Source organism: Abramis brama (assembly GCF_963993115.1).
Source record: "Abramis brama genome assembly, chromosome: 2".
Taxonomy (NCBI): Eukaryota; Metazoa; Chordata; class Actinopteri; order Cypriniformes; family Leuciscidae; genus Abramis; species Abramis brama.
In genome coordinates this window covers 6,972,900-7,044,988 of record NC_139964.1, presented here as the reverse complement: position 1 = coordinate 7,044,988, position 72,089 = coordinate 6,972,900, and the positions used below count along the sequence as shown (strand labels likewise).

The following is a 72,089-nucleotide window of genomic DNA, read 5'->3' as shown; positions in this document are numbered from 1 at the left end:
TAGGCGCGTTCACTGCGAAGATGACGAGTCAGCATCGTCAACTTCATCTTTGCAGCCCGACACTGACACATAAAAAAAACACTTTATTAATAAACAATTCAAATGTCTCCTTGCTATATTTGACACATTCCTAATCATTACTTTTGCCGGTTCTTTGTGACAGTTGTTACTTATGTGCATTATTGGCAGCATCACCCTCTGGTTACATGAACGCGTCACCACTGCATCAGCACCAGAACATGGAGATTTTATTTTAGAGAATAATCGCACAACATATTAGATATTCTATAATTAAATCAACTAATCGACTATTCAAAAATCGTGACTCATCCCTCCACGGAATCTCTTGTTTCTTTTCCCATATCTTCACTCGCGTCTCACCCATTTCCAAAGGAGATTATAAACGTTTCTTCCTTTGTTCGCTTTTAATTAGGTCTATTATTTTCGTATTCTTTACTGTGGTAAAGTAGAAAAACACTGTAGGATAGATAGCCTACATTTTTACTTGTACGTCAAATTCTTTTTAACACAGTTTGTGCTCGTTATTAGACATATGGTAATTGGTAAGGTGCGTCAAGTTCATTTGTAAAGCGCGTTTCACACGCGCGGGTGATTTTAGTTTCTCTGGCAGCGCGCAAACATAGCCTAAATGCATTGCCCTTGTGGAAGATAAAATTCTTCATACCTTTTACAAGAAGTAAAAAACATGAAGATATCAGAAAAGAGATCGATGGTCTCTTTCCTGCTCGTGTCCCACATCCCTCTCAAAGTGCAGAGCGGTAGGCTATATCACGCGTCTTTGTGTGGAAATATTAAACGAAAGTTTTTTGGTTTTTTTTAAATAGATTCAACTTTATTATATGTAAGTTACCAGTATTTACGGATATTTTTTTCAATGCTTTACAGGCTTTAGTGTGTTGTTTCTTTGTTTTTTTTTATTTATTTCAAAACAACCCCCCAACCACCGCAACACCGCCGGTAGTTGGTTCATTACTACCACGTTGGTAAAAAACTGCCACCGTCACAGCCCTAAGTCTCACCTTGTTTCTCCGTGAAAATCCCTTTGTGTGATTTTTTTTTGACAGATCCTGTTCCTCTAATTGGTTTAACCAAAACACTCTATGGTTGTGTATTTTCAGAAACAACGACATCCCAGGATGAAGGAAAGTCTGGTAAGATCCAGCAGATCCGTTGCTCAGTTTGAGTTGAAAGTGATCATATGATATAAAGATAAAGATGGTTGTGTATTTTTAGAAACAACGTCACATGACCCTGAAAGAGAAACATCCCAGGATAATTCTGGTATATCCGTTTCACATTTTGAGTTCAAAGTTATCTCATGATATAAACAAGCATTTAAAGTACAGCATGTGTAAGAATGTCGTTGAACATAACATTCTCACCTTGTTTCTCTGTGAAAATCCCTTTGTGTGATTTCAGGTTCCTCTGTGATAGTTGTGGTTTCTGTGGGTTTGATCCTGCTGGGTGTGTGTTTAGTGCTCATGTTGCTCAAAATAAAATACTGCTGTAAACATGGTGAGACACACACACACACACACACACACACACACTTTACACTTAGTAAATCTGAGTGTGTCGCCCTCTGCTGTTCTGAAATACACACACAGTTAAATTATCTCTCATTTTCTCAGTCTGAGATGTGGCTCTTGTTCACACAGGCATCATTTCATCATCAGACAGAAGAGAGACCGGAGATCATGAGATGGTGAGTTTCAGAACTGATCTGTGCTTCATGATGTCAGATAAGTGGGCATGTTTGCTGTACCTTTAAACTGAGACTTCATGTTTGGGGGATTTTGCTTCTCTTACAGGTTCAAAACTCAGATTCTACATCAACTCCTCTATTCGACAGTCCAGTTACCCACAATCCCCTCTGATTCACAGAATCCACTTTACTCGTCAGTCCAGTCACCCACAATCCCCTCTGATTCACAGAATCCACTTTACTCAACAGTCCAATTACCCACAGTCCCCTCTGATGAGCCCCTGTATTCTGCTGTATCTCAGTGATGCTACTGTCTCCTTCAGTAATGAAGAGATTCACTCTGACGCCAGTTTCACACATATTCCGTTTGCAGTGTGTATGCGGTGCGTGTTGCGGTGCGTATGTAGCACAGGAGCAGCACGAGCTATAGTGCTTTGCTGCTTTTGCAGTGAATAACTGATCCGTGGCTGTACCACAAACACATACTTACTATTTTTATTTCAAATCCAGAAGTTATGCAGCAACTTTTATTTAAAAAAAAGTTTTGGCAGCATTGCGATTCTCTTTGTACACATACTCTTTAATGGACGTATGCACGTTTAAACACAATTTAAACAACGTAGGGCTATTATTCCATGCATTACTTCTACTTATATTAAGTTGCTCAAGCAAGTGGTCAAATATTTAACCATGTACTTATATTAAAATCGCAAACATTTTAAATTAAAACTTAAAATTGACAAAAACAGCCGACTCTCATGCCTTTTCTTTTGCATTTCAATTTTAATACAATAAATCTTGCATGTCACAAAGAACTTGTTTTTCCACCTCCACGAATGAGACGAGTGTTGTTCATTATGTCGCCTTGTTGAGGTAAATTGTAGTTTTCCTTGCTTTACCCCGGTTTTAAAGTAAAAAGATGACTGTGAAAAAAAGTAGTATTTAATTAAATACATTTATGGTGAGATTACTACATTTTATTTAATTAAATGCATTTATGGTGAGATTATTATATTTTCATGTCAATCTGTGTTCATTTTGACCACGAACCATGCGCTGTCACTTTAATTCAGCGTCTGCAGCACAGCAGAAATAGACTCAGAAACGATCGCTGCACGGCTGTATACGCACCACAACTGGAACGGATCGCCGGACCGCATCCGCGTGCAGTGTGAAAGCTCTGACCTGTTAACATGGATCAGTTATTAGAACAGGTTATGGATCAGTTGTGACACTTACAGGTCACTGTTGGGAAAGAATCTGAAATGTTTCTCTCAGAGACAGAAGGAAACATTGACTTCTCTTGAAATGTTAAACTGATGACAGTAGACAGATGAACTTATTTTTAAAAATCATCTTTAATCTTTGTAAGCATCAGTTTACCAAAAGTGACGCATTATGTTGTGAGCAATAAGCCAATCTGTGATGAGTGCATCAGCTCGGATGAAGAGCAAGACAATATTCATAACGATTATAAATGTACTTTATGTAATAAATGTCAGTGTTTTAATGGGATGTCTATCATGCAGAGGAAAATAAGCCTCATTTACAAGCCTTCTCCACTAAGATTTAAATGTATTTTAGAAATGTGAAACTCAAGTGAAGTGCCTGAAAGGCAGTAATAGATATTTAAAAAATGTAATTACATTACTTTTTAACTAAAAAAAAAGTAACCAATTACATTGTAACTTGCCAATACTAAGCAGCAGAATACAGTTCAATCTTCAAAAGAACAAATTAAAATACTGTTAGTAACTTGTATTAATGACTGTGCTTGTGTTCTGCTTTGATTTAGCAATATGTTTGTATTATTCTCATCATTTTCAATAAAAGTCTCTGCTGAATAAATGTATATTTATGCAATCCCGCCGCCGTTTTCATTGATCACTCTGGTATCCAGATTTAAAGGTTCATTGGCGTGACTTTTCTCTGTCTTGGTTTGCTGATTACCAGTTTTCAAATCTGCTGCCTTTAATGACTGAAACCAACAGTACAATTCAACAATTCAACAACTGTGAACTCTCTAGCCCTGTAACAGCACTGCACTATTGAGAAGTATCATCGAGTGTTGTGTATTGATGTGTCGTCATCAACGTCATTACGCACAAAGCGGAGATAAAGGATAGAAGTTAAATCTGGTGTCTGTGTGGTTCGATCCGAAATAACTAGAAAGGTTACAACATTGGCGACGAGGATGATGCAACAAGGACTCACTTGTTAGTTAAATCTGAAAGTGAGTTAGACGTGCGTCACGCCGACTGTTTTATCTCAGTTAACCGAAAAGTTTAGTGGAGATAGGCGGTGCGCGTTAAAGATGGACGGTACTGTTCCCAAGTTCGACTGCTACAGCGATCCAGCCACGTTGGGTCCGCGGTGGACAAGATGGTTAAATGCATTTGAACTTTTTGCCGATGGAAAGGGTTTGATCCTGACTGACGATGCACCCGACGCTACAAAGCAAAGACAGAGAGCCTTGCTCTTACATCACGCTGGGACAGATGTGCAGGATATTTTCTCCACACTCGCTGACACAGGAGGGCCAACAGACTACGCGCAGGCAGTAACAGCACTGAACGCAGGGTTGCCAACTTTTCAGTTTAGCTCGGAGTGAGACTTCTCCGACGGGGGGGCTAACTGGGGGGGGGGGGGGTAACTGGGGGGGGGGGGGGGCAGGCAGGGGCCACTTGTGCTTTTAGGGGGCACACCTTTAACATTCATCTTAACCTATTTTCAGTATTATTTCAAGTCATTTTTCACCATGTCATGCATGACTACAATCTCTAGAAAAAGCTAATAAATAATATTAGCTAAGCTAATAAAACAATTTCAATTCAAATGAATGTTTCATTATGTTTAATTGTAGTGTGATATAATGATCAATAATAACACATTTCTAGGCACTTTTTTACACCTGGGGTGGGCGATATGGCAATAATATCACAATTTTTGTTTGTTTTTTTCAGAAAAAATCACGATTTTATCATGATTCTTTTTCATGTTGGTTTTACTATTTTGCATGTGACTGAGCATTACAGCCAAACTAATGTCCCTACTTTAAAAACAAAGCCTTATAACAAAATATAGGTAACAAAATATAAAATAGAAAAGAATGGCAGACATTTAGGTCAAAGTGGCGAAGATGAAATCTTTGTCACTATTTTCTTTGTTATTAAAAATTAAGAACAGAGATACATATTACACATACACAACTTAATATACAAATGAAATAAACAGTGCTTTATTTTTTCAGCTATAGGTGTATTTAACAGTAGAATTGAAGAAAGTAATTAAATGGACAAATATGAAAATAAAACACAACAGACTTAAAGTTCTCAGTCAAGAGCAGTGAATGATTTCCTCTGTGTGTTTTGTTGTTTTATTAACATTAACGGCATAGTTCTCCCCCCAAAAAGTCATAATTTACTCTCTTAAGTTGTTTTAAACCTGAATAAGTTTCTTTCTTCTGTTGAAAATAAACGTTATTTGAAAGAATGTCAGTAACCAAACACCCAAGGTTTTGGGTGAACTATCTCTTTAAGAACAAGCGGCAGCATGTTTATTATTAGGGCTACTGTCTCTTTAAGAACTGCACGCGACGCGTCTAATATACACGCATATATGACAAGCAGATTTTAATTAATTTTCTCTGTTTGCTTTCACTTTAGACATAACCAACTTGTTTATGTAAACATTGTCTGTATTTGACAGTATTAGCGCAATATAAGACTCAAAAGATAACTTTTAGTCCAATAACAGGCTTTTAGTGCATATGCGCGTCGAGTGTACGCGCTCAGTAAAGCGCATATTTGAACCGCGCATCAGCAGCGAATGACATGTTTAACCGGCAAGGCTTTAAAGCACATGCAAATAATTAACTTTTGTGAACTGCAGTGTCCCGTTCCTCTGCGTTAACATTTGATGTGAATATACGTCGTGCTGCAGTGTAGCCTATAGATGAAGGCGCCGCAACTGATAAAATGCGCAGTTGTAAGACTTTCCCTCTCTGCCGTGCGTGCGCGCGCTATCGGTTGGACGACAGTCTCTGTCTCGCATGCGTGCTCGCTCTAGGTTCTGGGAGATTTTTAACTAATTTGCGCCATAACTAGTGGTCCATCCAGTAGTTAAGAGCCTGAATTGTTTATAGTAATTCTGAAACTTAGTGCACATGAGTGAAAAAAAAATACAGCACAGAAGAATGTCTATTTTTGCGTGAGATTTCTTTGTTGAGCGTGAGAGCGTGAGATTGAGGCTGAATGCGTGACTGTCACGCGAGATGCGTGAGAGTTGGCAACCCTGTGAACGCATACTTTGTGCCTCAGGTAAACACGGCGTTTGCAAGACAGACGTTTTATCAGCTAAAGCAGAAAACAGCTAAAGCAGTTAAATTAGGAGTGCTGAGGATCGGAGCTAATGTTGCAGTGGTGAGCAATGTGAAGTCCATGATACGACAGAAGTACCCCAAATTGTTCTGTGGAGTAGGCAAACTAAATACAAAACAAATTAGCCTACACATAGACAGCACAGTGACGGCAGTTGCACAGCCCCTTAGACGCGTTCCGTTCCACCTCAGAGAGGCTGTTGAGGAAAAGATAAATGAGCTGCTCCACATGGACATTATAATGAAAGTCAATGGAGCAACCCCGTGGGTAAACCCAGTTGTCATTGTACCCAAAGCGAATGGGGAAATAAGGATGTGTTTGGACATGAGACAAGCAAACACTGCAATCATTCGTGGGCGGTTCCCGATCCCCACAGTGGATGAACTGTTGCAAGGAATGAATGGGTCAGTCGTTTTCAGCAAACTAGACCTGAAATGGGGGTACCATCAGCTGGAATTGACCCTAAAATCAAGAGACATCACCACGTTTGCCGTTCATAATGGTATATACAGGTTCAAAAGACTGGTTTTTGGAGTGTTGTCAGCAAGTGAGCAGTACCAGCATGAAATAGCCACTGTTCTGGCTGGCATTGAAGGAGTAGAGAACATATCAGATTACATCATCATCCATGCACCTGATAAAGAGTCTCATGAGAAAAGAATGCATGCAGTACTAAAGAGACTGGAAAGCTGCGGCTTGACTCTGAATTTAGAGAAGTGCCAGTTTAACATGGACAAATTGGTGTTTATGGGCATGCTGCTGTCAGTGAAAGGCATAGGCCCGACAGCAGAGAGGGTGAGAGCAGTTGTGGAGGCAAGAGAGCCTGAAAACGTTTCAGAGGTGAGAAGTTTCCTCGGTTTAGCTGGCTATAGTAGCCGTTTCATACCTCAGTTTGCAAGCATCTCAGAACCTCTGCGCAGACTGACAAAGACAGACACCAAATTTCATTTCGGAACTGAATAGACCTTCACGACCTCACAATCTCAATCAGGTCAAAGAAGTGGTGGTGGCCCATCTTTGCATGGTCTATCAACAGTGCTCTTGTAAATGGCCATCTCTTTTACAGAAATGTTATTGGAGGGACCATCGATCTGCTCACCTTCTCACGGATAGTCTCTGCAAAGGTTTGGAACGAAACCACTGAGCCATGGAAGGAGATCTCTACTGAGTGATCCCGTTGAAGATCAGGCAAGATACGACAAAGCTTCCCACTGGCCAATTAACACGATGCACCGGTTCCAGAGATGTCGCCATTGTGAGAAGCGCACTACCTATGCATGTGAGAAATGCAAAGTACCACTGCACATTGAGTGCTTAAAGCTGTACCATGGAGTGTAGAAGAAAAACAGGAAAGACAGGAGAATGCAGTCGGACATAGAGTACGCGCGCACGCGCACACACACACACACACACACACACACACACACACACACACACACTGATTTCTCCCCCTGTGTACCATACCTGTCAAGTATCCCGTTTTGGCAGAGAAAGTCTCGTATTTTACCCTTCTTTCCCGCCGTCCTCCCGTATTAGTATTTTCCCGTAAATATCCTGTATTTTAACCTGCGTTATTAAAAAATAATAATACCCCGGGCCTGGGCGGAGTAAAAAAAAAAAAAAACAACATTCCCAATCTGAGCTCTGTCACTAGCCTCGCAATAACTGCCACCTGCAGTAGCCTACTACAGGTACTGTAGGTGGCAGTTGTCGCAAGGTTAGTGTGTGAGGTCAGATGATGAGTGACAACGCGGGAAAAAAAACAACAAAAAAAACAGAGACAGATGATGGACGCCACGACAGAGACGGAAGGCACTCCTGCCAAAAAAACAAAACCCTCAGACTTTGCAAAGTCTGCAACAAATTTGTACAATAACTCACTAAAAGAGTAAAGAAAAGTTACGTGAAATGAAAAGAAAAACTGTAAAAGAAAAGCAATATGAAATGAAAAGAATGTGTGGAATGAAAATAAAATGTAAATGTAAAGACAAGCAATGTTAAATAAACAGAAAATATGCAAATAAGCCTTTAAATAAATGCTCTTCATATATACCCTTTTGTTTTTTCATTTAGGCTATAATGAATGTTCACAGCATGTCAATGTCAACAAAGGTAGGCCTATCATTGGCTTTATGCACAGCTGCACTACTTCCTGAACTTCAGCCAGCTCCTTTGTTTCCTGTCTGCCATTGGACAAACTGATTAATCCAGGTGTGCCTGACCTCAATAGTCACAACAACAATAATCAGACACACCTGGATTAATCAGTTTGTCCAATGGCAGACAGGAAACAAAGGAGCTGGCTGAAGTTCAGGAAGTAGTGCAGCTGTGCATAAAGCCAATTGTAGTTTATAAGTGGTTGACAAGTGGTGATTTTAGCTTTCTTGTACACCTGTCTTAAAATGTAAGGGATACTGGAGCTTGGTTGGGGTGGTGGGACCATAGATATCATATATAAACGCTAGATGTCTTATGGTGCAGTCACTTCCGGCATCACCGTTCGGCCATCTTGTCTCAGTGAAGCTGTGAATTAAGGTGAATGATCAGCACGCACACAAATCCTCTTATCTTGCTGAAATCTTGACGGATTTACAAACGGTTTGGTTTCTTACAAACGTTATTAACGTGGCTATACTTCAGAATGCTTGAACATGTATGTTATAATTTTTCATATGTATGCAGTATATGTATGCAGTGTCATAACTACATCTCTGACGTTTATAACAAACCAAACCGTTTGAAAATCGGTAGAAAATTGAGCAAGTTATGGTTATTTAAAAGTACATGCACCATTAAACAAGTGAGCGAGAACACTGTGGCAAGATGGCCGCCACGTGCGGACGTCGACCTCCATTGGCCAGCAGCGCGCACGAGATATCTAGCCTTTATATATGATATCTATGGGTGGGACTGCTCGCGGTGGGCGCCGGAAAATTTCCCTTATTTTCAAATCCAAAACTTGACAGGTATGCTGTGTACCTCGACACTTCCTTCACCCCAAAGTGTCTTTTTATAATCCGCATCTCAGATACATGTCTCATTCGCCGATCGCCACCCTCTCATCGCGTACCTGACACTCATTTCCTCGTCTAATCCCCCGTTTGCTCACAGCTCATGGGACAACCGGAACCGGCCAAGTGTCGCACCGGTACTGCTCCGGCAGGGAAACATCCTCCAAAACAAAGGTTCCGCTTGCCTCAAGTCACCCCTTGACACCTTTCCAGACAAAAATTGGAGCCATTTTGTGAAGCACATGTGAAGATGGTGAAAAGGTAAGCTTAACTTTCTATAAACTTAGTAAAATATTAGATTTTGATGTTGTAACATTAATAAACACTTGTTTATTGTGTTAGTGGGTGAAGATTTTCTGAAACGCAACGTGATGAAGACACTGAAAAGAGGTAAGCTTAACTTTTTTTAACTTAATGTACACTCGTTTATTGCATTTTTGGTCAAGAAATTAACTTTTAAACTGAATTTCAGAATTGCTATGAATTTTCAACAATTAGAAAGTGTTACTTACGAATACGTATGAAAACGTTTGTAGACTAATGAGTGACTGTGCTCGAGTATTCAAAAACATATACTGTATAGGCTATATTTTATTTGAATTATTACGTGAGTGGGCTTCCATCGAATGTAAGGTTAAGTGTTTATAGTAGTCAGAGTATTTATTGTTTATTTCGTGGGATATGACCATGCATCGCATTGGCACGTTTGCATTAAGAGGACAATTCAGACGCTCGCTCTCCCGCACGGAGAAATTTGTACTTTACATTAACGAGTTGTCACGTAGCTTATACTTGAGTATTTTTTTAAGTAAATGTAGTTGTCATTTATTATATATGCATATAAGTTGTTCTTTGCAGATTTATATATTCCCATATTCTTTATCGCGGGAAATGGGGGAGGCCAGGCCTTGGGCGCGGGTTACTTTTGGTAACGTTAACGTACAAATATTAAATTCGAAAACACATTGGCTACAGCTCCATATGAGTGCACGATTTATCATTAAAAAAATGGCGATCTTGATTCAAGCACAATATTATTCCTAAATGACAATGACGACTGTCTATTAAACCTTCGAAATTATTATCAAAATAAGTAGGCTAAATGCCCTTTAAACAAAAGTTAAGCTTCAAATAAAGATTTGTAGATCTATTACACTGTTAGGCTATTCCAGTAGTGACTGTTAAAATGTTTTCAATGAGATTCGTTCAAAACCTCTGGAAAAAAGTCTTCATTAATTAACATTTTATATATATATATATATATATATATATATATATATATATATATATATATATATATATATATATATATATATTATTATTTATTTATTTTTTTATTTATTTTTTATTAATCAATATAATTTAATAGACTCATATTTTTATATTTATAGGCATTTAATAATGGACTAATCTGTAACATTTTATTATTATTATTATTTTTAATTTATTTTTAGATAGATTTTTGATCAACAGACAAAATAATAATTATATAGATACACACACACACACACACACACACACACACACACACATTTATGTTTATAAAAGAAGTCCCATCTGTTCACCAAGGCTTCATTTATTTTATCCAAAATACAGCAAAAACTGTAATATTGTGAATTTGTTTTACAATTTAAAGTAACTGTTTTCTATTTGAATATATTTTAAGATGCAATTTAAAAGTTTGGGGTCAGTTAGATTTTTTTTTTTTTTTTTTTTTTGAAAGAAATAAAATAAATTAAGACTTTTATTCAGCAAGTTGCCTATGCATTATATTGATCAAACGTGACAGTATAGACATTTATAATGTTGCAAAATCTTTATATTTCAGATAAATGCTGTTCTTTGGAACTTTCTATTTGTCATATCCTGAAAAAAAATTGTACACAACTGTTTTCAACATTGATAATAATAATAAATGTTTCTTGAGCATCGATACATCATATAAGAATGATTTCTGAAGGATCATGTGACACTGAAGACTGGAGTAATGATGCTGAAAATACAGCTTTGCCAACACAGAAATAAACTGAATTTAAAATATTTTTCAAATAGAAAAGTTTACTTTTAAATTGTAAAAATGTTTCACAATATTACAGTTTTTGCTGTATTTTGGGTCAAATAAATGAAGCCTTGGTGAGAAGAAGAGACATCTTTTAAAAACATTAAAAAATCTTACCACCCAAAAACTTTTGACCGGTAGTTTATATAGCATCTAACTTGTACTATTAGCACTTATATTAAAATGTACAGTCTTACAGACTAGCATAATTGTCTACCTCTCGGAAAATCCTGAGAATCTCATCAAGCATTATCAGGTGAGCATCTAAAATTGATCAATAACCAATTTGAGCTCCAAACCTAAATAAACAACTTGTATAATGGCAATTAATTAATTTAACTTTTTGAGCAATGTTGCTGGGCAATGCCTCATTTGTCCAGTTTGTCCAGCCTCCTGGATCAGTTCTGACCAATTAGACACTGTCTTTATTTGTCTCATCGTAAATCATGCATTATCTGTGATCTCATTGCTCTCCAGCACTAGCAGAGAGAACAAGAGGCCACAGTTTAGACATTATTACTATTATAAGAATACGAAACATTTTACACAGATTTCAATCAAGCCATCTTTTGAATCAAGAACATACGATCGTACTGATATGAAACACAACACACTTTCATTCAAACATCTAACAGTTATAACCATTAAATGACTTATATGGGATCTAAGCTTATTAGACACGCATATACAGTAAGTGGCAGAAACAACATAGAATTATGTAGTTGCATGATGTTTGATTATAAGTCCATCGAAAATTGTTCTGGGATGATTTTATGTATTGTTATAGGTAAAATCTCAGTTCTCTTGTGGCTTGAAGAGATTTTACACCCTGGGTCATTCAGAGGTCCTTAAGAAGAAGATGGTCTGTTTTGTATCTCTGTCGTGGGCTCGGCAGCTTCTGCTGTTATCTTGATCGAGCACCAAGCTGTGCCATCTCTGAACTAATCAACCTTTCCAAAACTATCAAACGCTGACAACGTTCTTCCTTTAGTTGGGCTCATCTCTTTAAAGCTTGCATGGACGTACAGTTCTTAGCTGGGGGTTTTCGTTGGTTAGCGGAGACTGGCTGGAGCCTGATTTTATGGCCCTGGATTGGTGATTTGGGGTCTGGAATGTTGAGTTCTGTGTAGAATTATGTTTGAACAAATCACCTGGAAGATTCATTTGTGTTTGATTTGTGATGTTGCAAGTAAATGCAGATTTTCTGGGGGGTTTTTTTAAGGATACTCGTGGGAACGAAGAGGAACTGGAACAGCTCACATTGAGGATCATCATGAAAGGTGGCTCAACAGAAAATCTTTTTAGTGTTGCAAAGGGTGAAAAAGTGACCTGTTGTAAGTGTACAAAAAAATATTGCAAACTGACAAATGGAAGTTCATTTCATGATGTGTGGTTTCAGGCTTTGCAGCCTGTGGCAAAAAATAAAGTGAAATGCTTTATTGTGTGTGATTTGCATGTTTAATTTATTTTAAGACATTGAAAGCAGTGCAGTAAGCAGACCAATAGCTGAAGATCTAAAGTTAAAAATGTTAAGTAAAAATGTTAATTCATTTAATTATCTTATTTTTATTTATAAATTAGCTTAAATGTTAAGTTAACACAACTAAGATTTATTTTGATCTCACATGGCCTGCACTGTGTTGGATTTACTTAAAATGTATATGCACCATTTTTGCATCACACTTTTGAAGTAATCCCAACTTGGAATAATTTTACTTAAAATGAACAAGAAAACCTTTGTTATATGTACTTATATTTTTAAGTAAAGAATGTTGCGTGAACTCAAATATTTAAGTATATATAACAAAGGTTTTGTTAAGCAAGGACACATTGCAACAAGCGTGTTGCTGTAGCCAATTTAACAATTGTATGGGATCTATTGGGGGAAGCTTACACCCCTAGCAGCAGCAAAATCTGATACAACAAGCATGTTGTATAATCACAGAACGTATTGCTAAAACTAGTGTAGTTTGGCGGGGGAAGCATACACTCTACAGCAATAGCTCTGACTAGTGGCAACAAACTGATACAACGAGCATGTTGTATAAATCACAAAACTTATTGCTAAACTAGTGTAGTTTGGCAGAGGAAGCATATACCCTACAGCAATAGCTCAGACTAACGGCAACAAAACTGATACAACTAGCATGTTTGTATAACCATAGGACTAGTATTAAAACTAGTGTAGTCCGGTCGGAGAAGCATACTGTACACCCTCTATAGCTCTGAGTCAGATGCAGTGCGCAGCTAAGCAATGAAATACAGTGTGCTTCCTCATTTATTAACATGATTTCTGCTCCCGTCCTACGGATTCCATCGGCTGTGGAGGTGAAGATGACGACTCCCATGATTCCACACTCCTTCACAGGACCATCAAGCTACGATGTTGTTAGTGTCACTGAAAACCAGACCTCTGTGGTGAATGTACTGAGTATTTTGCACAAGTATGTTACCGATATCTAGATAGCTTTAGCCACAAGCATGTGGTAACTTTAACTCAGCATGTTGCAATAATCAGCAGAGATGTATAGTAACGAAGTAGAACTACTTCACTACTGTACTTTAGTAAAGTACAGATACAGCCTTTTAGTACTTGAGTATTATTTTTTTCTCCTACTTCCACTTTTACTTCAGTACATATTTTCGATGAGTTTAATACTTTTACTCCGATGCATTTTTTTATGTGCTGCATCGTTACTCGTTACAATTATAAAAATGTTACGAATCATTCCAAACCCACATTATCACTACCAGAGCGGTAGATGGCTCTGTCACCAGGTTTGATGAAGCTGGCCCAGCGAATCAAGCGATCAAGAAGACCGCGCGTGCTCCTATTCTGCCTTTCACTCTGCTGCCTGCCTCCATTGAGAACACTTGAGCTTTATTAATTTGTTTCGAGATGGAAGAACCAGAAACACCACCTTCAACTTCGAGTGATCGTGGCGGTGAGGGTGAGGAAGGAGACCAGAGTCCATGTTTTGATTTGTTGATTTATCTAGTGAAAGACTATAGAATTAAGTGCGTAACTGTTAGCCGTCATGAGGACGCCGACGCACTGAATCGTTCTTTGTTTAAATAGTTTAAAGTTATTATTAGATGTAATGCTATTACCTTGACAAACTATACATCATTAAAATGATATAAGACTCAAGTTTCAGTATTTGAGCACTATTTTATTCTGAGAAACTTATAGGGACAGTTATGTCTTAATTTGTGTCAGGAGTTATGTAATATAAAAAATAGTCGATCGCTTTAATATAAATTATGAGCGTCAGCCGCTCCCATTCAGAAAAAAAACTTCTGTGCGGTCGTCATGACAGCGCTTGACCAAACAACATCCCTCAGGGCTTTTAGCTAAAAAATGTGCAGATTTTGACAAATATGGATAGATTTCATAGGTTTATTATAAGGAATAATATTTATTGAAATTATAACCAAAATGGGACGATGTAATCATTAGAGGTCGACCGATTCATCGGTTTTGCCGATTAATCGGCACCGATAGTTGATTGGTGGAACTATCGTTATCGGCAAAAATACATACCGATAGTTTTTCCTGGTTTTGTCCGTTGCTGGAGCGGCTGAGAAGCGCGCGCTGTCATTCATTACACAGTAAGAGAGAGCTGAGAAGGGTCTGCTGGCATCATGCAGTACAAGAGCGGCCTCTAAAGATGTGTAATAAAAACTATCACTGATGCCTCGTGTTGTTTATTTCGACACGTGATGCTGCGTGCTGCACTGAGAGCACATGCTGCGCAGAGAGCGCTGACATTAGAAACGCGTTTAAAGCACTGACAGCTAAAATGTATGTATACAGTACATTTTGTCATATCATTATAAAGTGATTAATTTGTTGACTAAATGCTGCATTAGTAGAGAAAGAACAGCACAACAGTATGTTTGTTTGCCTTCAAGGCTGAGAGGATGCTAACATTAGTAGTACCTCAAGCGGTTAAAACACTGACAAAAATAAACGTAAGTCCGACCCGAATGTTTAATGTCACAATTGTTACCTCTATTTGCATTAGTTTATATCCAGCTGGTCACTTTTATGCATTGAATATGCAGAGAAGTTGCATATTTTAAGCTAGAGTCATAAGATAGCAAACTGATATGTTCATACAGCTGACAGAAACATATAAACAAATCAGAAAAGCATTCGATTTCGGTTATTTTTTCATCATCACTTTAATACATATTTTGTTATTTTGATTAGATAATCATCAAGTGTTTATAAAATAGAAGCAAAAGTGTGAGATTATACATTTAATATTTATGTCATTTTAATGCTCTGGCGTTGTAGATATTTAAGCATGACTGTTTGGATTTATATGAAATGATAACACAATAAAATTACATATGTAACATTAACTAAGGTTAATAACTGCTGTATAAGGATTATTCATTATTTGTTAATTAACATGTACTAATACATTTTTAAATTAAGGTTTTTATTTGTTAACCATAGTTAATGCACTATCAAACTAACATGAATGATCAAGGTGCAATTGTATTGCTCAAATATTATACCGATCAAATTTTGTTACTTTTTATTCAAGTTGGCTTGAAAAAGAACAGTTAAACAGTTATATTTTGAATGTAACTGGTTTTATTTGTTATTTAGAGTATTACTTTTTGTTTCAGTTTGAATGAATGTCTTTTATTGACTTCAATATTTATTCATATTATATATTTATTTCATTTAGCATGTTTTCATGGTTCAATACAGTTTTATTATTTTTATAATAAAGTTCAGCACTGTTTTACTTGGAGTGTTATGTTTGTTTTTATCCAGTATCAATTTTAAAAACTATCGGTTGATTAATCGGTTATCGGCAAGTATGGCCCAACCTAGCTATCGTTATCGGTAAAATCCACTATCGGTCGACCTCTAGTAATCATTATGAGCGCTGGATACTCTGATGTAGCCTACTGTGTTTTCAGTCCATACTGGCAGCCTGAGGGCGCCCTATGCACATTTAGTCCATATGTGGAACACATGAAGAAGAGCCATTCCAGGAACTCCCTGACATAAAGCTTCCAGAGATCACTGTTACATGCTGATAAATACTCAATACATTGTGGAGAAAAAAGGCACAAGCAGGGAAGAGAAGAGAGGGATGCTTTAAAGGGGGAAGGGACATATTTGATCTGTTTTTGTTTACAAAGAGTTAAGCTCAGTGTTTTAAGGTGTTCTTGTACATTCCTGTCCTTGTACTGCTGCTTCAGCCAAATTAATTGAGTCCTAAACATTTGAAATAATATAAATAATATGATGTTTAAACTTTTGACTGTTTTCTTTAATAACTTCATAACTCAATACTTGTACTTTTACTTTCAGTACTTGAGTAGTACATTTTAAAATAAACTACTTGCAATACTTAAGTACAAAAAATGTTGAATACTTTAGTACTTCTAACCTAGAAGTTATACTTTTATGATTTTTTGAATACTTTCTGAAATGTTTCCTTATTCAAGAAATGCATTTGATACAGTTTATATGTGAGGTGAACTTTGAGAAAAGAAATTAGGGACTGAAACCCTATGAATAGCCTGTGAATAGCCAGTCGTTCGTAGCTATAATGCAGACAAAAGAAATGCATATTTAGAGCCATAGCCAGGCTGGAGAGGTGTGAATGTGTGCAGGGTGAGACTGAGACTGAATGGGGCTCGTTTGCACCACAAAACAATAGAGACAATAAGACTGGATAGATGCTTAGAAGATGGCAATAAACATCAGAAGCATTAGCGTCAAATCAAAATAAAGTCACATGACATGGTCTTGAAAAACATTTAACTAAATACAGAGTTTTGGACCTATTATCTTCAGATTTTAAACATAAAATGTTTAGACATGTGGCTTTAGCTGTAGTGCATTTCTAGATTGCTCCAGTGCCAACTTCAATTTTATTTTCATGAGGATGTTTCATAAAAATTAATTTCTAATAACTTTACAAAACTTTGAAGCTATTTATAACAATTTTTGTCATTATGACAATAATTAATTCTACATTTACAATAAACTGCCAGGTGTCCGCTTTCAAATGAGATCATTGTGCTTTTAGTACAAAGGGTTCATGAACTGTATCTGTTTCAGTTTGGGTATGTCATTTCTGGGGATTTTTTAAAAGTGGGGGTGCAGCTTAACAGGTTAAAGAACACTTCAACTTCTACTCAAGTCACTTTTTTGATAGAGCACTTGTACTTTTACTCAAGTCTGGGTCTCTAGTACTTTATATATCTCTGATAATCAGATAAAGAATAAAGAACAGGCATTTTTCCAATGCAACCAGATAAGCATAAAACAAAGCTTGATTACTATAGCATTTTGCTGAGGACAGTATGCGCAAAATACTAGAAGCCGAAGTAACAAGCATATATTCGATAACATTGCACTAGCAACCACCATACAGTACTTTTATACACAGCTTAAATATACCACAATGTTGAATTTCAGCCTATAAAAATACAAGGCCTTAAAAAACAGTGCATTAAAATGAAAGCACGGTATACAATACACTATAACTTTAAAGGAACACGCTGACTTTTTTGGACTTTAGCTTATTCCGAGTGCCTTTGTTGTAGTGAATGGGACCGGGTACTGCCATCGATGGCAAGGCTTGATGACAATGAAAATCTTTGCGTCACTAAGACGGAGGATCACTGCCCTAATACACCTGGCAGTTGTCGATTTTTTTCCCCGTTGTGACTTGATCAACTGGAAGAAACGCTCCATGCCGAGTGAACCTAATGGATAGCTGTCCACCAAGTAAGTGATTTTGTAATAATCATCATGCATAGTTCAATGCATGTAGTATAGCCATGCCATACAGTTTGTCTATACACAAATGTGACCTTGTTATTGTACACGCTGTGACTGTACAAATCACAATGTGTAAATATGAAAATGTTGGCGTTATTTTGTCACTTATTGGGATAGGTATGCTAGCTGGAGCCGTTTAACAAGCATGTCGCCAATTCCCTGATATCTTTTAGCAATGAGTATTAAAAAGGACTTAGCTTAGCTTTGTGAAGACTTTCAGAGATGAATGGAGAATGAATCACGTCGACTCCTGTGTCAATAATGCAGTGATGCGAGCAGCAATGCAGACTGAGGTCACTTCCAAATCAGTCAACTTATGATCAATGCGGTAAATCTTGTGTTTAAGTTTAAGATGAATCTGAGGAGAAATCCTTGTGGGGATCGAATTATGCTGAATTCCTGATTGCACGATTCCTTGTGAGATGATGTTGTTTGCCTGCCGAATTTTGCCATTTAATTAGCTCCTGAGAAACGTGATAGCAGCTGATAATACTGAAGGAGCTTATATATGTAGATAGGCGTCATATTCCTATAGGTAGATGTGGATCAGCTGAGAGTCAGCTGATGCGAGCTTGACTTTGAACTGCCAGAACTAATGCTACACTTGATGTTTACCGAAAGAATATTATAAAGGAATAAATGGCAACCTTAAAAATTCTGCAATGATCTGGAATAAAAAAAATTGAGTGTCACGAATACCTGATAATCTTTAAGATCTGAAATAAAACATTTTGAGTGTCATGAATACCTGATAATATTTCAGAACTGAAATAAAACAGTTTGTGTCATGAGTACCTGATAATCTTTAGGCCCAATCCCAATTCTATTTTATACCCCTTCGCCTACCCCTTACCCTTGCCCCTTGAAACAGAGTGGCAAGGCGTAGGGGTGAAAATATTCCCCTAAGAAATGGGACACCACTACTACACCGTTACACGTCATTATACGTCGTTGCTAGCGCCTACGTCACAGGATGCGCCAATGTTTATCACAAACTTCCAAGATGACGTCGTCAGCTGTAATCTTGCGTGAGTTACAGCTATTTTTTTGCATTTTTCTTTCTGAAGTTCGCAGAAAACAACGGAGATGACGATATCTTTGATATCGTTTCCCAGTGAAAGGAAGGATACATAAATGGACACTTAGCGGCCTATCCTACCCTATCCTACCCCATAAGTCATTGCGTGCCGTTGACGACAGCATTTATTTATTTATTTTTAAAGGCGTCCGAGACTAGAGATCGGTGGTGGACAGCAAATTCACATTAAAAAGCGAGTATTATGTTTTCATTTACTCATATAGATAGCGAAACCAGAGTTAAAGTTTATTATAAACTTCATCTTAACTCCTTCGTCACCATTGCGTGGCTTCATTTGTCAGGTAGTTTTAGGCAAAACTTGATGACCACTACTACACCATTACACGTCATTATACGTCGTTGCTAGCGCCTACGTCACAGGATGCGCCAATGTTTATCACAAACTTCCAAGATGACGTCGTCAGCTGTAATCTTGCGTGAGTTACAGCTATTTTTTTTGCATTTTTCTTCTGAAGTTCGCAGAAAACAACGGAGATGACGATATCTTTGACACCTAATGCTGCGTTCACACCAAACGCGAATAGAGCGTCTGGCACAAGTGATTTCAATGTTAAGTCTGGAGGTCTTGCGGCACGATTGAGGCGTTTAGCGCGACGCGGTGGACGCGAATTCGCCTCATTCGCATGTCCACTTCGCCTCAAACTTTTGCTTTTTACACGCGTCATATTGTTAACGAACTTTAGCGATTTTTTTGCAACCGTTTCTTTGAAGAACATGACCGTAAATATGAACACAAGATTGAATGTGACATAAAGAAAATGATTATTGGCAATCATGTTGCCTCTGTAGCCGGTGTATGCAGGTACATTTCTCATACCCCTTCGTTTGAAGTGTGGTCCCGAAATATCTTCGTTTCAAGGGCTATCTGGCCCTTCCCCCTACCCCTACCCCTCCAACCAAAAGAGAATCGAGACAACCCTACCCCTTCACGGGAACGTGCAAAACGGAGGGGTAGGGCCAAGGGGTAGGGGCAAGGGGTGAATTGGGATTGAGCCTTAATGGTTGAAGCTTGGTTGGGATTTCTCTTGCTGTAGAAATAAACGGATTCAATGGGGTTTTTGTCCTTCATGCCGTGATCCAGATCAACCACCTGAGCTTGTGAGAACATGAGTGATTCACTAAACAATTCTGTTTTATTTCAGTGTAAAAACATGCATCTGCAGTCCCACTTTTCCTGTTGATTCCTTTATAAGGCACTGCTACATGACCCGAGCCACTCCATTCAACCTCTCAGTCAGGCCCGGGGTGGGGAATTGGGAGAATTCACGGTGGGCCACTTCATTTTTGGGCCGTTCGAGGAAATTATTATTATTTTATTTTTTTACATTGTCACGTTAGTTACATTAGGCTACACACGTTCCGCATTCTGACACCGCAGCTCGCAGCCTCTGCATGGGATGTACCATGTGAGGGAGTTCTCCCATCCCCTCCCATAGAGTTGGTTGGGTCCATAGCCCAACTTTTCCAAAACATTAGCTGTGTCCCAATGTGAAGGCTGCATCCTCTGAAGGCCGTATTTGAAGGGCAATTGCGTCACAGTGGCGCGATGAAGGACGTCCCAATTCAAAGGCTGCATCCTTGGAAGGTCGCATTTGAAGGCCGATTGCGTCACCGCGGCGCGATGAAGGCTGTCCCAATTCAATTCTGCATCCTTCGAAGGCCGTATTCGAAGGACGGTTGCGTCATCGCGCCGCGACGAAGGCTACCCTGATTCAAAAGCGACGCCAAATGCGCCCTTCGTTTCCCAGTGAAAGGAAGGATACATAAATGGACACTTAGCGGCCTATCCTACCCTATCCTACCCCATAAGTCATTGCGTGCCGTTGACGACAGCATTTATTTATTTATTTTTAAAGGCGTCCGAGACTAGAGATCGGTGGTGGACAGCAAATTCACATTTAAAAGTGAGTATTATGTTTTCATTTACTCATATAGATAGCGAAACCAGAGTTAAAGTTTATTATAAACTTCATCTTAACTCCTTCGTCACCATTGCGTGGCTTCATTTGTCAGGTAGTTTTAGGCAAAACTTGTGGTAATAACATTATTAGTTTAACAACCTCTATTTGCACTAGTCTATCTCACTTGTGTATTATAAGAAATATCGCTCACCCTATAAAGCCTAAAACAATAAGAAAAGCAGTAGATAAGGCAATGAGGTTTCACTTGTATGTGTTTTTGTAGTGCTGTCATGCAAGCTATGTGTTTTTAACCAAATTTGAGTATACAGAAATATTAAGTATATTTTCCATGTCTTGATGTGTCATATTTTGCAGTGTTAACAATGCACTTAAGATTGCACCCCTGTGTTAAGTACCCTTTTCTGCTTTTGTAGAACAATTCAGGAAAAAATTAATACACACATCTTTGCTGAAATGTATTGTGCTGTTGTTGTTAACAAGCCATGGTTAGTTTGCTATGCCTTAGGATTGTGAGGGTGTGAGTGGGAAACCCACTGCTGAAACTTGGCCCTGGTTTGTCCTCATGGATGAGGTGTTGGGACAGAGGCATTGCACCAACCCCTGTCCTCATTGCCTCAATCCCTGAGGACACACCAGGGCCGAGTTCAGCAGTGTGTGACAAGAAGAGGAGGAGCCAGGGGCAGCACCAGCACCAGCACCAGCACCAGCACCCGCAGCAGCACCACGAAGAAGGCGAGACAGAGAGGACGAGTTTTTGGACTTGATTAGAGAAGACATGGGACTGCAGAGGCGAGGAGAGCACAGGAGAGGATGGACAGGCTGTTTTCTCTTCTTGAAAGAATGATTGAGAAATATATATATATACTGTATATATACTGTGTACAGTCATAATTTCTACATGAAACAAATTCTAATATACCTTTTTCCCCCAACTATTTACAACATACGTTAAACATCTCAAAATCAACATAAACATTTAAATTTACAGTACATAAAATAAGAAAAAATGATGTAGACTTTTATTCAGCTGAGTGGTAGACCCTGGTGTGCTGCTGGACCGGGATGGGCTCCACAATAGAGACCCTGGTAAGGCCTCCTGCTGGTGGGACATCATCTGGGATGGGCTCCAGAGTGTTTGAGTGCATATTTTCACTATCCACTAAGTTGTCTACCAACAGGTTTGCAGGGCTGACTCATGGAATAAATATTGAGATACTTTATTACACTAAAGTACTTTTAATAACCACTAATACCGCATTGGGGAAAAACTACTAGTCATATATTTCAAACCAAGTAAAATTGTCTTGCATACTCTAATGTACTTAAGGCATCAAGAGTAAAAGTAAAGGAATTCTGGAGGAAAAAAAACCTTGTCAGGGTTTTTATGATGTTTTGCATTTATATTACTGCATATGTTGCATTTTACCTCTGAATATTTTCAAGGTTGATACATTTAAACTATTTACTTTTGTGTAGTTTAATGTAAAACAATGCATCATATTGTAAAATAAGACAATTTTGTAGTGTTGCTGTCCTGTGTGGGAAAATTACTTCGAGTATTAACGAAGTATGTAGTTCCTTACATACCACCACTGGTTATTTTGAAAATTAAAGTAACAAAATGTAGGCCTATTGTCACAATATTAACAAATTGTTGCTAACTACAGCTCCGTCCCATTTCAAAGTGCGCATCTGAAGCGCTCGGAGCGGTCTAGCCTACGGACGATTGTTCTTGTCGCCTAGCAACAGTGACTGACAGCTGCCGATGAAGAGCGGGAGTAACATTCGCACTGGACTTTTTATATTCAACTGGGTTTTATATTCAAATAGGGTTGAAAACCTGTGTAAATATATTTACCATGGTCTATTTATGTGCATAATAAAAATAATACACTAGCCTACAAAATCGCATCAAGGTAAGATATTTGAATCGTCGGCTAAGCCAAAAGTACATGACCTGAAACATCCTTACCATGTCCTCCAGTAAAATATAAAACATAAAAATGACAATAGCCAATTCTGGCTCCATAGCTGTTTACTCGATTATATCAAATGAATTATCAGGATGGCAGCATACTCTCGCACCTTCGCTTGGCGCCTGGAGCGATAATCGGGAACACCTGGCTGCGCAATTAGGAAATCCCACAAAGGCGACATGATGCGTCCTTCGGAGGACGCATAGGCTGCATCATTTGAAGTCCGCTGCCTTCGAAGGATGCAGTCTTTACATTGGGACACAGCTGTTTTCTCAGGTAGGCTACCGCGGCACCGCGTACTGATAGCTGGGCCGGCCCTACCATAACGGTATGCGTCAGGGAGGATGGATGAGAGGAAGAAGCCAGGAGGGGCTGAAAAAGCCAGGTTGAAAAAAAGAAAGGCATTGGAGGAGGATGCTGCCAAATGTGCCAAGCTTACAGATTTATTTTCAAGAGGACAAACACAAGTGGCAACAGATAAAGAGAGATAGGCTTAGTAATGATTAGCATTAGCAACGCTGCAACGTTATTATTTGGCTAATACCGTTGTAGCGTTGTCAATCTATTCACAAGCAAAACATAAAATGTAATTAAAATATTAGCCTTTTTGTATCACCCCAATACATGGCGATTCATAGACTTTGCAAATATTATGCAATTTAAATATTGATAACAAACCTCAAGCTTGATCTGTGTATGCAGTAAAATGACCTCTTAATTTTGTTTTGTAGCTTCTGAGCAGCAGATAAGCCAGTCCCCCGCTGAAAATGAGGAGGCCATGATGACTACAGGGACAGGTAGAGAGGATACCAGAGAATTAAAGAATTAAAGTTATTTAACCCTCAGGTTGTGTTCAAAATCCTATAACACCTTTTGTGTTCCCGGTCAAAAATGACCGGCCTACAAAAATAGCTTATAAATCACTTGTTATAATCACCCAACATTGGATTCAATCTTCAATACATTTGTAAATATTACATAAAATATGAAAAAAATTGGCACTGTTGATCACACTATAGTCTACTTAAAATTTTCACCAGGAAATTTGTTTTTAAAAACTTTTATTTTGTACAAAATGGCACATAGTCACACTTGTGGTGTTCCCAGTCAAAAATGACCGGCCTACAAAAAAAATAGCTTATAAATCTCTCATTATACTATATGATCACCCAATATTGGATTCAATCTTTTTGGCAACTTGTTTTCTTTCAATTAGGACTGTTTTTATATTTCTATTTGCATCTGATTAATCATAGGCCTCATTTATCTGAGAGTAGGTATCACATTTTTTTTTATTAAAAAAGCATTATTTTTGAATATTTTTGAATACATTTGGAAATATGAAATAAAATATGAAAACAATTGGCAGTGACGGCCCCCATGAGGTCTCATTCCAACAAATCCGGCCTACTGCCTAATCTGAGTCTGACACCCCTGGTATAGCCTATGCCCTTCTGCCCTTTTTGTTATGCAATACAGGTGAGTCAGATGCTGAAAGAGCAGATATAGAGACAGCATCCAGTGAGACAACAGCCTGGCAAGAGATCCCAGAGGCACAGGCAGATGCAAGTGTAGATGAGCCTATCATTTTGATTATTTTGCTCACCCTCAAGCACAGGATCTAGACACATTTTTCAATTACCATCCTCAGCAGCCCACAAAACACCACCTACTAGCTAAAGTTTTTCACAGCAAGCATGGCACCAACCTCAAGTGGTTGACATACAGTGAAAAAACACAATCACTGTATTGTTCTCTGTGTTTGGCATTTGCACCTGATGCATGTGATAATCAATTGTTTTTGTCTTAATTAGCAGCAATTCAAATGTGATATTGTTATTGTACAATAGTTTAGTAAAGGAGTAAATGTTTTATAGATACAATGTTGGTTGTTTTTACCAATGAAAATAGTATCTACGAAGCAACAGTGGAACTGTTGTGCATCTCTGTGGAACATACTGTGGTGATTCATTTGTACATGAATCTGCATTGAGAATCTATTGCTGATCACTGATTTGTGGGGTTTAATTGTAGTGAACATTTTTTTGTAATAGTGTTTTTTTTTTTTTTTACAAAATATATTAATGAATGACTGGCTGAACTTTTTAAATCAATGATTAAAATATTTACTTTTATTAATATTTTTTTAAGAGCATCATGTGTTAAATTATTTAATATCTTCATATTAAATGTATATCTAAAAATTGTCATTTATTGAGTCTCATATTAATTTAAATGTTTTTTTCTGTTGTGCGAAACAAAACATGTATGTTTATGTAATAGATATTGTTTTTTTGTGTGTGTTTGTGTGCAATAAAGACTTTTTGTTTTGTTTCATGTCGCTGCTGTCAAGGTGAAAGCGGTTCATGTCGGTTCTGCAAGTGAAACCATTGAAATCAGGGGAGTACCAGTGGAAATGCAAACTTGCTACATTGCTGATCACACCGATCGAATCAAGCTGCATTTGTGGGAGACCCAAGCGGGAGCGTTGGTGATTGGTAAATCATATGAGATTACCAATCTCTCCACTAGGGAGTTTGCAGGTGACTTATATGTGACAACCACTCGGTCTACACAAATGAAAGATGTGCCAGCTATTTCTGATCTGGGCATAGACTTAACATTTACAGTTGATGAAGGAGAAGTTACAATACTGACTGGTGAAATCAATGGTGTCGAGGTCACTATCCATCGCTGCTGTGTCAAGTGTCATGCTTGGCAGGCTGACTTTGATGCAAAAGCAAAGTTTAACTGTTGTGTAAAATGTGGGCTGCTACAAAGGATGGTCAGTTTTCAGCCAACGGTGACTGCAAAAATCTCTGTGTCAGGTGACTTTGGGGAAGATGAGTTGAATCTGTCGAATTCAGTTTTGAAGAATCATCTAGAGGAAAAGGGACTGGGCGACTTGCTTTTGGATGCGCAGAATGTTGAGGAGTATTTACTGGAAATGGGGATGTGTTCATTCAAGATGCAGAAGAGTGTTGTGATTGCAGTTGGCAAGGTGAAGAATGATGGAAAGGCTGAAGCTGAAGGTGATCCTGAAGGTGAAGATTTGCTTGGAGAAGGTCAGGAAGGTGAGATGGAAAGTTGGTTTGACGAGTCTGCTGAAATAGAAAGTGAGGTCTTGTTGGCTGAGACTGTGCCAACTGAAGCTAAGAGATTGTTGGACAAACCTGTATCAAATGAAGCTGACAATTTGCCAGATAAACCTGCCAACTGAAAGTGTGAAGCACTAAAACAGTGAGTGAGCATGTTGGTTTATTAATGTTATGGGATCCTTCGGATGAATTGCTGTTAATTTATTTAATGTCTTTTCTTTTAGGATCCCCAGTTGAACATTTAAATAACTTTTATTTTTTTATTAACAATTTAAGGGTAGTGGGGACATTTATGGGATCCTTTACTTAAACGGACGAATTGCTGTTAATTGATTTAATGTCTTTTCTTTTAGGATCCTCAGTTGAACATTTAAAGAACTTTTATTTTTTTTTATCAACAGGGGAGTGGGGACATTATTTGCAAAGTTTGTTTTGAACGTGTTGATCTATAACTTGGTTAATTTAATAAATATGCTGCCATTATTGATATTTTTGTTTCAAATTTGTTATAAACATTTATTTTTATTTATATAGTACATTTTTCATGTACAATTTGTGTTCAGATTTGTTTTGAAAACTTTTGAAGATACTTTATTTAAAGCCCAATATATTATTTAACATATTTTTTTAAGGTGTTCTTTTATTAAATTGTGGGCATTATTTTATCCTAGTGCATTTTATAACATTTAATTGTTCCAATAAAAGTTATTTTACAATGTTTGAGTGTTTGTGGTGTTTTATAGTATCAGTATGAAGAGGGTGTAATATTTTTTGGGGATCAGCTTTAGAATTGGTTATGTTTCTTTCTTTTTTTTTTTTTTTTTATCTGGGGTATTTATACATTTTGCAGTAGATTATGTTGTAGTTTCTGTTTATGAAATTCTTCAGGCAAGTTGGAACTAAAGTCTGCAAGACAATGTTATTCCTGGACTGACTTTAGACATTCCTGTATTGGATCAGCTGTCAGCAGAGCTTTACTGTTTCAAGAAAGAGGAATCTGTTTAATAATTTTAATAAATTTGCTAATTTACATTTGTTATTAAAAAATCATAGTAACTTCAAAATGAAATACAGTATGGTTTTATCATGGTATTTGTAGTAAAAACATAGGATTTACAAAATAATTATTGTTATTGTATTAAAACCGTGGTTAATTTGTAGTTAATATGGTTTTACTATAAAAAACATAATTAAATCATTGTTCAGTGTGTAGAAACTATTGGTTTTAGTACAGTATGAATATATTAACTACGGATTTAGCTGTTTTCTACTGTCAAAGGGGTCATGACATGGTTTTTTCTTTTCTTTTATTGTGTTCCCTTAGGTGCAATTATAGTATTACTATAGTTTTTTGGACAAAAAACGTTTAAAATTTAGTGATTTATGACCTTTTCCCACCCTTTTTCTCATGCTCTGATTCAAACAGTCTGTTTTAGGGTGTTTCCCCTTTAAGAGTTCAGTGTTAACACCCACTGTTATGATTGGATAACGTCAGTGCCTATGCATCAATTGTTAAAGGGATAGTTCACTTTGAAATTAAATTTTGGTATGTTTTAGCTTACCTCAAGGGCATCCAAGATGTAGGTGTCTTTTTTTCCGCAGTAGTTTCAAGTTTGATATTTTTAGGTCAAACCGTTCTTGTCTGTCAGTCGTATAATGCAGGTCTGTGGTCACGGTCTCAAAGAGCAAGCACAGAGTCCAAATTAAAACAATTCCCTGTCGTTCTAAATTAAACAATTCCCCATTGTAAGTACACATTGATGGCCTAAGACACGAAACTAGCGGTTTGTGTGAGAAAACGAACAGTATTTATATCGTTTTTACCTCTTATACACAGCCACATCCAAGTGATCTGAGGGCGCGGGTGCTTCCTAGTGTGTGATGTGTACGCAGACTGGTGCATAGATGTCGCATTAAAGACATTCGTTCCAATGAACTGCTGTAGACAAAGCGACATCTAGTGTATATATCTATGCACCAGTCTGCATACACGTCAGATCAGATCACTTGGACGCAGTGTATATTATTCAAACATGTTGTTTGTCCACAGCCAGGAAGAGCACATCTGCGTGTCGTGACATCCCAATCTTCTTGTAAATAGACCCACTCGCTGCACTTCGACTGAACACATGTGAAGCGCGTGACAGATGCGATGATGAAATGAGGCTAGTTATCTTGCGCTTGAAGCGTAGTTGTCTACGCTGGAGGCGGTCATATGCAAACGACTGCTACGTCACTTCGTACCGTGACGTCACTTCATACCATGGATCCAGAACGAGCTGTATTTAGAGCTTGATTAAATAAATGATTTGTTTATAATGGGGAGGACGTCTTAAGCTATGAAACTTGCAGGACGTTTTAATGGTACAAAGACCTCTTATATACCAAAAGATCAAGGCAAATTTGGTTTCTCATGTCATGACCCCTTAAATAATTTTATTGTTGAGAAGGTCGATGAAAATTGCTTCAGCTCCAGACAAAGATTTACAGGTCACAGTGTAAACGTTACAGTTTGGTGCTATTTCGCTTCAAACGCTCACTTTATACGCGCGTCCTATTCGCTTTGGACGCGCAAACGGATTCAAAATGTTCAAGCGTCGAACTAGACACGATGTGTGCGAATTTGACGCTCTATTCGCGTTTGGTGTGAACGCATAATGAACAGGCTGTGATGTCAAGATTGCAATGCTGGAATGCGTGTGTGTGTATGTGTGTGTGTGTGTCAGAGAGAGGCGCAGGCACGATCGAATCATTCAGCACAACATTGCTAACATTTGTTATCTCGGCTATTTACAGATACGTTAATGAAGCTAGTGACATGATGTACAACGCAGCTAGAAGCTAGGCTAACGTTACATTAGAGATGTTAAAGATAACGTTCAAATACGTTGTTGACTTACCTTAGAACATATGTAGACATCCTTGTTTAATTTATCCACGTTTAGTTGGTGTTGTGGTCTACCGCATAACTTAATACAAAGAGACACTTGGCTCATTGTGTTTGGGGGCGTGGCTTAGCCATAGGTCAATTATGTGTTTTCCCATGATATTTCCCTTGATTGAATCAGCAATGCCAATCATTTGTAAATTAATCTTTCTTTTAAAGTTGGTTCTTTCTCTATTTAATTGGCCAAATTCTTTTGCAATTTAGTTTGAATCGATTTCTGAATTGGAAACTTATTGAAACACAGAAACTACTCCTGATGAGTAATGTCTGTAATATTTTAACAATGGTGTCGGTCTCTTGAAGACCTGAACAATCCTAGAGTGCACCTTTAGGTAATTTGACCATCGCAATTGCTACTTTTTTCTTTAGATTTATTTTAGCATAATATCCATTGAAGTGTGCTTGCTTTGATGTTGTATTTTATTTTCAGTTTTGTGAAATGCTCTTTCTTTAATATTTTTAAACATTATTTTCATTTATTAGAAGATAAACTAATGCACAAAATAAAGGAAGGACCATCACATTTATTAGATAATAGATAATAAATCATTACTTCACCATTGCTGTTACTGCAGTACAGTTTATTTGTCAGTGTCTGACAACAAGATTAAACATACAAACACAAACATTTTTTCATAAAATAATAACCCATGTTTTCCCAGAATCACACACAAAAAAGTAACCTCCTAAATCTAAACCTCCTAAATCTAAACCTCTTAAAGTAACCTCCTAAATCCTAAGAAAAGGTGAACGATCAGATGTAGGACAAATAATTCCTTAATCAATTCAATCCATAAAAATATGTAACCAGACCTCTACTCTACACACACACACAAAAACACACACCCAAAATATGAAATAATCCATCAATTACCTATATCTATCAATCACCCAACAAACCTGTCAAAGCATAACCCTTTACCATCCTCTACGTTTAGTTGCTAACAGAGTCTATAACCAGCATCCAACACCACATTTTGTGAATAAGCAAATAGAGCTGCTCAAACAATTTATATCAGTAGTTATGGTCAAATATTCTACTGTATATGTGAAGAACTGAAATATCCCAACAGGCAGCACTTCAGTTTTACCCAAGGTCAACTCATTTTAAAAGCAGTGATTGGCTTTGTTTCACACATTATAAATCAATGACAAGTTCATCCTCTGACTGAATAAAAATGCAATTCCCATTATATAATTAACACGCCTTGATTTTAAAATATTTTCCATTATACTTTCATAATCTGTATATTTCTTCAATAGCACAGACATGATCTTTCACCTCCTTGATGATAAAGTGTCTCAGTAGTTCATTCATTACACAAACCGACTCTGCAGCCATAAACTTTAGAGACACAGGGTTCAAAATTGTCTTTACATATCTCAAATCCTCAAAAAACATTTTAAGAATGTTTAAAAATGTTAGAAAAGTTTTTTTGTTGTTGTTTTTTTTTTGGAAAAAATGTTTTTGATTTAGTCTCAGAGAAGAATTATATGTCAATAATTCAGCTGCCTAGGGGAGTCCAAAATGTTCTGTACACCAGATCTGAAAGCACTTCTCAGCCTCTTCCACCTTCTTCTTCTCCTCCATCTTATCTTCAGCTGTCTGATCATCAGTTCTTCTGTAATAAACTCTGACAAGCTCTTCATTAAACTTCTTTGGCAGAAAACTGGACAACTGTCAACACAAGACAAATATCACACACAATGAGTTTTATAAAGAGACTCCATCATAGAGTAAATGAAGTACACTGCAAACTTCACTGAGCCGAACAAGACAAAGTTAAAGCTCCAGTCTAATTGGTTTAACAACAGAACATTTATAAAGATTATGCAATGATCTGAAATAAAACAGTTTGAGTGTCATGAATACCTGATAATCTTTAATAGTAGAAGCTTGGTTAGGATTCCTCTTGCTGTAGAAATAAACATATTCAATGGGGTTTTTGTCCTTCATGCCGTGATCCAGATCAACCACCTGAGCTTGTGAGAACATGAGATTCACTAAACAATTCTGTTTTATTTCAGTGTAAAAACATGTATCAGTCACTAAACGCATGTAATCTGGTTTAAGTTTGTAAATCAGCTCTGAAATAAGATATAACTTACATAAACTGGTAATTCTTCAGCGTTCAGAGAAACGGTCGGGTCAGTGGGTTTGTACTTCTGCACTGCAGCTTTCCATGATTTCATCAGAATATCCTGGATTTGCAGATTTGAGAGGGTTTGTTAGTTTTATAGGGTTAATCAAACAGTAAATCAGTGTTTTTCAGTTTCTGTTCAACCTTTGACTTGTGTTCCTCAGTCAGATGAGCTTCTCCCACAAACTTTGGCAGTTTTCTCCTGACGATCTTGTCCAGGATGTTTCTGGATTCCTGCAGGTTTTCAGCAGTGGAGGACGAGATCTGCTCAAAGATCTCATCTGACACAACAACAGAAAATTCATTATTATACATGTTATTTCACGATATGTCCTGAGACACATAACCAAATGTCTCAAAAGAGAGAATATGTTTAACGTGATTATGGTAATCCGGTATATCTTTAGCTCTTTTAGCTTTGAGTTTACATGTTTTTCACCTGTTTTTTGAGCTGACCTGTGAGTTTGCTGTATTCCTCTGCTGTATTTATGGCTTCAGAAATCTTCAGCATATCTTTAGGTTTCTCTTTAGGTTTCCCTTCAGGTTTCTCTTCAGGTTTCCCTTCAGGTTTCTCTTCAGGTTTCCCTTCAGGGTTCTCTTCATGTTTCTCTTCAGGTTTCCCTTCAGGTTTCTCTTCAGGTTTCCCTACAGGTTTCCCTTCAGGGTTCTCTTCATGTTTCTCTTCAGGTTTCCCTACAGGTTTCTCTTCAGGTTTCCCTACAGGTTTCTCTTCAGGTTTCCCTTCAGGTTTCTCTTCAGGTTTCCCTTCAGGGTTCTCTTCATGTTTCTCTTCAGGTTTCCCTACAGGTTTCTCTTCAGGTTTCCCTTCAGGTTTCTCTTCAGGTTTCCCTTCAGGGTTCTCTTCATGTTTCTCTTCAGGTTTCCCTACAGGTTTCTCTTCAGGTTTCCCTTCAGGGTTCTCTTCAGGTTTCTCTTCAGGTTTCTCTTCAGGTTTCTCTTCAGGTTTCCCTTCATGAAGATCACGATCAGCTAGTACGAGTGCTTCTGCAAACCTAACACATTTGAGTTAGTGTTTCCAACATGTATAAGAATCAGTCTAATGCTGAATTTGTGTTAGAAGAATAAGTCATGCAGCAGGTTAAATATTATGAAATGTCATAATCACTGCAAACAGAGAGACTCACATCTCTTCAATGATGTTGCAGATCTTGTGCTGGTAGGCCTGGCGATGGAGAGTGTATCGAGTGCGAAACATGTCATAAACATTATCTGCCTCCTGTTAGACACACAAACACCAGAGTCACAGATCCAGTTCCCATAATGCAGTGTTCACATTCAACAGCTAATGTCACTTTTTAGATGAATCTTGAATAGACTCAGAATGTCATACATTCAGTATGTGTGTGTGTCTTTGATTAGTAATAGTGTGTGATAATTGAATCAGGCACCTTGTCTCTAAAGCAGATGTGATTTCTCCCGTTCACTTTACAGACTCGAGCGAAGTTCAGCAGACGCTGATGGTCAAAACTGTTTCGAATGCCGAGGTGATGACAGTCTCTGAGAAATAAACATTAAATATAAATATAAAAAGGATATGTAAATGAGAGGATAATTTGGCTCAAAGTTATAATAGATTCTACATCATAGTACCATCTGTGCAAAATGCCTTATAATATGTACCGTGCAAAATAGTCCCATTTGTCCACATCAATGCCGTTCTGTTTGTTTGCCACAATCTCATACAGGAAGGATTTGTCTTTGCCCTTATATGTCCACTGAAAATAAAAGCAAAGGCTACACTGTTAGACCTTACCAGGTTTTTTTTTACAGTAAAAATACAGGCAACACTGTTGCCAGTAATTTACTGTTAATTGTACAGTTCTTTACTGTAATCTACAGTAAGTTATTGTAAAATGCACTAAATTAAAACTTGTGTTAACTAATTTCACTGGCAGAAACCAACTGCCTTAAATTGACCAACTGTCATTTAAACGTATTAACTAAAATGTATAATGCATTAATAATGTGAGCAAAGTATTACTGTGAACTTCTTTCATTTGAGACCACTAAAAAACTATTGAACATAAAGAGATTTCCACTGGACCAGCAACTACACAGTCACCGCCTGTTAAATAAAGCAACATGCAGCAAATCATCACTGTTTGTAGATCTTCTCCAGGACTGAAGCACAGGCTCTACTCTTCTGCACAATGGTGACCCAAAAATACATTTTACAGTAAACTAGTATATACCTGTTTTAAACCTTAGTTTATTACTGTTATAATACATTTTGTGGGTGTGTCTTTTCATCTTACACTGTTAACCATTTCAACCCCACAGGAAAATCCACACTACAAAGAGTAAAAAGTAGCATTGAGACAGTGTTGCAGTGAGATAATTAAGGGAATATGTAAGTGATTGTTGAGCATTAGTGATGAACACCTGCTGTTAATAAGCAGAATCACTGAAGAAAAGAGAAACACAAGAACAGAAAATAGAGAAACACTGACAACTGACCTCCAGGCCTTACACATTATTACACTTATTATTAACCAGTATGACTTTATTTATGTCATACATCTACAGAAGTTGTTATTAAGATGTTTAATGGGAAATGTTTTGTTTGAAGTTACCATTATAGAGATCAGTGTGTGCTTTAGTTGGGTTCTGGACTCTTGACTTTTTAACATTAGTTTCTCTCTTGCTGCTTGAACATTGTTTTTGCAGATTGCACTTGGATATACACACATCATTTGATAGAGTGTTTGCAGTTATATTGATTATGATGCCAAAATCATTATATAACCTGTGCAATCACTAACCTCATTCAGAGCTTAACCCGGTATCAAAAGAGTTTAATTGTTACTGTTAAACTACAGCGAGTTATAATGATGATTTATTTTACACATCATGCACAACCAAAGAAACAGAGCTACACTGTATTACAGAAACACATAGATATCACAAATTAGCATGTGAATCTCAACAATAATGGCAATATATATATATTTTTTTTATGCAGCAGTGCATGCTGGAAGTTTTATGCTATCCTGGAACCCAGCATGCATTGAGACATGATACTTTTTATTGTCACCATTGTTGAGATTAATGTGCTGATTGATGATGTCTGTGTGTGTCTGAGTTAAGCAAGAGTTTGACATGTTTTAATGCACTATATGATTTCAATATCCTTCAGAATAACTTTTTACAGAAATATTGCTGTATTTCAGGTTGTATATGAACAGATATACCATAATTATTATATAACCATAATTCAAAGCTTATATACTGGATGAGAACAGAGAATCAGACATGTCCAGGATGATTATGGCATCATCTCAACAGCCTAAAACACCTGATCATCTTCCTCTTGACTTTTTCTTGCCATAATAAATGTGTTTTATAAACTCACAGTTAAAGGAGCCAGAGATAAACTAAAGTTATAAAGTCAAGGGTCAAGAGCCCAACTAAAGCAAATACTGATCTCCATCATGGTGACAACAAACTTTATTATTTTCAATAAAATATCAACAACTAAATATCTGTTAATCAGAGGTGGAAAGTCCAGGGGTCAGAAAGTAAAAGTCCTGCCATATATTTATTCCACCCATGAACTCACACAGCAAAAACTCCAGTGTTAAATGAACTCTCCTGGGAGTTTATTTGGCTCCAGACTCAAGAGTGTTAAAGTTAATGAGATAATTTAGTGATTGATTGAGTGATGATTGACCATTATTGACCATTATTATTATTAGTTGGGCTTTTGATCCTTAAACTAATAACCTTAGATTTAGTTTGGCTGTTGTATCTGAGTTATAACTCTCAGATGAACAAAGAGAAAAGCTGATCAGGTGGTGTTGGTTATGCTTTGACATAATCATCATTTGACCTAAATCACAAAACTCTTTTAGTGAGTTAGGTTTACCTTGTTGATTACAGCAGCCTGTGTTTCTACAGTATACTATTGTCAGCATTTTCAACATAATTGAAAAGATTTCTTAAAAGTTGTTCTGATCAAACAACTTAGATAAAGTATTTTATTTGGACACACAGACATCAATAATCAGCCTGTGATTCTCAACAATGGTGACAATAACAAAGCATGTTGCAGTGCATTCTGGGTGCCACCAATCAAAACTCATTCATGCATTGCGGTATGAATACAATTTGATCTGAATTGTCTTAGTAATTTACTTCTCCTAATTAGGGGCCAAGCCCCGAAGGGGCTATGGCACCTATTGTATCTGTTAGTTTTCTTATTATTATTATTATTATTATTCTTCTTCCTCCTCTTGAAGTCTATGGCAGCCCTATGAACCATACATAGGAAAATGATGAAATTTGGCACACTTGTAGTAATGGTAATGAAAAGTAATTGTAGCAATTTTTGAGTCTCTAGGTCCAACTCTATAGCGCCACCAGCAGTTCAAAAATTCAACATTGAAATGGTTATAACTTTTGAACCCTTTGATCTAGAAAAATGAAACTTAGTACACCTGATTCATCTCATCATGCTGATTAGAACCAATATCTTACATTAAGACTCCGCCCATTACAGTAGTGGCCATTTTGAAAAGTACAGTATGCAGTTTTTTTGCTACTCCTCCTTCAAAATTGGTCTAATTTTGTCCAAACATGTACTCAAATGATCTTCGGACTGAGCCGCATAAAAGTACTGTCCCCGATTTTTTTTATTCTTCTCTGATCAAAAGTTATGACGTCGCAAACTTAACGAGGTCGACCCAAAATTGGTTCAGAAGCTATAGCTCGGCCAAACTTTGATCAATCGAAACGAAAATTGGTACACTTCATCGGAAGCATGATCTGAGGTTCCATGCCAAAGTTGGGAACAGCGCCACCTACGGGTCATGAGATATGGAAAATGCATATTTTGGCCAATAACTTATGAACAGTTTGTCAGAAAATTATAAACTTGGTGTCTATCGATTCCTTGGGTCATGACAAATCCGTGGATATCGATTTTGCCATGATGGGATGTACCACGTGTCCGCCATTTTGAATGATGTCATAATTTGCAATATCTTTTAAACTATTTGAAATTTCTTCACCAAATTTGGTATGGATCATCATTAGCATGGCCCGAAGGTACCTGAGAAATTTGATCACAGCGCCACCTAGTGTTCCAGAGATATCATTGTTTTTTGAAAAAACGCTTATAACTTTTGCTAACATTGCTTGAAATTTGATTTCTTTATGTCAATATATTCCTTGGCTTATGCCGATTTCAACGATATCTCATATGTTATTTATCAACAATGTGACTGGCCGCCATATTGGAGTGAATGTAAAACAGTTTTTTCGCTACTCCTCCTTCAAAATTGGTCTAATTTTGTCCAAACATGTACTCAAATGATCTTCGGACTGAGCCGCATAAAAGTACTGTCCCCGATTTTTTTGCTATACTGGAAAAAAAAAGTTATGATGTCGCAAACTTAATGAGGTCAACCCATAATTGGTTCAGAGGCTGTAACTTGTGAACAGTTTGTCACAAAATCATAAAATTGGTGTCTATCGATTCCTTGCGTCATGTCGAATCTGAGGATATCTATTTTGCCAGCATTGGATGTACCACATCATAAGCTATATTAGCATTAAGTTAGCTTAGCATGCTAATCTCGTTAACATGATTTTGTGTGCTCATTCACACACTGAAGCCTCTCCTCTGCAGCTTTGTAAAACATGTCCTCTGGGTGGCGCAAGTGGTTCAACCATGCGTCATGAATCCCGAACCATTGTGGTCGTGGGTTCGAGACCAGTGTGGGGCGACTTTGAAATTGTGTATAAAATAATAATTTAAATTCCTTCCGGCTCTGCACTGCTGTTGGTGCTTAAATGCTAGCTGTGCTGCTGTAATTGATGTGCTTACTGTGCTTGATGTACATTAAATTTCTGATGTTTTGCTCTTCTGGCTCCGCATTGCGCTACAGCGGCTGTTGCTTGCTCTGCCTTGCAGGGCTTGGCCCCGTATTGCTGCTTGCAGCTATATTTATTATTAGGGGCCAAGCCCCGAAGGGGCTATGGCACCTATTGTATCTGTTAGTTTTCTTATTAGGGGCCAAGCCCCGAAGGGGCTATGGCACCTATTGTATCTGTTAGTTTTCTTATTAGGGGCCAAGCCCCGAAGGGGCTATGGCACCTATTGTATCTGTTAGTTTTCTTATTATTAGGGGCCAAGCCCCGAAGGGGCTATGGCACCTATTGTATCTGTTAGTTTTCTTATTATTATTAGGGGCCAAGCCCCGAAGGGGCTATGGCACCTATTGTATCTGTTAGTTTTCTTATTATTATTATTATTATTATTCTTCTTCCTCCTCTTGAAGTCTATGGCAGCCCTATGAACCATACATAGGAAAATGATGAAATTTGGCACACTTGTAGTGATGGTAATGAAAAGTAATTGTAGCAATTTTTGAGTCTCTAGGTCCAACTCTATAGCGCCACCAGCAGTTCAAAAATTCAACATTGAAATGGTTATAACTTTTGAACCCTTTGATCTAGAAAAATGAAACTTAGTACACCTGATTCATCTCATCATGCTGATTAGAACCAATATCTTACATTAAGACTCCGCCCATTACAGTAGTGGCCATTTTGAAAAGTACAGTATGCAGTTTTTTTGCTACTCCTCCTTCAAAATTGGTCTAATTTTGTCCAAACATGTACTCAAATGATCTTCGGACTGAGCCGCATAAAAGTACTGTCCCCGATTTTTTTTATTCTTCTCTGATCAAAAGTTATGACGTCGCAAACTTAACGAGGTCGACCCAAAATTGGTTCAGAAGCTATAGCTCGGCCAAACTTTGATCAATCGAAACGAAAATTGGTACACTTCATCGGAAGCATGATCTGAGGTTCCATGCCAAAGTTGGGAACAGCGCCACCTACGGGTCATGAGATATGGAAAATGCATATTTTGGCCAATAACTTATGAACAGTTTGTCAGAAAATTATAAACTTGGTGTCTATCGATTCCTTGGGTCATGACAAATCCGTGGATATCGATTTTGCCATGATGGGATGTACCACGTGTCCGCCATTTTGAATGATGTCATAATTTGCAATATCTTTTAAACTATTTGAAATTTCTTCACCAAATTTGGTATGGATCATCATTAGCATGGCCCGAAGGTACCTGAGAAATTTGATCACAGCGCCACCTAGTGTTCCAGAGATATCATTGTTTTTTGAAAAAACGCTTATAACTTTTGCTAACATTGCTTGAAATTTGATTTCTTTATGTCAATATATTCCTTGGCTTATGCCGATTTCAACGATATCTCATATGTTATTTATCAACAATGTGACTGGCCGCCATATTGGAGTGAATGTAAAACAGTTTTTTCGCTACTCCTCCTTCAAAATTGGTCTAATTTTGTCCAAACATGTACTCAAATGATCTTCGGACTGAGCCGCATAAAAGTACTGTCCCCGATTTTTTTGCTATACTCGAAAAAAAAAGTTATGATGTCGCAAACTTAATGAGGTCAACCCATAATTGGTTCAGAGGCTGTAACTTGTGAACAGTTTGTCACAAAATCATAAAATTGGTGTCTATCGATTCCTTGCGTCATGTCGAATCTGAGGATATCTATTTTGCCAGCATTGGATGTACCACATCATAAGCTATATTAGCATTAAGTTAGCTTAGCATGCTAATCTCGTTAACATGATTTTGTGTGCTCATTCACACACTGAAGCCTCTCCTCTGCAGCTTTGTAAAACATGTCCTCTGGGTGGCGCAAGTGGTTCAACCATGCGTCATGAATCCCGAACCATTGTGGTCGTGGGTTCGAGACCAGTGTGGGGCGACTTTGAAATTGTGTATAAAATAATAATTTAAATTCCTTCCGGCTCTGCACTGCTGTTGGTGCTTAAATGCTAGCTGTGCTGCTGTAATTGATGTGCTTACTGTGCTTGATGTACATTAAATTTCTGATGTTTTGCTCTTCTGGCTCCGCATTGCGCTACAGCGGCTGTTGCTTGCTCTGCCTTGCAGGGCTTGGCCCCGTATTGCTGCTTGCAGCTATATTTGAATATTATTTTTGTCACCATTGTTGAGATTCATACACTGAATCTTGATGTCTGCGTGTGCCTGAAAAAAAAAGAGAGTTTTTTTTTATTTATATATATATATATATATATATATATATATATATATCAGAACAACTTTTAAGAAATCATAGTATTGAAAAATCTGGATCTTATGTTACAACTCAGTTACAGCAGCCAAACAAAATCTAAAGTTACACGTTTAAAGGTCAACTGCCCAACTAAATCAAACACTGATCATCATAATGGTTACTCAAATTTAGATTTTCTCCTTCAGTGATTCTGCTTGCTAACATCAGGTGTCTTCAATAATGCTCAATCATCACTCAATCAATCACTTAATTATTTCATTAACTTTAACACTCTTGAGTGTTAATTTAACACTCATATTTTAACACTTTAACACTCTTGAGTCTAGAGCCAAATAAACTCCCAGGAGAGTTCATTTAACACTGGAGTTTTTGCTGTGCAGCTGATTTCACTAATTAGCTCTCTCTCCTGCTGAATTAGCAAATCCAGGTGATTGGAACAAAATACTGAGGAGAACTTTTACTTTCTGAACCTGGACTTTCCACCTCTGCTGTTAATTGTCAACAAGAACTTTTGTACATGTATGAAATAAATATTGTTTAACTGGTTTGTAAACTGGTTTCACACTCAGTATTGCTGGAAGTCAGTTGTAGTTTTTGTGTTTCTCTTTTTTCTGTTCTTGTGTCTCTGTCCTTCAGTGATTCTGCTTATCAGGTGTTCATCAGTGTCTCAATTCACTCACTTCTTTTCATTCACTCTGTCAAGAGGACTATATTAGTGAACTAATGTAGGGAATAGTGAATGAGGGTATAGGGTGTGATTGGGAAAACAGCCTCTGAGTGTCGATTTTGAGCTCTGTTAATTCACAGTATATTCCTGTAGGCTATTTTTGTTTTCTAAGGTATATTACTGTTTTAATGGAAAATGGTATGATATTGTCAGAATTTGGCCTTTTTTACAGCAAGGGGCTGTGTGTAAATGAGGCTTCATTCATGCTAACACATCAATAACAGATGAAGTATCAGTATGAACTAGGGCTGGGCGATATATCGCACGATATTGTTATGCGCATCTCGTCAGTAAAGCCGGTTCCCTTGATTAGTAGTAAATCGCCATCACCTGCTTTCAGATGGAGCTGTGTTAAATTATCACTCCTGGGGCTTGGAGTGTATATGAGCCCACACTCAAGAGTGTTAAAGTTAATGAGATAATTAAGTGATTAATTTAGTGATGATTGAACATTATTGAAGACACCCGATGTTAACAAGCAGAATCACTAAAGGAGAAAATCACAAATTGTAAGCCACCGTTATGGTGATCAGTGTTTGCTTTAGTTGGGCTCTTGAACCTTTTATGTTTACTTTAATTTTTATTGTTGTTTGTCTGCTGTTATTGATTTATAACAGTTAAATGAACAAAGTAAAATGTGATCTGACAATGTTGGTTATGTTTTGACAATCATGCTGTGATCTGAAAAATGAAGTTTATTGAGATAGTTTGGTTTAACTTGTTAGCAGTGGTTTTGTGATTCTTCAGCCTATGATAGTCAGTATTTTACTTATAATTTAAAATATTTAATAAACATTGTTCTGATCAAAAGACTTTCAAATGAATTTACTTAGAAACACAGACATCAATAATCAGCCTGTGAATCTCAACAATGGTGACAATAATAAAGCATGTTGCAGTGGCTGCCACCAATCACAACTCATTAATGGCTCCCATCATGCATTGCGGTATGAATAAATTATGATCTGAATTGTCTATGTAATTTACTTTTCCTAATTGAATATTCTGCTCGTCACCATTGTTGAGATGCATAGACTGAATCTTGACATCTGTGTGTGCCTAAAAGAATGATTTTTTTTTAAACAACTTTTAAGAAATCCTTTATATTATATCAAAAATTCTGGCCATTTATGCAGATTCACAGTTATGCTGTAACCAACAACATAAATCAAAGTCAGCAAGAAAGATCTTAATGAATTCAGTAATCAAGTTCAAATGATGAATGTCATAATATAACCAACACCATCAGATCACTTTTTTTCTTTGTTCATCCGGCAGTTATAACTCAGATACAGCAGCCAAACAAAATCTAAAGTAAACACATAAGGCTCAAGAGCCCAACTAAAGCAAACATTAATCGCCATAACGGTGGCTTACAATTTGTGATTTTTCTCCTTCTGTGATTCTGCTTGTTAACATCAGGTGTCTTCAATAATGCTCAATCATCACTAAATTAATCACTTAATTATCTCATTAACTTTAACACTCTTGAGTGGACTCATACACTCACAGGAGTGTTAATTTAACACTGGAGTTTTTGCTGTGTAAGAAGAGCCGTAGTTAACTGACAAGCTGAGCCATATCGCATTAAATATCGCTGGCGATACGTCTTTAACCGGCTTTACTGACGAGATGCGCATAACAATATCGTGCGATATATCGCCCAGCCCTAGTATGAACCTTAGCATCTGAATCTTTTTCCCCTTTTTCCCCTTCGATTAACTCTTTAATGAAGGTGACGTCTTTATCTTCCAGTCCGTGCTCTTTCAACACATTCTCATTCTCAGTCTTCAAACTCTTCACAATGTCATCAAACATCAGCACTGACATCTGCTCATGCTGCAGTAAAGACACAAAGACAGATGAAATCATAAATACATATATTACAGAAACCAACAGCTCTGAGTGTGTGTGAGCAGTGTGTTCATTCTCACCTTCCACTTCTCAGGGATGTCATCAGGCAAGCCTAAGAAAAAAACACAGGTCTCATGTGGATTGTAAGTCATGTTATGCACATTAACAAACTCTTTCAGGTTAATTTCCCAGACATACATGGCTTGAGTTCTCCATGTCCAAATGTAACAGTAACATGAGTAAGAAATGTGCATGTCCACAGACACTTACCTTGTTTCTTTTTTATTGTTTTTGCTTTAGGAATAACCAGACCATCAAATACATGGGAAAATGGACCATGACCTAAAAAATAAAGAGAAACTGGATAATTCTAGGTATGGTTATCATAAATCAATGCTCAGTTTGACAAGGGTTTGGGTGAGTTTAGACTCCATGACAAATACAAAAAACACAACACAAAACACTGAATAGTGGATTATTTTCACTTTCCATGTGCATTAGTGCTACTCACCCAAGTCGTGACACAGTCCAGCGATCTGAACACACAGGAAATCCTGTCTGGTGATTTTGAGCTCTGGCTGATTATCATGAAGAATCTTGACCAGACAACCTGCTAAATACGCCACACTAACACACACACACACACACACACACACACACACACACACACACACACACACACACACTTTATACCAAGAACACTGAATAGCAAAAATATTTGTATTCATTTACTTGCATGCCATGTAAAAACATCAACAACATCAGAGAACTGTGAACATGCAAACGTATATTATTTTAAAATATTAACTTTAAATCTCTCAAATTATTAATTTAAACATAATTACTTAAACAATCTAAAAAATGTTGATCTGAATATAATAATATTTCACCCAAGAGAGTGTTCGAAGCGATTGTGAGAAGCTCCCGGATACACCAGATATTTTCCTCCAAGTTGTTTGATGTGACGGAGTCTCTGAAACTGAGGAGTGTCGATGATCTTCACCAGCAGGGGGTGCAGCGCAATGTGACCATGAATGGGGTCGTTGAAAATCTACAAAAGATACAGGTTTGTTGACTACTTATGTTTGACATTTACACTTATGGCAGTTACCAGTTACTGTACAGACTCTCTGAAATATTTTTGTGAGTGAACATCAAATATAATGTAGAGTACAGTTTAAATGTTTAAAGAGGGTATGTACTGATGTCACTGAGTCAGCCCGAGTGGCAAACATCCTGAAATTTTGCTGGAATTTTGTATGGGAAAATGTGAAAAATTTGAATACAACAAAATGTTATCTATTAAAATTAAATTACTTTCTTTAAAGTCCACATGAAATCAAAATTGACCATACTTACTTTGTTTGCCTAAATTGATCGTTTTGTGGTGAACAATTCATCCATGCAAGTCAATCCACACAAAAAAAATTTTGGGCTTCGTAATCTTTAATCAAAATCTGAAAATGCCCCTCCCCTCTGCGTTGGAGGACCTTCCCTGATGACGTAGGTTTGAGGACTTGGGTTGGGAAACGCTTAACCACTCCCCTCAAACCGTTAGTCTGTTATGAGCGAGAGATGGAGAGGAGGAGCGCTAGAGTAAAACCCTGCCCTCTGTTCAATATTCCGTTTCACTGGGAAACACGTCACAACACTGGAGAAAAGTCGTTTGCAACTTCCGGTTCACGGGGACTTTAAAGCTGCTGGAAACCATGTATGGTGAATCGCTATACAAATAAATTTGAATATACGCTTAGTCTACAAAATGCTGGGTTGAGCATGTTGTAATTTTTGGGGTTATTTTTGCAGAGCTAGGTTTTTGTGTTACCCAGCTGATGGGTCAATCTCACTGTCAACTAGGGCTGGGCGATATATCGCATCACATTGTTATGCGCATCTCGTCAGTAAAGCCGGTTCCTTGATTAGTAGTAAATCACCTTCACCTGCTTTCAGATGGAGCGGCATTTACTACAAAGAGCCGTAGTTAACTGACAAGCTGAGCCATATCGCATTAATATCACGGACGTATCGCCAGAGATAATTAATGCGATATGGCTCAGCTTGTCAGTTAACTACGGCTCTTTGTACACAGCAAAAACTCCAGTGTTAAATTAACACTCCTGCTGTTAACAACATAAACCAAAATATCTCAATAAGTTTCATTTTTCAGATCACAGCATGATTATATCAAAACATAACCATCACTATCAGATCACACTTTTCTTTGTTTATTTGACTGTTATAAATCAGTAACAGCAGCCAAACAATATTTAAAGTGAATGTAAAGGGTCAAGAGCCCAACTAAAGCAAACAATGATCATTATAACGGTGGCTTACAATTTGTGATTTTCTCCTTCAGTGATTCTGCTTGTTAACATCAGGTGTCTTCAATAATGTTCAATCATCACTAAATTAATCACTTAATTATCTCATTAACTTTAACACTCTTGAGTGTTAATTTAACACTCATATTTTAACACTTTACACTCTTGAGTGTGGACTCATATACACTCCCAGGAGTGTTAATTTAACTAGGGCTGGGCGATATATTGCACAATATTGTTATGCGCATCTCGTCAGTAAAGCTGGTTCCTTGATTAGTAGTAAATCGCCATCACCTGCTTTCAGATGGAGCGGCATTTACTACAAAGAGCCGTAGTTAACTGACAAGCTGAGCCAAATCACAGCAATATCACGGACGTATCCCAGAGATAATTAATGCGATATGGCTCAGCTTGTCAGTTAACTACGGCTCTTTGTACACAGCAAAAACTCCAGTGTTAAATGAACACTCCTGGGAGTGTATATGAACACTCAAGAGTGTTGAAGTTAATGAGATAATTAAGTGATTAATTTAGTGATGATTGAACATCATTGAAGACACCTGATGTTAACAAGGCAAGGCAAGTTTATTTATATAGCACATTTCATACACAATGGCAATTCAAAGTGCTTTACATAGAAGAAATTAAAATAATAAAAGAAATAAGAATAATTAAAACAGTTTAGAAAAATAGAATAAAATACAGTACAAACAGTCGGACGAACATTGGCACAGTGCTCATTCATTAAATGCATAGCTAAACAGAAGTGTTTTTAGTCTGGATTTGAATGTGACTGCAGTAGGAGCACGTCTGATATCCTCTGGAAGCTGGTTCCAGCTGCGGCTGGCATAATAGCTAAAAGCAAACTCGCCATGCTTAGAGTGAACCCTTGGTAGTTCTAGCTGATATGATCCTAATGATCTGAGTGATCTGTTGGGTTTATATTCAGTAAGCATATCTGCAATGTATTGAGGTCCTAGGCCATTGAATGATTTAAATACCAGTAGTAATACTTTAAAATCAATCCTAAATTTAACTGGGAGCCAGTGTAAAGACCTGAGGACTGGTGTGATGTGTTCATATTTTCTGGTTCTGCTCAGAATCCTGGTGGCAGCGTTCTGTATGTAAGAACTGATTTTCCTGCTAAAACAAAACTCACCCTGCAATAACGCCATAAAATGCACCCTGGACAGCAGATAACAAAGACAGAGCACAGAACCTTGTCCTGCCCAAACTTATCTCATTGTCCCCTTGTTTGACTTCAACTCATCCCCCCTCTCCCTCCTCAAGGCACTGAAAGTCATTAAGAATGTCTATTTAACACATATGGTGTATCTTGTGAATATGTTGTTTTTTCTTTTCATGTTTGGTGTCATTTTAAAGGACACAGTGCGATTGGTAAAATGGTCTTAATTTCATTGCAGTCATTGGTTTAATGAAAAAGATTGAGAACTCAGGAGAATCCTGTATCTCCTCTCTGGCTGATATCTCTTTATGATATCTCCTGAAACCAGGTGCTACCCCCCTGGGGTACATGGATTGGCCCAACCAACTCTAAACAACATTTGTTTAACCCCCTTCTGTTCTGATCTGGTATTTAAGGCGAGGAAATAGAATACACTTTGGGACTCTTTTACCAGGATCATCCCCCATAGTGATGTTTCAGTGCTTTCCGGTTGGAAAGCCCTGACACATTACTGTGTCTTTGTCAGGAAAACATTACTTACTTTTAGAGTCATCTTTGAGTAAATGATGTCATGTATTTTCTGAATTGGCTTCTAATAATTTACTTCTGTAATTGGCATGATACATTTTTACCTGACAAATAAATGTTACATCTTGAATTATTCTGAAGTTTTAGAAATCATTCATTTTAGTAGATTAATGTGTAGTCTGGTGTTTCCGCAAATCTTTGTCCAGGATAGATCAAACTGAAGGCACTTTGAATGGAGCATGGGGCACATCTTAGGAAGACCTTCTGATTTCTGACTATCTCCTGAATTAGCATGTTGTACGCTGCAAATATTATAAAAAATTACACCTATGGGTCTGTAGTGCGCGGCTGCATAGGGTAAAATACTTGCACTGCACCCTCTGACTATTTCAGGACTGGCTAGTTTGTGATCGTGAGCGCGCAGTCGCGACGTGACGTCTCAATGCGACACTAGGTCCGTAATGAACGAATAATTGAAAGTATGGGATAATCAGAATAATCAAAGATCTAAATTAATTCATAATCAATATTTATGATTATTTTCTAATCAGGAATACGATCTAAATTTGATTATCATTTGAAATTGGAGTCAGATTAAGCGTAGAGCTAAAGTAATACTAAAACTAAGTTCCAATAAATTAAGTGAACTTCACTGGAGCGCTGAAAAGACATACACGCTTTAAACCTTCACCAGGCCGTTGGATTCCGTCGTTGGGCCAATGGATGGTCCTTACATGTATGAGCTGCAACTGTCTTATGGTCTTTTTGGGAAGGCCAGTGATGAGTCCATTACAATAATCCACCCTGCTGGTGATGAAAGCATGCACAAGTTTCTCTAAGTCTTGTCTGGAAACAAAGCATCTAATTCTTGCAATATTTTTTAGATGATAGTATGCTGATTTAGTTATTGCTTTGACATGACTACTGAAACTAAGGTCTGACTCTAGTGTCACACCGAGATTCCTGACTTGATTTTTAGTTGTTTGACCCCTAGAGTGAAGGTATGCGTTCACCTTGAGAACTTCATCTTTGTTTCCGAACGCAATGACTTCAGTTTTGTCTTTGTTTAACTGAAGAAAGTTTTGACACATCCAACTGTTGACTTCGTCAATGCATTGGCACAGGGAGTCAATGGGGCTGTAATCGTTAGGCGATAGGGCTAAGTAAATCTGTGTGTCGTCTGCATAGCTGTGGTAAGCAATTTGGTTCTCTCTCATTATTTGGCTCATTGGGAGCATATACAGGTTGAACAGGAGTGGCGCAAGAATCGAGCCTTGAGGGACTCCGCATGTCATGGATGTCCACTCAGACTTATGATCTCCTATACTCACATAATAACCTCTCCCATCTAAGTATGACCTGAACCATTTTAGGACTATCCCAGAAAGCCCCACCCAGTTTTCCAGCCTGTCAAGAAGTATGTTATGATCCATAGTGTCAAATGCAGCACTGAGGTCAAGTAGTACCAGCACTGATAATTTGCCTGAATCAGTATGTAAGCGAATATCGTTTATTATCTTTATGAGCGCTGTTTCTGTGCTGTGGTGCGGTCGGAAACCAGACTGAAAATTGTCAAAGGATCCATTCAAGCTCAAGAATTTGTTCAGCTGATTGAAGACAACTTTTTCAATGATCTTGCCTATGAAAGGAAGATTTGAGATCGGTCTATAGTTGCTATATATACGAAATTTGACACCCTATTTGACAAAATCGGCCGTTTTATTCAGTGCCGCATCTTGTCGAGTAAACTCGACCGTGGCGTCTAGAGGGTTAATATGGTCTTATCCAGATTGTTCTTTTTCAGGAGGGGCTTGACAACTGCTTGACAACTGCAGTTTTCAGGGAGTTTGGAAAACTCCCAGAGAGTAGTGAGGCATTTACCACTTCTAGAAGATCTGCTTCTAAACTGTTTAACACACTTTTGAAAAATGATGTGGGAAGTGTGTCAAGAGCGCATGTTTATGTTTTAAGGTGCTGTACAGTTTCTTCCAAAATTTTGCCATCAATTTCTTTGAAATCAGACATAGTAACATAGTAACAAGCAGAATCACAGAAGGAGAAAATCACAAATTGTAAGTTAACAATAGGACGATGATTGTTTGCTTTAGTTGGTCTCTTGAGCCTTATGTGTTTACTTTAGATTTTGTTTGGTTGCTGTATCTGAGTTATAACTGCCAGATGAGCAAATAAATAAAAGTGATCTGATGGTGTTGTTATATTATGACAATCATCATTTGAACTTGATCACTGAACTCATTAAGATCCTTCTTTCTGACTTTGATTTATGTTGTTGGTTACAGCATAACTGTGAATCTGCATAAATGCCCATAATTTTTTATATAATATAAAGGATTTCTTAAAAGTTGTTTAAAAAAAAAATCATTCCTTTAGGCACACACAGATGTCAAGATTCAGTCTATGCATCTCAACAATGGTGACGAGCAGAATATTCAATTAGGAAAAGTAAATTACATAGACAATTCAGATCATAATTTATTCATACCGCAATGCATGATGGGAGCCATTAATGAGTTGTGATTGGTGGCAGCCACTGCAACATGCTTTATTATTGTCACCATTGTTGAGATTCACAGACTGATTATTGATGTCTGTGTTTTAAATGAATTGATCTGAATGTCTTTTGATCAGAACAATAATGAGTTCAGTGATCAAGTTCAAATGATGATTGTCATAATATAACCAACATCATCAGATCACTTTTTTTCTTTGTTCATCTGGCATTTATAACTCAGATACAGCAGCCAAACAAAATCTAAAGTAAGTAACACATAAGGCTCAAGAGCCCAACTAAAGCAAACATTAATCGCCATAACGGTGGCTTACAATTTGTGATTTTCTCCTTCAGTGATTCTGCTTGTTAACATCAGGTGTCTTCAATAATGTTCAATCATCATTAAATTAATCACTTAATTATCTCATTAACTTCAACACTCTTGAGTGTTCATATACACTCCCAGGAGTGTTAAATTAACACTGGAGTTTTTGCTGTGTACAAAGAGCCGTAGTTAACTGACAAGCTGAGCCATATCGCATTAATTATCGCTGGCGATACGTCCGCGATATTGATGTGATTTGGCTCAGCTTGTCAGTTAACTACGGCTCTTTGTAGTAAATGCCGCTCCATCTGAAAGCAGGTGATGGTGATTTACTACTAATCAAGGAACCGGCTTTACTGACGAGATGCGCATAACAATATCGTGCGATATATCGCCCAGCCCTATCTGTAAGTGTTATTTGACGCACCCACCGCTAGCCTAGCTTAGCACAAAGACTGGATGTAAATGGATAATGGTAGCATCCTAATCCCAATAAGTGACAAAATAATGCAAACATTTTCCTATTTACATGTTGTGATCTGTATAGGCACAGCGTGTACAAATAACAAGGCTATATGAGACAGAGACCATTTTTAATCGTATAAATACTGGGAACTATATTCTCACTAGGCGTAGGAGCACAGCTAACGTTACTTGGGCGGAGTGGCTACTTGGGCGGAGTGATTAGCGCAGCACACGAGACGCCCTGTTGATGGTTCCGTAAACAAAACAAACGTGACTAACTAGCTAGTAGCTCACTATGTGAGCGTGCCGTGAACGCGCATGACGTCACGCCCAGTCTAAAATTCCGGCCCGAATCCCTCTTATTTATTTTACTTTACAGGATTATAGAGACAATCTCAGTGATCAGAGAAGGGCTCATTCAGCCCATCAGGCAATTGTTTAAGCATGTATGGGTTAGAAAACGGGTATTTTTAACATGAAAAGTTGCTTAATGCACCTTTAAGGAATTAATTTGAATAATTATTACTCAATTCTCATTTGTTAAATTTAATTAATACTATTGCTTGTAACCTGTTGCCACAATTTTATTGAGTAGATATAGCGTATAAATTTTTACAGTGTACACAGCAAACTCCCCAGAGTTAAAATAACTCTGAATCGGAGTTAAAGTTAATGAGATACTTAAGTGATTCATTAAGTGATGATTGGGCATTAATGATGGACACCTGCTGTCAACAAGCAGAATCACTGAGGGAAAGAGAAACAATAGGAACAGAGAAAAAGAGAAACACAAGAACTACAACTGACTTCAGACAGTCTTATATGAAATCAACTGAAGAGAAAAGAAGACATTAAATCTGTGAAGATCTCAGCAGAGGAGGATTAAACAACTCCACAAACAGCATTACCAGCTTCACTTATTACTAACCAGACTGACTTTATTTCTGTCAGACGTCTACAGAAGTTTTTTACTCTAATTTTTTACTCTTAGGTTTAACTCTAATGTGTTTCATTTGAAGTCACCATAACAGTGATTAGTGTTTCCATTAGTTGGGCTCTTAACTCTTATTATATGGTTTGTCTTTTTTGGCTGCTGTGACAGTGTGTTTGTGTTATTACTACAGAAGTTCTTTTTAAAAGGTGATGGAGGTTTAGATGTCATTTTATTTTAATTTGATGTTACCATGATGGTGATCAGTGATTGCTTTAGTTGGGCTATTGACCCTTAAACATTGTTTTTCTATGGCTGTGTCTTTAAAGTACATTTGCCATGGCAAAAAAAGCTGGTTGTTAATGGTCACAATCATCATATAGTGGCCTAATTCTAAGATTTTTAAAAAGTTTATATTCTGAACATTATGTGATACATTATGTGATGAGATCGTAATCAGCAACACCTAATCTCATTTTTGATGGCTTTGTTTCTGCCTCAAAAAATGTGACTTAAAAACACATTGTAACAGCAGCCAGATTATCAAATCAACGTTTGCTAAATGTTTTGAGGATATTATTAAGTCCTGAGTTGACAAGTGTTTTTTTATATAAAACGTTCTAGTAATGTGACGTGTTAGAGAAGCTAGAATATTTTAAATGCATTTTGAGAATGTTTTGAGGATGTTGTTGAGATAAGATTATATATTGTTCTCAATAAAACATTGGCACATTGGCTTCCATAATAACAGAAGAGGAACATTATCAAATCAACGTTCGTAAAATGTTTTGAGGATATCACTGGGACCTGAGATGATGGAGTGTTTTTTATAAAACGTTCTTAATGTGATATGTTAACAAAACTAGAACATTTGTGACCCTGGATCACAAAACCAGTCACACGGGTATATTTGTGGCAATAGCCAATAATACATTGTATGGGTCAAAATTATCGATTTTTCTTTTATGGCAAAAATCATTAGGATATTAAGTAAAGATCATGTTCCATTGAGATATTTTGTAAATTTCCCACCGTAAAGATGTAAAACATGTATTTTTTGTGAGTGAATGCAGCACAATCGTGAACATATATGCACAACTTTAAAGGAGATTTTCTCAATGTTTCGATTTTTTTGCACCCTCAGATTCCAGATGTTCAATAGTTGTATCTCGGCCAAATATTCTATGTCTGCCGGAAGCTATTTCACATTTAGATATGTATGTAAGGTTATTTGAAAAAGCCCTTTTCTGTTTCTTTGTTTGTTTGTTTGTTTGTTTGTTTGCTATATTACTTTTTTCATCTAGCCAACACTGCTATCTAGTGGTTTGCCTATGCACATTCAAAACTATAAATATCAAAACAATATAAAAGTTTTAAATAAATATAAATGTATAAAAAACCACTTGAGCCACGGCCATAGGTCTGACACAGAAGTTTAAATCAGCTATCACATAGAATACTATCCACTAAAGCTACATGCTGTAATATAAAGTGTATGTTCCTTCATAGAAATGAAAAGTGAAATTACACTATGCATAAATACTACACTAGTAACTTACCTTCATTTGTTCATTTGGAAAGTCCAGGGAGTATTTCTTCAAGAGGTCATGCAATTCAACCTTCACAACCTCCCACAACTCTCCAGACACTGAGCTTCCAGGCTCTAGGCTTCGAGACTCTGAAAAGGCATGCACTTTTATATCCTCATTGTTTGAATTAGAACATCCTCAGTTTGTAAAAACAAGCAAATATTATTAAAGATAGGTACCAGAAAGGTGCAGCTCATGTGTGTTTATTTAATGCAAAATGTAATACGCAATATTCCAGCTAACAGATTTTTGTTATAAGAACGTTCTCCAAATATTCAGTGATGGTTCTGGGAATGTGAAAAATGTCCAGTTTTCTCGATGTTAGTAGAGGTGTGCGATACCGCTAGATTTGGTATCGATCCGATACCAAGTAAATACAGGGCCAGTATCGCCGATACCGATACCGATACTTTTTAATAATTAAGGTGGATGCGTCTTCAACCTAAATCTAAATGAATTTTCATGACTTTTAATTTGTTTTTGTGATTTGCATTTTGGGTTATTAATCAGTACTACAAAAGCTTTTGTTCAGAACCAACTTTTGGTTACTTCTGCTTTATTTAAATAAACAAAGTTACAAAATTATTATTCAAGTAGCATGTTAACAAAAAAATGTTTCTCCTCTTTAGTGCACTTCACAATAAATATAAAAAATGTAAAACAAATTCTCCTTGTAATAAGATATGAGAATAAAATAACATTTCTCCTCTTTAGTGCACTTTTCAGGATTTGAAAAAAAAAAAAAACATAAATAAAAAACAATTACTGTAAATACAAAATATAAAATGTAAAAATTAAACAATAACCAAAGCCTTCAGTTCAAAGAAATACTCCCAGAATCCCCTGTGGTCCCTGTTCCCCTGTGCAGAAAAGAGGTTTTGGTTAGAGGTTTTTGTTTAGGAACAGAATCATATTCACATTTTTTGCTTTTATTGCAGATCGCCTGTGACTAATTAACTGTCCTGCCTTTGAAAAATCCTCTCAGCTGGCACTGATGTTGCAACCACTCCCAGGTTTTTCTTCGCAAGTTTGCTAAGAGAGGGGGATGTTTGTGCGTTGTTTTTCCACCAAAGTAGTGTATCCTGATTACGAGGAATTGGCCTTTCTTCTGAGTACCTGCGCAGTTCAATTAGTGCATCTGTGCTAGTTGTCCGATGTCGCTGAGATGCAAGGACCTGAGAGTCAAAATTTTCCCATATCCCACCTTTTGCTGCAGCTTTTACAGGCTCAACATTTGCAGAGTCACGGAATCCCAGGTTTTTAAATCGAATGTCCAGATAGGTGCTGACAGCAAGACCATAAAATGTCTCAATAGCCCTGAAACGATGATGGCATTGTGCTGATAGCTCAGCAGCTAGCTTGCTACCTTGTCGCTCAGAAGCTGAAGCAGTTCTCAGAAGCAATGAAACCAGGGGAATAACCTTCGAAACTGAAACATGTTTTTCAGTAGAAACCTCCCTGGTTGCTTCTTCAAATGGTCTCAGTGCGTCAATAGAGAGACTGATAACAGACCATTGCTCCTCATTCAAGCAAAGCGAGCTCTTGCCAAGTAGACAGAGGGCTGTGGTAACTGCCTCTTTTTGCTCCAACAATCTCTCCCACATGTAGAAGACAGAGTTCCACCTTGTCTCAACTGCTTGAAGAAGTTTATGTTCAGGGAACTTCCCACATAGCAACATTGTTTCGGCCCAGATCCGGCCCACATCTGGCACACGTGAAAAGATGATCTGGCCCACATGCAGCGTGGAATTACGGCACTTGGGTGGGCCACTCCTGTTTGCCAGATCTGGGCCACAAGCAGGCCATAGCAATGCCACATCTCAGCCAAGAGCAAAGAAATAAACCAGAACTGGAGGATTAAACAACTCCACAAACAGCATTACCAGCTTCACTTATTACCAACCAGACTGACTTTATTTCTGTCAGACGTCTACATAAGTTTTTATTGAGAATTAACAGAGGTTTAACTATAATGTGTTTCATTTAAAGTCACCATTACAGTGAATAGTGTTTCCATTAGTTGGGCTCTTAACTCTTATTATATCTATTGTCTTCTTTGGCTGCTGTGACAGAGTGTTTGTCAAACACATTTGCAGCAGCAAAGAAAGCTAAAGTGAAATGAGATCAGTTGATGATGGTTACCTGTTGATGGTTTTATAATCATCATGAAATAACCTGTTTCACTGAGATAATTTGAATCTCACAATTGTGTTGTACCATTAATATATTCTCATCACAAACCCTGTGTTTCTGCAGCACGAGGTCCAGCAATATTATAACAATCAGTTAGAAGACTTTAACAAACATGAGCACGAAAAAAAATCCATGGTGACACACTTAGATATCAAAAATCAGCACATGAATCTCAACAAGGGTGACAATATATATATATTTTTTTTAGATTAATTCAGAACATCACTGAAAAGCTACTAAATGCCAAAACAAAAACAACAGCAAAAAATAAAAGCACATATTTAGAATTAAACAAATTAATAGGACAATTTAGCTGCATAATTTATTCATGTTGCAATGCATGCTGGGAGTTTTGTACAATGATGGTACCCAGCATGCATTGCAGCAAGGTACTTTTGATTCTCACCATTGTTGAGATTCATACGTTGATTATTGATGTCTGTGTGTGTCATCGAACAGTAATGATTCGTGCTCATGTTTGTTAAAGTCTTCTAACTGATTGTTATAATATTACTGGACCTCATGCTGCAGTAACACAGGGTTTGTGATGAGAATATATTAATGGTACAACACAATCTTTAGATTCAAATTATCTCAGTGAAAGAGGTTATTTCATGATGATTATAAAACCATCAGCAGGTAACCATCATCACCTGATCTCATTTCACTTTAGCTTTCTTTGCTGCTGCAAATGTGTTTGACAAACACACTGTCACAGCAGCCAAAGAAGACAATAGATATAATAAGAGTTAAGAGCCCAACTAATGGAAACACTATTCACTGTAATGGTGACTTTAAATGAAACACATTATAGTTGAACCTCTGTTAATTCTCAATAAAAACTTATGTAGACGTCTGACAGAAATAAAGTCAGTCTGGTTGGTAATAAGTGAAGCTGGTAATGCTGTTTGTGGAGTTGTTTAATCCTCCAGTTCTGGTTTATTTATTTGCTCTTGGCTGAGATGTGGCATTGCTATGGCCTGCTTGTGGCCCAGATCTGGCAAACAGGAGTGGCCCACCCAAGTGCCGTAATTCCACGCTGCATGTGGGCCAGATCATCTTTCCATGTGTGCCAGATGTGGGCCGGATCTGGGCCGACACAATGTTGCTATGTGGGTTCTGCTGCTTTTGGATTGCTTTTAGCTTGTCTGCAGCTCTAGTGCTGTGGTAAAAGTAACTAACTATAGCACTACTTCTCTTCTGGAGTTCTAGTATGTCAGGGTGAGCCTTGAGAGAGTCTTTCACCACCAAATTTAAAGTGTGCGCAAAACATGGGTAGTGTGACCAACCTGCTTTACGCACAGCAGCAACCATGTTGGCGCCATTGTCTGTTACTACAGCCTGAATCTTTTCTGAAATGCTCCATTCTTCCGCAATTCTGGTTAACTGCGAACAAATATTGTCTGCAGTGTGTTGTCCAGAAACAGAGCACGTTTCAAGCACGTATGCCAGCATTTGCCAGTTTTCATCTATGATGTGGCATGAGACTGTTAAATATGCCTCTGTCGCTGTTGATGTCCACATGTCAGTTGTCAGCACAACATTGTCCACACTGCTTAATGCCTTTCTGACCTTAGAGGAGCATTCTTCATAAAGTGCAGGTAGTTTCCCCTCCATCAGAGTTTTCCTACTTGGAATTTTGTACCGTGGCTCAAGTGTCTTTACAAAATTCCTGAAGCCGACATCTTCCACTATGGAAAGAGGCTGCAGGTCCCTCACAATCATTTCTGCTAGGCGCCTTGTAATTTCCACTGCTCTTGGAGAATAAGCTAAGATAAATAATAAAAATAATTAAGTCTGGTGCACATCTACGTGTAGTTTAAATATAGAAACTAGTATCCCTTTCACAGCTAACACAAAAAGGGTAATTATATTCAAATATCAAATATGACTTACATTATATTCAGTATATTTGTTTCAGTTCCAGTAAATGTATTAATTTAAATAACACGCTTCAATGGAATTAATGTATTACTTCTAGGTCTTAGCATAATTCTTAAGTTGACTAATAACAAATGACCAGTTATTAATTACTATTAACGCTGAAGATGACTAAAATATGTCTTTTATCACTCTTATCTACCTGGATATTCTCTGCCAAACTGAAATGCCTCTGGCAGTGACTTCTGCCTCTGAGTTGCGGGTCTGTCGGGGCCAGGGGGAGGGGGTGGGGGATATTTCTCCTCCTCTCTCCGTTTCTGCAGCTCTGCATTTTCTGGTCCGTGATTTTTCATATGTTTGTACAAATTAGTTATATTGCCACTGTATTTTAAAGACTTTCTACAAATGGTACAAGTCGCTGTTGTCTCATTTTCGGCCTGAAAATACAGCCATACAACGCTCCTCTTTCTCTCTGATGCCATTCTCCGTCTCTGACTGACTGGAAATGCGCGGCTGAGCGAGCGCGCGCCTGACTGCTGGTGGTAGCGCTTGTGGTGAGTCACGTGACGGTACAACACAGGAGAGGGGGAGGAGAGCAATGTCGAGCACGAGCAGCACTCGCTGTCTCGCTCTGCTCTTTGACAGCAGCAGCATTTTGACAAACACGGTCAGGTCGCAAAACGAGAGAAACTGAAACTTAAGTATTGATATTTTCACGTTGGTATCGATCAATACCGATACCAACGTTGGTATCGATATAATCGATATTAGTATCGATCTGCCCACCTCTAGATGTTAGAGGAACGTTAAAAGGTAAATGTTCCTCAAGCGTTCTTTCAACTTAATTTTGATTTAAAATCTAACATTATAGGAACGTTGATTTCTAACCTTCCAAGAACATAAACATGTTAATAGAATGTTATTTGAAGGTGATGTTCCTGAAACATTCTTTCAATCATCTTTCGAAAGAGTAAGAACACAAACTACAACTTTATTCAGACATAGCCTTAGATGAACTGAAGATAAAAGACATTAACTCTCTGAAGATCTGATTAAACAACTCCACAAACAGCATTACCAGCTTCACTATTGCTAACCAGACTGACTTTATTTATGTCACACGTCTACAGAAGATCTTATTGAGAATTAACAAAGGTTTAGATGTTGATGTCTTATTGAAAATGTTTCGTTTGAGGTCACCATTATGGAGATCAGTGTTTGCTTTAGTTGGGCTCTTGACCCTTGACTTGCATTAAGTTGATGCTTTATCAGCAATTGCAAGTGTTTATGAAGAACATTTCTGCATTAATAAAGCAGATCAACATGTCTGGTTTGATAACAGACAAATTATTGTATACAAATTATTATACACGTTTTTCACGTTCCCATAATCAACACTGAATATTTGGAGAACGTTCTTATAACAAAAGTCTGTTAGCTGGGTATCTACTCAAAAAAAATGTGGCAACAGATTACAAATAATATTAGTAATTAAATTTAACAAATAAGAATTGAGAAAAAAAATATCAAATTATTTCCTTAAAAGTCAAACATTTAAAATGAGAAAAATGTAAACAAAAATATCTGAATAACAGACAGATGTTAACTATGAATTAAGAACTCTTTATTTTTTTATTGCCAACATTAAAGACACCTGGGGCCTCATTTATAAACGTTGCGTACGCACAAAAGAAGGCGTACGCCGCTCTCTACGCAATAATTGGTATTTATAAAAAGCAAACTTGACGGGAAAATGTGCTGTCCTTCACGCAAGGTCTGACCCAGGCGTACGCACAAAAACCGGTGAAATGAGAAATGGCGACACCGTCGGCAGAATGAAGAAACACGTGAAACTGTAGAAACTGTAAAAGAAATGGCAATACTGCCTCATAAATAACATGAAGACTTAGCAAGTCTTACAATTAACAGCCTACACGAACACCCGTTTGATCGATCTGCAGTGTAAACAAACAAAAGCAAATGAAAATTACAACAGAAATGCAAATTAACACATATTTGCAAAATGAAAAGTGAAATATGTTCTGCAATAATATTGGCATGTTATGCAATTCATCCTCATAACACATCTGTAGCTTGTCAGATGTAATCAAATGGATGGTAATAAAATGCCATGATGCCATCACAAGGCGTAATGACGTGAGTGAAGTTACGTTTCTTGGTTTTCCTCTGTGTTTGCCATGATTTCGCAATCGATGAATATTAACTTATGGGCGTTTCACGGACTATTTATGGGCAACTATGGGCGTGACATGAAGCCGCAAAAGCTGCGCTACATTTAGAATTGATTGTGATTTATTAAGGGAAAACTGCGTAGGATGTGCGTGCGCACGGTTTTATAAATCCGAATATTTCTGTGCGTACGCACGTCCTATGTTTCATCAGTACGCCACTTCTGACGCAAATCCTACGCAAAGTTTTATAAATGAGGCCCCTGAAGATAACAAGCAGAATCACTGAAGGAAAGAGAAACACAAGAACTACAACTGACTTCCAGCCACAGCCTTAGATTAAATCAGTGTTTCCCAATCCTACTCCTGAAGGACCCCAACACTGCTTGTTTTCTTTGTCTCCCTAATCAAACACACCTGATTCAACTCATCAGCTCATTAGAAGAAACTCTAGGACAGGGATGGGCAAATGCTTGATTAGGGTCCCAGATAGACAGCAACCATCAAAATAATGTTAATGTGTCAATGTTAAGTGCATTGAATCAACATATATTTCGCTCCAGCAATTAAAGGAACAATGTGTCGTTTTTTAGGTATTTTATTATCTAAAATCAATATTTGTATTCATACATATCTCCTCAATGGTGTTCAAATGTACTAGGCAAACGCATTTCCACAATGCATTTTCATTCAGAGCCAGCGTCACGTGACTGAAGCCAGCAGAAGCGGAGGAGCAGAGCAGTGAGAGGCGCTTGTCACTGCCCCGCAAGTTTAAAAGCTGCACTGTACGGTTATTTATAATGGAGGACCATACGCTGAGTCACAGGATAAGGAGTCCTCGTCGTCGAAAAAGTCCAAAATAGGCCGGAAAAGGAAACATGAACGGAGATTACAAAAACAAGGGTTAATGTCAGGATAGCTTTTTCCAGGTGGACAGAGCTAATGCAGGAGAAAGCTTTCAAAAGAGACGCTGAAGTTTCCTGCTTTCTTCTCGACAGGCAAGTCAATGTTACAGTCTTAATTACAAGCTTTTTTCATTGCTTGGTTGTGTACTTTATTATGTAATATACAAAAATATAACGAATAAAGAAGGCATCACTACTAATTACCATAGTTCATGTTTTTCACAGTCAGTAATTCATACTGTAACATTCGATTGTTCGTTGTGTCAAGTTGCAGTTTGTTTGAAATAACAAACCTGTTCACCCGAAGGAAAACTCGATGAAGTGCTATTATAAGACATCCTGTCATATCTTTTTGGTACATAATGGCTACTGTAGATGCAACACGCATTTGAAAAAGTGAGGCGCTGGAGAGCACTATTCGTTTGAATGCAAAATACATTTTTACCACTAAATGGGAGAAATTCTTACACAATGTCACTTTAATGTTGAATTTGCAATCATGTTTGCACTCTCAGAAAATGAAACACAACAATTATAACTGACTTAAATCCACACAGACTGAAATCAACTGCAAATAAAAGACAATAAATCTCCTTAAACAAGTCTCTTTTGTAGAATCACTTGATGTTCACAAAAGTTATATTGACACTATTTTGTTCTTGATTATTCTAAATAAAAAAAAATATATAAAATTACATAAGGTCATGACTGTCAGTTATTTGTGAACAAACCTGCAATTAAATAATGCAAAATAAAGTGACTAATTAAATTATAATCTTTGTCTTCACTTACCTTCTTGAAAGGAGCATTTAATATTCAAAGCACTTTGCCGGAGAGTTTTTTCAGGATGAGACATCTTTTTTCCTAAAGGATCAGTTTTTGTCTTATTTGTTGGTTGTTAAAAACTCAGATGATAGCAATGAAGATCTGTAGCGCTGCGTACAGCTTTTATAGATCCAGAAACTCACCACACTGGAATACATGACCAGGAATGTCTTGTCAAACTATGAGGGTGTGTCTTAAACCAATGTTGAGTTTGAACACTGCTGGAGAAACCGGGGTGAAATTTAGGAGGTGCAGATATTAGACAATATGTTTATTTATTTATTTGTCTTAAAACTGCTTTTGATAGGTGTGTCTGTTTAGAAAATATATACAAATGTAATGCAAATATTACATAATAAAATGTGAAGGTTAAAGTGATAACTCGAGCAAAAAGGAAAATTCAGTGGGGTTTTGTCCATACAATATAAGTTAATGGGGTCAGTGTTGTTTCAAAACCAACATTCCTCAGAATATCTTCTTTTGAGTCAAACATTCTGCTTGACTATGAACAGCTGATCTGTGTTTTCCATTCCATTGTGAGATTTTACTTTGTTTTACACATCCCTATAGCTGTGTTACACATTCGGTGTTTGTCAAAATAAAGTGTTACCTAGCTTTGTACCTAAGAAACAAACTCACTTCATCCTTTAATTGTATTCAGTCTTTTCTAGGCTTATTAATATTAATTATTAATCTCAGCAGCGTCTTAAGTTTGCTTATGAGCTGCGATCTCTCTCTCAAGAAACCACGCTTGTGCATTTTTTCTTTCTGATTCGATCATAAACTTGCGCATTAAGTACCGTTTCACAGCTGGCGAACGATCCCGCGCTTCAGCGTCATCACTATGACACGGCATTATTACGGCTTTTGTTCACACAGCGCGCGTTCCAGGACTGAACACGGCAATGTTACTAGGTCCCCAACACGGCATTGATCCCAGCATAAATCCCGGGTCGTGTTTGCATTCACACAGAAGGCACTCTGGCAATTTGCCGGCAATTTCCCGGGTTCAAAGCGCTGTGTGAAAGGGGCTAAAGTGAAAGCACACTTTTGATGGACAAAATAAATATGATTCCAAACAAAAGTGCCCAAAATGCACAGAATGTGCATGTCTAGTGTGTTTTAACAAGATTAGGTTATGTCAGAAAAGAAAATTAAGACTCAAAAATATTTATATAAAATTTACCCATTTACCCATGTTTTTATTATTCAGTTTGGGTAAAAGGATATGGTATTTTATAAAAAAAAAAAAAAAATATATATATATATATATATATATATATATAGAGAGAGAGAGAGAGAGAGAGAGAGAGAGAGAGAGAGAGAGAGAGAGATATTTGTGTGTGCTGTAAAGTGGTTAGAAAAAATGAAATATCGGTATCGGTATCGGAATTTTATCGGCAGGTCAAACTCAATGAAAAATCGGAAATCGGAATCGGCCTAGAAAATTGTAATCGGTGCATCTCTAGTTAGGAATTATAAATACTATTAAATTGTCTATCTAAATCTAAAACAAAATTCAAGAGAAATATTTAAATTTCTGTACTATTTCTGTGTAAGCCATTATGAAAATGTAAAATGTTTGTGTATTTACATGAGTGTGTGTGTATATATATATATATATATATATATATATATATATATATATATATATATATATATATATATATATATATATATATATATATAGCCTATATATATATAGGCTATGTGTGTGTTGTGGCACAGTGATGAACTTGGAAACTTAAAAATGGCACTTTATGACAAAAAGGTTGCTGACCACTGTACTAGATACTAGATAGCGTGACTTGTCTTTCACGAGGTTCGCACAATTCTGAGCTATTAAGCAAGCTTAGCATGTCAGTCAAAACAAACATATGGGGCTGGTTAAGTGATGTAGAACTCCAAAATATATTTGTTTACAAATAATGAACTATGGTAAAAACTGTTTTGAGGTCATAACATAATTGTGCAAGGAGCCGCGTGAAAACAAGTCTGTTGTATTTTATACTAGCACTAATAAAAGGAAAACGCAGCTGAACAAGCGTGTAGAAGCTCAACACTTTTATTCTGCTTCTTTTTACCTCAACACTCCAAGTTAATAGCGACCCCTAGAGGCATATTAACCCAGCATAACATTTTAAGCCAACACAACATTTTCCCCACTTTTAAGAATATTACCCAAAAGGTATATTAAACATAGCTTACACATATCTTGAACAAGACAATAACCAAAGAACAACTGTTTTAAACATACCTAATTCGCCAAGGTTATCACGTGGAAAGTACATTAAGGTCTCTTATTACATAACACACAAAAAATGCATGTTTCTTCATATCCCTCAACAAATCAAATCAAATCAAATCAAGTATATTTGTATAGCGCTTTTCACAATACAGATTGTATCAAAGCAGCTTCACAGTATTAAAATAAAATAATACAACAAAGTTTGTTTCTAGTGGAATTTATTGATTGATAGAATAAAATTAAATTAAATATCCCCAATATATCCCCAACTGAGCAAGCCAAAGGCAACAGTGGCAAGGAACCGAAAAACTCCATCAAGTGACCTAATGGTGTCCTAAAACTCCATCAGGTGACCTAATGGAGAAAAAAAACCTTGGGAGAACCCAGGCTCAGTCGGGGGCCAGTTCTCCTCTGGCATTTATTAACTAGAGGCCGGATTGTAGTTTGAAACTGTGAGATTAACAATATTATATGAATGCCTGGCTGAAAAGATGCGTCTTTAATCTAGTTTTAAACTGGGAGAGTGAGTCCGAGTAACGAACAGTATCAGGAAGGCTATTCCAGAGTTTTGGAGCCAAATGCGAAAATGCTCTCCCTCCTTTGGTTGATCTGGATATCCTAGGTATGACCAAAAGCCTCGAATTTATTGATCTTAAAGGGCGTGATGGATTATAGGGTGATAGAAGATCCGTTAAATAGACTGGAGCTAAGCCGTTTAGGGCTTTATAAGTCAATAGCAATACCTTATAATTAATACGGAACTTTATAGGTAGCCAATGTAGTGATGATAAAATCGGTGTTATATGATCATATTTTCTTGATCTAGTAAGAACTCTAGCGGCTGCATTTTGGACTAACTGTAGCTTGTTTATTGAGGATGCAGGACAACCGGCTAATAAAGCATTACAGTAATCTAGTCTCGAGGTCATGAATGCATGAACTAACTTTTCTGCATCAGAAACTGATAGCATATTACGTAGCTTAGCAATGTTTCTAAGGTGGAAAAAGGCTGTTTTTGTAACATACGAAATATGATTTTCAAAAGACAGGTTACAATCGAGTATAACACCCAGGTCTTTTACTGTAGAGGATAAAGAAACAGGACATCCTACGATGTCAAAGTTGTATTGTGAGAGGTTCTGTGGGCGGTTTTTTGAACCGATAAGTATTACCTCTGTCTTGTCTGGATTTAATAAAAGAAAATTACGCGTCATCCAATCTTTTATATCTTTAACACACTCTGTCAATTTGGATAATTTAGCGTTTTCATCTGGCCGTGATGAAATATATATTTGAGTGTCATCAGCATAACAATGGAAACTAATTCCATGTTTCCTTATAATATTTCCAAGTGGCAGCATATATATTGAGAATAACAGAGGGCCCAACACAGATCCCTGCGGCACTCCATAGTTTACTGGAATTATGATCGATTTTTTTCCATTTAAATAGACAAAATGGTAGCGGTCTGATAAGTATGATCTAAACCAGCTTAATGCTTGTCCTTGAACACCAGTATAATTTTGTAGTCGATCTAAGAGTATTGTATGATCTATAGTATCGAACGCAGCACTTAGATCAAGTAAAACTAGTATTGAGATGCAGCCTTGGTCAGAAGCTAAGAGTAAATCATTTGTGATTTTAACGAGCGCAGTTTCAGTGCTATGATGCGGCCTGAATCCTGACTGAAACTTTTCATAGATATCATTTTCTTGCAAGAAAGAGCCCAGTTGAGTGGACACAACTTTTTCTAGTATTTTAGACATAAAAGGTAGATTTGAAATGGGTCTATAATTTGCTAGATTATGCGGGTCTAATTGTGGTTTCTTAATGAGAGGTTTTATCATTGCCAGTTTAAATGTTCTTGGAACATGACCTAAAGATAAAGACGAGTTAATAATATTGAGGAGAGGCTCTTCCACTACAGGTAACACTTCCTTCAGTAGTTTAGTTGGTATAGGATCTAATAAACATGTTGTTGTTTTAGATGAAGTGATAAGTTTATTTAACTCTTTTTGTTCTATAGTTGTAAAGCACTGTAATTGTTCTTGCGGGGGGGATATTGAGGCTGAATTATAAGGTGCGATTGAGGATTGAACGTTTACAATTGTGGTTCTGATGTTTTCTATTTTCTCAGTGAAGAAGTTCATGAAATCATTACTACTAAACTGTAACGGGATATTTTGTTTGGGTGACGTCTGTTTATTTGTTAGTCTAGCCACGGTGTTAAATAAAAACCTAGGATTGTTTTGGCTGTTTTCTATTAGTTTGCGGAGATGCTCAGCCCTGGCCGCTTTTAGGGCCTTTTTATAACGTGACATACTGTCTTTCCACGCGATTCTAAAGACCTCTAAATTAGTTTGTTTCCATTTACGCTCTAAATTACGGGTTTCTCTCTTTAGAACATGCGTAGTATTATTGTACCATGGTGCTTTAATTTTCTCTCTGACCTTTTTTAATCTAACGGGTGCAACAACATCCAATGTTCTAGAGAGAATGGTGCTCATAGTGCTAGTTAGTTCTTCTAGTTCATCTGTTTGTTTGGGTTCAGGCAGCAGCTGAGACAGATCAGACAAGCAACTCGAGAAATTATCTATGGTGGATGGAAGGATTGTTCTGCCTGGTCGAAAACGTGGCGCCGCATGACATATTACAGCAGTACGTAATATGCAAGTTACCAAGTAATGGTCAGTGACATCATCACTTTGTGGAATGATATCTATATCGGTTGGATTGGATCCATATGATATAATTAAATCGAGTGTGTGATTAAGACGATGAGTTGGTCCGGTGACGTTTTGTTTGACCCCAAAGGAATTTAATAAATCTATAAACGCAGCCCCTAACGCATCATTTGGATTATCTACGTGTATGTTAAAATCTCCAACAATTAATGCTTTATCTACATTGACCAATAGATCTGAGAGAAAATCTGCAAACTCTTTTAGGAAATCAGCGTAAGGCCCAGGCGGTCTATATACGGTAGCCAAGGCTAGAGATAATATGGATTTTTTTCTAACATCTAAGAGCGTAACATTTAGTACAAGTATTTCAAACGAAATAAACTTATAACCCGTTTTCTGAGTAACATTGAGAATATCTCTATAGACCGCTGCAACACCGCCGCCACGACCAATCAGACGGGGTTCGTGCTTATAGGAGTATCCTAATGGAGTAGACTCATTTAGACCGAAATAATCATTAGGTTTAAGCCAAGTTTCAGTAAGGCAAAGTACATCGAAGCTATTATCCGTGACTATTTCATTTACAATAACTGCCTTAGGTGTGAGTGATCTAATGTTTAGAAGACCTAGCTTTAGAAATTGTTTTTGGTTACTAATAGCAACATTTTCTGGTTTAATAACAATTAGATTTTTTCTAGATCCTGCAGTAGATTTATTATTTGATCTCACTAAACGAGGAATAGACACAGTTTCTATGCAATGTTCTACACTATTTATATCAGTTAATTTGGTGCAGCAGAGACTATGATTTGAACTTTTGGTTACTAGTCAAAAGGTATTTAACATTTTGGAGATGTTATTCTGACAGAAGATCCGATCCGAATCTGCTTGGGTGTAAGCCATCAGCACGGTAAAGCCTAGGACGCTCCCAAAACAGATTCCAATTATTTACAAAGAGCAGTTTCTGCTCATTGCACCATGATATTAACCATTAATTTAGCGCGAATAATCTACTAAACTTTTCATGACCTAGTCGGTACGTGGGAAGCGGTCCTGACACAATGATCGTTATATCAGGCGATGTGCTGCGTACCGTATCGATCAGATTCCTGAAGTCTTTCTTCAGAACCTCCGTCTGGCGCAGCCTGATGTCGGCCCCTCCCGCGTGCAGGACCACAGTTCCGACGCGCTCGTTCAGAATCTCGGGAACGTGAGCAGCGATTTCAGAAACACGAGCACCAGGAAAGCAGTGACTATGCACCTTACTTTTATTTAACGTAGCTTGTACGTGTCGAACGATGGAATCACCGATGATCACAGCATCGCGTTCTGTTTCGCGAAGAGGGGAGAAGCGGTTTTGTGTGGATATCTCGAAAACCGGGAGGGTCGGAGAGAGTTTTCTTGGTCTAGACCTGACTCGCGTCTTCCGCTGCGGAAATATCCAGGCTTCGTGGTGGCATGTTGGAGCCGGCGTAAACGAGACCATAGCTGATCGCGGCCTCGACGCTCGTGACCGATGCTGAGTAACGCACGGAGTAGACGAGGTCGGAGTCAGCGGGTTAGTAATGTTGATCACTGATTTGTGTTCATCGGCGCGTGATGTTTCAAGAGCCAACCGCCGGTCTATCAGCTCGGCTTTTCTAACTAAAAGGTCGTGGATCTGTTTCTCAACAGCTTCCAGCTCAGACTGCAACGCGTGTAGCTCAAATGTATCCTCACCTGCACCAAAAGGTAGACTACTTACATCTGATATATTCGCCATTTTAACAGATGGACAGTAAGTTAGCAACGACGCTACCAGTGATGCTATCAATATTAATACTAATTTATGACTGAAGTCTTGGATATAATCCGTCTTTTTAGTGGTACAGGTGTAGAGTAGACGCACGATAGGCGAAAAAATGTTTGTTTGTACCGTAAGTGAGTGTGGAGAAGACGCGTTCAGCCGTGATCCACAGGAGTAACCTGTAAGAGTATCCGACGTTGGATCACTAATAGGCTTGAGACGCGTCTGCTCAACAGTCCGCGTTGTAACTATGAGGTGAGGAAAAATAGAAAATGTTCGTTGTAAGTGAGTTTAAAGAGAAATCAAGAATTATAAATCAATCGGGAGCTCCAAAGACAACAACGTGTTCAGACGCGACACATGCGCGTCTGAACTTTAATAAAATCTCCATCTTTAATAAAAAATGCGCGTCTGAACTCAACAATTACGGACTCCAGCATATCTCAACACATACAATCACAGAAGCAGCAGAACTGTGCAGACACTCTATCCAACATCAACATGTAACATCTGAAAATTAACAACTTTACAGTAGAGATGTACTATCGTGATGAGTGTGCATGTGTACAGTTCATGTGACAAAGTCTTTGTGCCAGACTGGCGGGCGTCTGATTCTGGACTGGCTTTGAGCTACCGATGTGACAACCGGCGTTGGAACCTCTGTAGGATCATTATCCGAATGGTTTTGACCCGGACATAGTGACAGGTGTATTCCGTTCCACACTTTCCCATCATCAAGGATATATGTGTCCTGACCTTTTTGTCCCAGCACTGTACAAGGCGAACTGAAATTCGGCCTGCCCTTTTTCACATGTGTAGGTATCCTCACCCGCACTCTGTCACCTGGTCGTAATGCAGATGGTTTCGCTGCACGTTTGATATCAGTGTAGGTCTTGACTTGAGACTGGCGAGCATGAACACGAGCTCGCACTGTAGCATCAGTACAAGCAGAGGGCCGGGTGGGTAAAATGTGTAAGGTTGTTCTCAGTTTGCGTCCAAGCAAGAGTTCACAGGGAGCAACACCAGTGGTGTTGCTTTCGTCAACGAAAATTATGACGAAATATTGTCGTCAACGAACCTTTATCACCTGACGAAAACGAGATGAGACGTAAATGCTGGTCATGTGACGATGACTAAAATACATGTATAATACAATATTGTTGACGAATAAAAACGAGACTAAATGTAGTTTACAAAATAAAAACTACGCTAAAATGTCTCTTCATTTTCGTTGACCAAAACGAGACGAGACGAAATGTTATAACGTCACGACGAATGAGAGAGTTGTGCATGAACCGATAGCTTTGACGGCTTTAAATTCTGGTTTGCGATCTGGTCACCTGATTATCAGCGAATTTAACAATATTACTCCATTAGTTATTCTATTAAAATGTCTCATTGATATATTTGACACATTCATAATCATTACTTTTGCCGGTTCTTTGTGACAGCTGTATGTTATTGGCAGCGTCACCCTCTGGTTACATGAACCCGTCACCGCTTCAGCACCAGAACATGGAGATTTTATTTTAGAGAATAATCGCACAACCTATTCGATATTCTATAATTAAATAAACTAATCGAATATCCAAAAATCGTGACTCATTCCTGCATGGAATCTCTTGTTTCTTTTCCCAAATCTTCACTCGCATCTCACCCATTTTCTAAAGGGATTATAAATGTTTCTTCATTGGTTCGCTTTTAATTAGGCCTATTATATTCGTATTCTTTACTGTGGTAAAGTAGAAAAACGATGTAGGACAGATAGCCTACATTTGTACTTGCATGTCAAATTCTATTTAACACAGTTTGTGCTTGTTATATTAGACATGGTAAGGCGCATCAAGTTTAGTTGTAAAGCGAGTTGCACACGCGCGGGTGATTTTTAGTTTCACTTTCTCTGGCAGCGCAATCTCAAATATAGCCTAAATATCTCGCCCTTGTGGAGGATAAAATTCGCTCTTCAGACCAATTTACATCAAGTAGCCTAGAAAACACGAAGATATCATAAAAGAGATCGATGGTCTCTTTCCTGCTCGTGTCCCACATCCCTCTCAAAGCGCAGAGTGGTAGCAATATCACGCGTCTTTGTGTGGAAATATAAAACGTGTTTTTATTTTTTTATTTGTTTAAATAACCCCCCAACCACCACCGGTAGTTGGTCCATTACCGCGGTGGTAAAAAAAAACTGCCACCGTCACAGCCCTAAATATACTAAATATAATAAGATAACCTTGTTTGAAATTTTTATATTGACTGGGTTAAATAGAATTGCATTACTAAAAAGAGACTAAAATACAATTTTCATTGACTAAAACTTGACTAAAATGTAATCAGTTTTCGTCGACTAAAACTAGACTAAAATGTCATCAGTTTTCGTTGACTAAAACTTGACTAGACTAAAAAGAGTATGAATGTGACTAAAACTAATAAAAACTAAAACGACAGCTTGACACAAAGACTAGACTAAAGCTAAAATTAAAACAGGCCGCCAAAAACAACACTAAACACCAGTGGTGGCATGAGGTGTAGCGCGATAACGCAGCAAGAAGTCCCTCACAGAAGTTTTCCAGGGCTTTCCTTCCAAATTTGCAGTTTGAACGCAATCCTTCAGAACACGGTTCATGCGCTCCACAGCCCCATTTGCTTGCGGAAAGTACAGGGAGGCTAAACATGTTTGATATTCCTGATCGCAAGGAAATCAGCAAAAGTAAGAGATGTAAATTGCACACCATTGTCAGTCACAATGTTGCCACAAGTTGCCAAACCGGCTGAATGTTGTGGCAAGAAAGTCTGTGACAGTATTAGTAGTGACATTACTAGTGAACGCTATTTCTGGCCACTTACTGTAGTAGTCAACTAAAGTGAGTGCATACCTGCAATCCCAGGTCCCTAACTCGAATGGTCCGACTATGTCCAGTCCAACCTTTTCCCACGGCGCAGAAGGAAGTGGCACGGGCTGAAGTGGAGGCATATGTGTCTTTGCACTTTTGTCGTGGGTTTGGCAAAGTTGGTGTTGCAGGCCCAGGCTCAGTAGGCCCAGCTGACAGATTACTGTAAAACAGGATAAAATGAGAAGAACGGGAGAGTCATGTCTGCTCTTTTACAGCTCCTCTGCAGATATATTTATTTAACCCCCTGGGGTCGACAATCACGCCGGCGTGATTTGCTCGCTTTTTTTCTTATCAGTTCAAACGAGACTCCAAATACTCTGTTGACTTTGATCTTACAAACCAGTTTCATACATCAATCGATCCAGTTAAGTGTGTATTACTTTTGTGTATACTCACAATAAAAACAAAGTGTTGTGCTGTTTGCAAAATAAAGAAAAATAAACATGATGTGAGTTCTGCTTTCTCTCTGTCAGTGAAGTCAAATCTGAAACGTGTCCGAAAATGAACAATAACTCAGCTAATACTCAGTCAAACAGGCATACAGACACACAGGCATGAAGCTTGAATTCTCTTCTTTTAAATGAAGTAATTTTTATAAAAAACAAATATTCTCAGTTTATGTAATCTGTATGAAAAGATAGAGATGTCAGTCGTTCTCATCTCAGCTCATTAAGTTTTAATGTGACCCCACCCACGGAGAGCGCGCGCTATTCAAACGCAAATGACTGAGGCAATCCATGCAAACTGTGAATGCCCCCATATCAGCTCGAGAAAACACATCAAGTTTAATCAGATCATTGTACTTGTTTACACCGTCTCGCAGTGCTGTGAGAAATAATACTGTCGTAATAATAATAATGGAAAATGTACCTCAGAAGTGCGGGTATTTCTAGGAGCAACGGATATGCAGCTATGCTGAGGAATACTGTAGTAAGTTTTTTCATTCTCAAGTGAATCGCGTTTCTGTGTATGAATGAATGAACGGCAGAGATGCGCGCTGTTTACCACAACTCGCAAAAAGACGGTTTAAATTTGAATCGCATTTCTGTGTGTGAATGAATGATCAGCTTTTAGCAAACTATTTTGCTATACTGAGATCGACTGAAATATGTTAAAATAAAATGTATTTGTATAAATAACATATTAAACTGCAAATTAACATTTATATTTCTTATATAAACGAAAGACCTATGAAAGACAACATTTCGTTTACTAGTTTTGGATAGATTATACATTTTTACTGTAAAATATCTGCCACCTCAAATAAGCTTTTGTTTGCCAACTTTTGCTCATATAGTATGTTTTGTCAAAAATAAAGTAATCAAATAATATGTTATTATGTGTTTGTTCCAATGTAGCCTAGGCTATATTCAAAGTAAAGAATCCTTAACTTTGAAATATGTATGATAAAATGTATACTTTAGTTTTTACAAAGAAAGATTACACTTGAATTGTTGTTGTAATTGTAACCTTTTTAATAAAAAAATATATTTACAAGGTAGATGTAAATTTAACTATTAAAAGGTAAATATAAGCCTTTTCTTTAAATAATTTTTATTGTGTTTTATTAGGGACAAATTTGGGGAGAGGATACATATTCCAAAACTGAAAATATAGTATGAGAATTAACTGCACAATTACTAGACATGTTTTCCTTGGATATTATACAATTTGCAAGCACAATTTGTGGAAAAATAAAAATAAAATTAGATGCTTCCAACTGTGAACCAATTTGGTAGAATATATATATATTCTACCAAATTGGTTCACAGTTGGAAGCATCTAATTTTATTATATATATATATATATATATATATATATATATACATACATATTGCTCTTGCATTCTTTCTTGTGGCTCAGTGACACACCTGAATGAATGGCTCATTAAGTATGCGGACACCATTGTCTCCTCAGGTGTGAACTACTCTATATGCATTATAGTGTTGGATCGTTGACGCCTACTCGCATATTGCCTTTCCAAACAGAAAGCGTCTTGCAAAATTTAAATCAATGTATTGTTTAATGTGAATGATTACGCAAGATGATTTTTAGATCATTTTGAAGAAAAAACTCTAGGCGACAACATCCATTAGTCAAAAGTCTTGTGGACACATATTTAGTATGTGTTTTGTGGCCTTATTTCAGTTTTAGTTTTTTCAATAACCATGCATAAACATTATTCTCTCAAAAATACAAACATGTACATACATGTTGCTCACATATTATGGTAGCCCTGTTTGTGCTAAATAGAGTGTAATTGCACCTTTGCCATTAATATGTTTATAAGCAACTGAAAAAAGCACAAATGTCAGGGCATGTCAGAACATCTCAAGAACCCCAAAAACAACTTGGACCCCAGAGGGTTAATGCACAATAAGTCAATTTTAGCACAACAGTTGCTTTTAAAGCATTAATCCACCTTATTTTGTCTATCTCATTACATCACTTTGTCGCCAACATCAAAATAAATCACTTTTTGTCACTCTTTGTCAGCTCAATTCTTCACTTTACCTTATTTAGCTAATATTTAACTTTTATGTATATATATATATATATATATATATATATATATATATATATATATATATATACAGTATATATATATATATATATACATAAAAGTTAAATATTAGCTAAATAAGGTAAAGTGAAGAATTGAGCTGACAAAGAGTGATAAATATAAATATATATATATATATATATATATATCATATTTTATAAACAGTACTACCAATATTC

General features: G+C 37.4%; 1 protein-coding gene and 1 long non-coding RNA gene across 2 annotated transcripts; one reads left to right on the top strand and one right to left on the bottom strand.

Moving 5' to 3' along the window:
* Window positions 1-1,151: 1,151 nt before the first annotated feature.
* LOC311077581 lies at window positions 1,152-3,686 on the top strand. Its single transcript, XR_014604935.1, has 3 exons — window positions 1,152-1,536; window positions 1,680-1,726; window positions 1,833-3,686. It is a non-coding gene; the product is annotated as an uncharacterized lncRNA (long non-coding RNA).
* Window positions 3,687-29,545: 25,859 nt separating this feature from the next.
* Window positions 29,546-59,887, bottom strand: LOC311077571 (deoxynucleoside triphosphate triphosphohydrolase SAMHD1-like). The gene is made up of 15 exons (XM_084106100.1): window positions 59,703-59,887; window positions 51,713-51,831; window positions 42,776-42,936; window positions 42,397-42,512; window positions 42,156-42,227; window positions 41,966-41,997; window positions 41,712-41,870; window positions 32,823-32,917; window positions 32,591-32,699; window positions 32,327-32,418; window positions 31,638-32,194; window positions 31,326-31,462; window positions 31,150-31,242; window positions 30,914-31,018; window positions 29,546-30,718 (listed from the first exon to the last, which is right to left on the bottom strand). Exons 1-15 carry the CDS (start codon window positions 59,764-59,766, stop codon window positions 30,554-30,556), a joined length of 2,076 nt encoding a protein of 691 aa, XP_083962226.1. The 5' UTR covers window positions 59,767-59,887; the 3' UTR covers window positions 29,546-30,553.
* Between the last annotated feature and the right edge of the window lie 12,202 nt (window positions 59,888-72,089).

Bases quoted from the DNA above. Each gene is read 5' to 3' on its own strand.
- LOC311077571 (XM_084106100.1), bottom strand. From the start codon at position 59,766: ATGTCTCATCCTGAAAAAACTCTCCGGCAAAGTGCTTTGAATATTAAA. The intron at 42,513-42,775 runs GTGAAATATTAT...TGTGTGTGTTAG, and splicing joins CGCTTCGAACACTCTCTTGG to TGTGGCGTATTTAGCAGGTT. The intron at 32,918-41,711 runs GTTCATACTAGG...TTTTATTTTCAG, and splicing joins AAAAAGATTCAGATGCTAAG to TGGACATATAAGGGCAAAGA.